This window comes from Malania oleifera, chromosome 4 (genome assembly GCF_029873635.1).
Source record: "Malania oleifera isolate guangnan ecotype guangnan chromosome 4, ASM2987363v1, whole genome shotgun sequence".
Taxonomy (NCBI): domain Eukaryota; kingdom Viridiplantae; phylum Streptophyta; class Magnoliopsida; order Santalales; family Ximeniaceae; genus Malania; species Malania oleifera.
The window spans coordinates 120,224,667-120,296,755 of NC_080420.1; the positions used below are offsets into that span (position 1 = coordinate 120,224,667).

General features: G+C 35.9%; 2 protein-coding genes and 1 non-coding gene across 3 annotated transcripts; all 3 read left to right on the top strand.

Moving 5' to 3' along the window:
• The first annotated feature begins 28,913 nt into the window (after nt 1-28,913).
• Nucleotides 28,914-41,358, top strand: LOC131153097 (eukaryotic translation initiation factor 3 subunit A). Its single transcript, XM_058105146.1, has 14 exons — nt 28,914-29,058; nt 31,173-31,245; nt 31,774-32,255; nt 35,058-35,273; nt 35,443-35,811; nt 35,899-35,928; nt 37,111-37,338; nt 37,455-37,616; nt 37,978-38,199; nt 38,292-38,498; nt 38,573-38,779; nt 39,591-39,671; nt 40,038-40,239; nt 40,697-41,358. Exons 2-14 carry the CDS (start codon nt 31,200-31,202, stop codon nt 41,137-41,139), a joined length of 2,895 nt encoding a protein of 964 aa, XP_057961129.1. The 5' UTR covers nt 28,914-29,058; nt 31,173-31,199; the 3' UTR covers nt 41,140-41,358.
• A 2,110-nt stretch (nt 41,359-43,468) lies between these two features.
• TRNAA-CGC (transfer RNA alanine (anticodon CGC)) lies at nt 43,469-43,541 on the top strand. Its single transcript has one exon. It is a non-coding gene; the product is annotated as a tRNA-Ala (tRNA).
• A 7,092-nt stretch (nt 43,542-50,633) lies between these two features.
• On the top strand, nt 50,634-59,119 carry LOC131154003 (single-stranded DNA-binding protein, mitochondrial). The gene is made up of 6 exons (XM_058106455.1): nt 50,634-50,790; nt 50,976-51,157; nt 53,349-53,557; nt 53,633-53,733; nt 58,522-58,581; nt 58,817-59,119. The coding sequence occupies exons 1-6, from the start codon at nt 50,718-50,720 to the stop codon at nt 58,831-58,833; spliced, it is 642 nt and encodes a 213-aa protein (XP_057962438.1). The 5' UTR covers nt 50,634-50,717; the 3' UTR covers nt 58,834-59,119.
• The last annotated feature ends 12,970 nt before the right edge of the window (nt 59,120-72,089 follow it).

The window sequence follows — 72,089 nt, forward strand, 5'->3', positions numbered from 1 at the left end:
GTTCAAATTTTATGCACTAAAGAAATACCGTTAGTTAAAGTTTTGTGGAGGAACCATGATATAGAGGAAGCCTCTTGGGAGCCCGAGGAGCAGATTAGACAGAGATACCCACAGTTGTTCCATGAGGTATAGTAGTCAGATAAGTTTCTTTTGCAGGTACATGTATTGATTATGGTTAGTAGATGGTATTTTGTTTTGGGAGAGATTTTCTTTTATGGTTGTATTCTCCCAGAACCACTCATGTAACCACGGTATTCCTCCGCCATAAGTGAGGGTAGGTAATAAAATAAGTAGACCCTTTTTTCTTTATAGAATGATGGAGAGTATAGATAGAGATTCAGATAGTAAATTTCGAGGATGAAATTTTATAAGGAGGGGAGAATGTAGTGACCTAAAGAATAATAGCATTTTAATAATAAGAGGGAGAGAAAATAGAACCAGAAACAAAAGGAGGCCGTAGACTTCATCGATGAACGCGGAGCGTTCGTCGACGACATTGCATTTTGGGAGATAATATTAAATAATTATAATTTCAGGGAAATTGCCAGCTTTGTTGATGAACACAGGGTTTCGTCGATGAAGGCCTTAATGATTTCGTCGACGAACATAGGGCCTCGTCGACAAGAAACTACCGAGAGGCGGTTTGGGCTGCTCTGAATTTCGTCGACGAACACAGGGCCTCGTTGACGAATTTTGTGAAGGGCTCGTCGACTAACACAGGGTCTCGTCGACGAACCTGGCCCTACAAATAGTAGAAAGACGGGATTTGTATTCATTTCCCTCGCCGCTCTCTCTCTCCTCTCTCTCTCTCTCTCTCTCTCTCTCTCTCTCTCTCTCTCTCTCCTACCACTCTCTCTCCCTTCTCTCTTCATTTCCGACCCCACCAGTCACCAGATTGACGATATGAAGCTACCACGACGCTCCTGGCAGAGTTCTTTATGCATCTACCAAAGCGGATCGTCAGGAAATCGGAGTTGGAAATCATCCCAAATTCAGGGTAAAGTCTTTTAGTCTCCTTTTGGCCTTGTGGCAGTTAGAGAAAATGTTATAGACGGAAAAATACTAATGTTTAGTTCTGGAAAATATTAGTTTCAGGGTGTTTTGTAGGAGGCCCTGCGGGTATCAGGCTAGAATACAGTAGGGGCTATTCAAAGTTAAGGTAAGGGAAATATGCTATGCTAGTGAAGTTCTGAATATTATGTAGTTTATTTATTTACAAAAATTATGTATTTTAGTATGGTGTGGCTTATGATTATGTATATGGCATGGGAATATGTTTATGAATTTAGTTTCATGATTTTACGAATTTCAGTATTATGATTATACGCATTTCAGTACCATGATTATACGAATTCCAATACCATGATTTTACGATATTTCAGTACCATGATAACACGAATTCCAGTATTACGAATTTACAGTTCTATGTTATAATTATTCAGATTTCAGTACGTTATGCAGCATCATGGTTATTTCAGTACTTCAGAATCATGGTAAATCAATTAGACATATATATAGAAATATATTATATAATATCAGACCCTATTGGACTTGCAGCTACAGAGCACGGTATCGTTGCTACAGATACTATGTTACTTTATGAGTACAACCACCTATTCAGATATATGTGGTACGGTCGACCACCTAGGCCCTTGAAGAGGTTAGGCTCCCCATCCAGATATGGGTTGAGGTGGGCAGGTCGACTGATGGAGTTCAGTGATTTATTCCTGGTTGGCCAGCCAGGGTAAATCCAGCCTACAGGCCGCAGAACCTCGTCATGAGGGGCATGTCATGACATAGATAGCCACAGGGAACAGTTTCAGTTACTACTACTTACATATTGATTTACAGAAACAGGGATCCTACTATATACACTAGAAGTATTTTGAATTATAACCATAATACTGAGATGTTAAGCAATAGGGAAAAAGGGGTGTTGAGCTTTATTATTTATACTGTACTCTTGTACTCAGTTATTCATGTTTATATGAAACAGATTTCATAATATATAGTAGCTCATTTGCCACACACTAGTAATAACATATTTTCTTTTAGTGAGCGTTGGCTTATCCCAGTGTTGATATATTTTTCAGGTGATCCAGGTAGGCGAGCAGACCGGGCTCGCAAGTAAAGTGGCGTCTGTAGTGCCCTGTCAGCAAAGTGAGTAAAGAGTCGGATTTTTGTATTAACCCTAGCTAGTTGAGGGTATTTTTGGGGAAGAGATGTATTTATATTTTGGGAAAACGGTGATGTGTATATAACTCTGGTATTATATTGTATGGATATGTTTATTATGATTTACTTTCCTTGCTGCTTAGGTTAATGACGTAGATGGTATCCGAGTCTGTATATATATATATAAATCATGATAATTAAGCAGGTCGTTGCACTTCACATATTTAATTTAACTCAAACATATTTAAATAAAATACGACAGGATCAAATCTACGTACTTCAATTTTACTCGCATAAATATTTAAATAAAACCAGTATCATCAAATTCATATACTCAAATTTAATCGGATATAATTAAATAAAAATATGACCAAATCCAAGCGGTTTAATTTGACCCAGGCTTATATTCCAATATATTCCCAAAAACCTTATTGGATTAAATTCACGCAGTTTAATTTAATTCCAAAATATGTTCCCAAAAATCCGATTTGATCAAATCCCCGCAGTTTAATTTAATTCAGGCATATGGATATAATTAAAATAAAAATAATTAATTTAAATCAAGCATATTTTAAAATAAAACCTGACATAATCTAACCCACTTAACCTAACCTTGGAGTGGTGTCTACGGTGTGGAAAAGATGAAATTGCTCTGGCCAAATCCTTGAAGAGTGGACCTAGGATCCGGGAATGATGTCCATTTTTCAATTTGACCAAAAAATGTATAAAAAAAAATGAAAGAGAGATATAGAGTGGAGAAAAAGGCGGTGAGAGAGTGAGGGGGGGAGAAGAAGAAGAAGGATACTTCATGATTGCTCAAGAAGTATCCTAAGATTTCTTATATATAAATAAATATATATATATATATATATATATATGTCTTATATTATATTATATTATATTATATTATATTATATTATTATTTAATTAATTATTAATAATTAATTAATTAATTTTATTTTTTTAGGATTACTTCACTAATCCTGTATAAATATTTTTAGGGTCATTACATTCTCCCCTCATTATAAAAATTTTATCCTCAAAATTTGCTAAATATCCAAGAGCGAAGAATTTTCCTAATGAGACTCTGCTATTTAGCAGAGAATTAAGAGTGCTTGTACATTGAGATGGTTTAAAGCAGAACAAAAGATCAGAAGGTCATACACTATAACCCTAAATAAAATATATTGTTAACTCATAACACTAGAATAGGTTTAAAAATATCCTAACCTACTCATTCCTACTCTTATCCTAATTCATACCTATACTTTAGTAAAAATCATTCCTAAAATCATTCCTCAAACATATTTAAATAAAATATGACAGGATCAAATCTACGTACTTTAGTTTTACTCACATAAATATTTAAATAAAACCAGTATCACCAAATTCATATACTCAAATTTAATCGGATATAATTAAAATAAAATATGACCAAATCCCCACGGTTTAATTTGACCCAAGCATATATTCCAATATATTCCCATAAACCTGATTTGATCAAATCCCCTCACTTTAATTTAATTCCAAAATATATCCCCAAAAACCCGATTTGATCAAATCCTCATGGTGTAATTTAATTTAGGCATATAGATATAATTAAAATAAAAATAATCAATTTAAATTAGACATATTTTAAAATAAAACATGATAATAATCTAATCCTTACTTACTGAGAGGTATCTCACCCCAATTTTTATCAAACATTTTAGATATCTTGAGGAGCATAACCGAAATCAGAGTAGCGTAGCGGAAGCGTGAGTGGGATTAGAAAGAGCGGTTTGGATTAAATATTAAATTTGTTATTTTTGGTAATGAATTTAGAATTTCTAAGGATGTGTTAAATTTGATATTGAAGATGTTTTAATAATGAGGTTATTTAGTACTCTGGTATAATGAATTTGAGGTCTTCCACTATATAAAATTTGGGTCACTATAGTTGGTATCAAAGCAAATTTTTGGGTTACCACATCTTAGCCCCCTCCTTTCGCTTCACTCTCAGGCCAAAGTGAACTTAAAAAGGGTCAAATGTATAAAATATTTCTTTAAGATTCACAAAATAGATCAATACTCATGAGTGGATTTAGATAACAATGACTTTTATAAAACTAGGTTAGTCCAAACTGAACTTGGTAAAATAGTGGATAAAATAATAAGTTTAAATCATATTAAAAGTGTTTTATTTAAAAAAATCTCTAAAAGTATGTTTTTCTAAGATTTTTCCAATACTCAAATTTGAAAATGTTTTGAGAGAGAGAATCAATATTGAGATTATGACTACATTCTTCCACAATTGTAGTTAAATATGTTGAGATATTAAAGGAATTATGTAAAACAAATTTATAAAATTAATGACATGTATGCTAATGTATACTCAATTGTAACTTATTAATTAATTGAACGAATACAAATATTGTTGGAGATGTGGCTCATATTTGATTGGAACGCATACATCGGGAAAAATATAGTGATGCAAAGAACAAGGAGGCTAGTTGCAGGATCAAACCGTCGACGAATTGGTCGACAGTATAAGAGATGGTTTGCTTTTGGTATCAAACCGTCAATGGTTTCAGTCTACAGAAGAAATAGTCTTGGCTTCAAATTGTCGATAGTTTCCCTGAAACCGTCAATGGTATTGTTAGGCGCAAGTCACGGATTTTTGAATTGGTGATCACTAGATTGGGAGATTTTTCAGGATTTTCCCTCGGGGGGATTGCTACATAAGTGTTTTAACTATAGTGTAAGTCTTATGTATACATAGGGTTAGTATTTAATCTATATTTGTAACCCTAGTTTGATAAGTTTGATGTAAGCTTCACATGTGATAAGGAAAAACAGCTGCTTGCTCCTGTGGACGTAGGCAAATTGTCGAACCACGTAAATTATTGTGTCGTGTTTGATTTATTGCTTTTATTTATTCATTGTGGTTGATTTTTAATTTTTGTATTGTTCATCGTTGAGTGTTTGCATTACTTGTTTCAATTTGATTCAAGTTTGCGAGGTCTTCCGCTGTGCATTCGCATCAACAATTGGTATTAGAGCGCCAATTTCAACAATTGGTATCAGAGTTTTTGGTTGCAATGGATAATATCTCTTTGGTGAAGTTTGATGTTCATAAGTTCAATGGAAGGGAAAATTTCAAACTTTGGTAGAGGAGGATTAAGGACTTGTTGGTGCAGCAAGGTATGGTAAAGGCAGTATACGGAAAGAAGCCAAAAGGCATGGACAACACGAGTTGGAAGAAAAAGTTGTGTTACTATCAGGCATTGTCTGGTTGATGACATGATGTATCACGTTATGGATGAGGAATCGCCGGCAGCGGTTTGGCCAAAACTGGAGAGCTGACACATGTCCAAGTTATTGACGAACAAGTTGTATCTTAGGCAAAAACTATATTAGCTTAAGATGGCAGAGGGTTTGGACCTAACTCAGCACATCAATGTATTCTATCAGATTATTAGTGATCTGAAACGAGTTTATGTGAAGTTCGAGGAAGAAGATAAAGCGTTGATGCTGCTTAATTCCCTACCTACGTCTCCTACGTACGAGAATCTAATTATGACTCTGACATAGGGGAAAGAAACCCTAGAGTTGGAGGATATCACGAGTGCATTGCTGGGGTTCCATCATAGGAAGAAGACCAGCGATGAGAGTTCATAAGGTGAAGGGCTCATGGCGAAGGGTAATCAGGATCGTGGGAGAGGCAAGTCCTAGAGCGGATTAAGTGGTAATAAAACTCAGACATAGTCCAAGAGGAGGAAGGGTGTTTGCTGTTTTAAATGCAGAAAATGGGGCAAATAAAATCGGAGTGTCTAGAGTCGAGGAAAGGGAATGAAAAAACTCAAGAGGGTTTGTCAAAATCTGCAAATATAGTGAAAAAAGGAGACTCGGGAGCAGTGATTGTGATATACTTCCTATTTCATCAAGTTTAGAATGCCTCACGGATTCTTAGATCCTAGACTCGGGATGTTCTTTTCACATGACGCCGAATAAAGCCTGGTTCATCACTTACAGATTAGTGAGTTCTAGTTCCGTTCTAATAGGAAACAATGTAGTCTGCAAAGTTTTCAAAATGAAGGATATCAGAAGCAAGATGTATGATGGTGTCGTAAGGATGTTAGGTGGTGTAAGACATGTACCTCATCTATAGAAGAATGTGATATCATTGGGCACTTCGGATTGTAACGGGTATAGTTACAAGTCTGAAAGTGGGATGATGAAGGTGTGTAAAGGCGTCTTGATGGTGATAAAGGGACAAATGTTAGTAGGGAATCTATAACGCCCCGAACCCTTAAACCCGGGTCCGGCGCATTATACTTGATAAAATCCCGATAATCCATAATTCATAATATACGCAGCGAAAAACATAAACATAATCTCCCTATAACATAATACCAGAGTTTACTAATTCTAACTATAACTCACAATAAATCATCTATCACCTGCATTTCCATAAATCTACATAACTCCCAAAATATTTCAGTATTTTCACAATCATTCCTTACTCAACAGCCTTAAAACATAAAGACATAAAACATAAATATTTATATTCCCCAAAATTAACATAGAAATATACCATTTTCTTTTCATATTTCCCAATAATGTTATAAAAACCTCGAGCTCTCAAAGCTCGATCTCGAGGAAATCCTGAAAAAGATAAATTCATATTCGAGAGAGACATATCTCAGTAAGGGAAGGAACCATATATTAAATAGTGTGTGACCAACATGAGTCTATATAACAACAGAATATTTAACATTTGAAAATCATTAATATAATTTCTGAAATCATTCTCTGAACCTAATCAATCACATGCAAAAAATTTAACTCACAAGATTACCCAAGGATAGGGGTGATTACCCACCCATACAAGTAGCACCCCTCTGCTTTGATTCATTTGACAACCCAAAGGTCACAATTGAAGCATATCAGGGCACTCACCTTACTCAGTGAGCCCTCAAGTGATAAATTGATCTCATACTCACACAGTTCATACAAAAGTTTACCAAGGAAGGCTCCCAAGAATAGGGAAATCTACCCCCCATATAAGTAGTTTCCCTCTGCCCTAGCACATTATGCAGTCCACTACTACATCTGATACAACCAGGGCACTCGCCTTTCTCAGCAAGCCCTCAAGCAAAGAGTTTGCCTCACCCAAATGTAACATGTTCTACTAGTATAAATACTGCTAATACCATAATACATTATTCTTTTTGTCATTGTTCAACCATTCACCTATGTTCATGTTCATAACTTTAACATTTCACTTCATTTCACTTTAAGTGACTCTTTTCCATTTTACATTGTTCACATTTCACATTTCATTTCCATTTCATTCATTTCCCTTTTCATTTCATTTCATACCCAACATCTTTCAGCTGTTTTACCCAGCATTTTTCAGCTGTCATACATTTACCTAACATCTTTCAGCTGTTTTACCCAACATTTTTCAGCTGTTACACATTTACCCAGCATCTTTCAATTGTTTTACCCAGCATCTTTCAGCTGTTTTACCTGGCATCTTTCAACGGTTTTACCTAACATTTTTCAGCTGTTTACCTAGTATTTTTCAGCTGTTTACATGGTTGCATTAACACACATAAGCAATATAGTCCATATCATGTTTTATTCACAATGCATTACTTACTTAACCTGCATCTCATACATATATCATATTTCCATACAACATTCATATTTACTCACACCACACAATTTAATAATAAAATTCATACATTGCCTGTAAAATAAGCCAACCAACATTTAATGTTTATATACTGAAAATATCTTTCATTCCTTACATAATTACCCTGAAAATATTTTTCCACTTTCATCAGTTCATTTTCGCATATACATATCTAATAAATAGCCTTAAACTCAAAAAAATATAATTTAAATGGTTGGAATTTTAAACTCATACCGAGACATATACATGTATATGTAACACAATTCATTTTCCATCAAATTCGTAAAAATTCTAATTTAATATATATTTTTCCCCTTACCTAATTTCTTGAACTATGCCAACAAGGACTCCAAAAAATACCTGCGGCGCTCACCTGAACCCTGAATCAAAAATTCTAGTTCCATGTAATTAATCCTCAATAAAATATTATTTTAATATTTCCTAAACCCATAAATTCTAAATAAATAAATATATCCTTAAATATAGCCAAATTACCAAATTTCCCAAATCTCACTCTCGCTTTGGAGTGGAGCTTAGAAAACCCCAATTGAAAAATTACCTACGCCAAAATGACGACGATCATGATTAGGATCCTTTGGCGGTGCCTGATCGTCAATTTAACAGCCAATTTAACAAGAAATTGAGAAATTAGGGAAAGTTGTCTTACACCAGGAATGGTGCCTACATCGCTCCCACGACAAATCTATTCCAGAGAAATGTCGGTGGCAGAGCTAGGAATCTAACGACACCTTCCGTTTCCCTATCGGTCAAATATGAATTTATCTTTTTCAGGATTTCCTCGAGATCGAGCTTTGAGAACTCGAGGTTTTTATAGCATTATTGGGAAAGAAAATAAGAAAATGGTATATTTCTATGTTAATTTTAGGGAATGTAAATATTTATGTTTTATGTCTTTATGTTTTAAGGTTGTTGAGTAAGGAATGATTGTTAAAATACTGAAATGTTTTGGGAGTTATGTAGATTTATGGAAATGCAGGTGATGGATAATTTATTATGGATTATAGTTAGAATTAGTAAACTCTAGTATTATGTTATATGGAGATTATATTTATGTTTTCTGCTGTGTATATTATGAATTACGAATTATTGGGATTTTATCAGGTATAACGCGTTAGACCCAAGTTTAAGGGTTCGGGGCGTTACAGAATCTCATGCACTGCTATGTGACACAGTTGTACGTGAAGCTACAGTTGAAAGTTCTAAGTCGGATAATACCATTTTTTGTAACATAACCACACACAAAACAGAAGGTATTCTTAACTACATTGTTTTGGAAGTTTGGGGACCGATGAGAGTAGCATCACAGGTGGGACATGGGTATTTCGTGAGTTTATCATAAAAGATCTGGAGTTACCTCATGCGGCACAAGTTGGAGATGTTTGTCAGGTTTAACTTATGGTTGAGGTGGAAAACCAAACCAAGAGAAAGTTCCTCAGGTCAGACATTGGAGCTGAGTATGCTGGTTTTCAGAGAGTTTTGTGAGCATAGCAAGTTGTATGCAGGGCTTGCAGGGAACTTTTTGGTAAATTCAACGAGTATGTTGTGTTTCCAGATTAATCGATCGCTAAGGGTATCACTAGATGGGAGAGTTGCAGGAGAGGTTTGGACAGGTTCTGCAGTAGACTTCTCTAGCTTGAGAGAGTTTGGAGGTCCAGTCATGCACATTTCTAGTGAGGTGAGATATAAGCTTGGTGTAATATCCAGACAATACATCTTTCTAGGGTATAAGAAAGATGGGTTCAAGTTGTGTGATCCAATGACAAACAGGGTGGTGATTGGTGAAGACATGTTTTTTGATGTTATAGTCATGGTGCAACGTAATCAGGTAGATGAAAAGAAAAAGGTGCCAAAAAGTTGTAGCATCAATAGACATATTGTGCAAGTGGAGTTGGAGACTCTAGGTAGAAGTGCAAGGAGTTCTAGTTCAAGAGACCTGCAGTAACACAATATAAAATGGAGCAGAAAGGAGATTGTGATGTAGGTGGAGTTACAGACTCAGGGCAGAGATGACATCGTTCATATTGCAAAGAGTTTTAACTTGGGAGACTAATAAGATCACAATGGGCCCAGGTGCACTATTAGGCCACCGCTCAGGTATGAGTTTGATGACTTGATGTCTTATGCATTCATCACTACCAGCAAGGTTCCTACTATTTTTCAAGATGCAGTGCACAAAAAAGGAAAACATAGATGGACGAGTGCTATGGTAAAGGAGATGAAGTTACTACATAAGAATCAGGTGTGGGAGTTAGTGGAGCTTCCAGATAGGAAGAGGGTGATAGGATGCAAATGGGTCATTATTTTGTTGTTTTATGTGAATGACATGCCAATTATTGGGAAGATTTTAACTGAGGTTAGTTAGTTGGAGACTCTGTTGAAAAAGGAATTTGACATGAAGGTTTTAGGTGTTGCCAAGAGAATTCTTGGGTTGGAGATTCACAAGTATAAAGCCACAGGGAGATTGGGGTTATCTCAGGGTGGCTTTGTGAACATAATTGTAGGGAGATCGTGGTTATCTCAAGGTGGTACACTGGTGGCGAATCAATGTAAACTGCCTATCGCTTAGTACCCAAGGACAAATGGTGATGTTCAGGTCATGTCAAAGGTTTCCTACGCCAGTGCAGTGGGGTGCTTCGGCGGGTAACCGAGTGATCCATTAGTTGTAAAAATCGCGGATGCATACTACACAAAAGGCTTGGATAACAGAAGCTCTACAAAAGGGTATGTTGTGGGAGGACCTAATTGTTGGAAGTCTAGGGTATAGTCTCAGGTTGCACTTTCAACAATTTGGATAAAGTACATGGCAGTGGCTGAGGCTGCCAAGGTAGCATTATGGTTTAAAGGATCGTTCAAGGAGTTGGGTATTCAGCTAGGTAGAGTTCTTGTTACCACGAAAAATTTCAAGCATCGTTTAGACTTGGTTTACGTCTCTAGCTATTAAATGGGAGGCAGTCCTAATCTACTAGCCCGGGGGGAGCAGCGGTGTAACGCCCCAACCTGGGTCTGCTAGGGGGCACTACATCTCTCCTCCTCCACTTGGACCAAACAACAAAGGAGCGGGCCTTATCGGACTAATGACTGGCCCCACAGGCCAACACGTGTCTTTTTTAGTGTTTTTTTTCCTCACTTACACACTTCCTAAGAAAATTTCCCAGAAGGTCACCCCTTCCAAGATTACTCCAAGTCAAGCACGCTTAACCGTGGAGTTCTTATTGGAAGGCTCCCGAAAAGAAAGGTGCACCTTGTTGATATGGGTAGTAACATCTAATCCTTTTAAGCCTTTCTTCCATGGGGTATCACATTCTCCCCCACTTACAAAACGCATCGTCCTCATTGCGAACCCATATTTCCAAACCCAGGCGATGTGAATCTCATCACACTTCCGGCTGGGTAATTGCTCTAATACCATTTTATAACACTCCAACCTAGGTCTTCCAGGGAGCACTGTGTCTCTCTTCCTCTACCTGGACCAGACAACAGGGGGCGGGCCTTATCGAACTAATGACTGGCCCCACAGACCAACACGTGTCCTTTTTAGTGTGTTTTGTCCTCGCTCACACAGTTCTTGAGAAAACTTCCTAGAAGGTCACCCATCCCAAGATTACTTCAAACCAAGCACGCTTAACCGTGGAGTTCTTATGGGAAGATTCCCGAAAAGAAAGGTGCACCTTGTTGATATGGGTAGTAACATCTAATCCTTTTAAGCATTTCTTCCACGAGATATCACACGCTGCGAGTATAATTTCAGGATCCTTACTGGCGTAGTTTAGGAAAACAGGTAAGGGGAATAGATTAAGCCAGTAATTTTGTAATTCAATAGGTCAAAATGGAAATTATATGTGTGTATATATATATATGATTATTATGTGGGTATTGAAAAGTTAACCATTTGAACTGTAATTTTGAGCCTAGGGCTGTGTTATTAGTTATTATTTGCGAAAATGGAATGATTAAAGCAATGGATTTTCTGAATTAATTGTGGAGATAATTTAAAGTGTATTTTCAATAAAACAGATAATGAACATGGGTTGGCTTATTATTTTAGATGATATAATTATGCGTATCATTCAAATCATGTGGCATGAGTAAAGTGAATATACTATGTTGAATTATGATATATTTATGAGATGTTGGAAATACTGAAATGCGTTGAGAATATATATTGTGTGTGATTGTTTGAAACAGAGCTAAATGTGAATGTTAAATTGCAAGTTATGGTTTAAGAAGCCTGGTGGACCATAGTAAGCGCAGTACTATTGCGCATGATTTCTGAAGAGTTAGTGCACCCACACGTCTTAGAGAAAGTGTGGAGATGGGATGGTCGATTGTGCTGAGAAGGGTAGAGTCCCCTTGGAGTCTAGACTAGTATGGGAACAACCAATCTGACTTACAAACTGAAGAGGTTGTTATTGATTTAACTCTAGTGGGCCGACCAGGGTTAAGTCCAGCCTACGGGCCACACAACTCGTCATGGGGCGATGCATGACCGTGTTTATCCATCTAGAAGTGAGTTCTAAATACATAATTGTGAATTTAACTAACGTATAACATGAGAACAGTGAATGTGAATACAAAGTATGTGATGTGAAATGTGGGAATAGATTATGCGACGTGAGATATTATGCGATGCGACATATTATGTGATGAGAAATATTATGTGATATGAAATACTAAGAAATGTAAAAATTGAGATTATGAAGAGATAAGTATTACAGAGGTAACATGACGCAGAGTAATGTAACAAAGTAATAAGTGTATTACATATTGTAGTATTATATGTACTTGAGGCGAGGTAAACTCTCAGCACGAGGGCTTGCTGAGAAAGGCGAGTGCTCTGATAGGTATCAGATGTAGCCATATCGGGCTGCATAACGTATTAGGGCAGGAGAAAGCTACTTGTATGGGCGAGTAATCTTCCCTATCCTTAGGAACCTTCGCTAATAAATAATTGTATGAATATGTGTGAATACAAGAAAAACTATCCACCTGAGAGCTTACTGAGTAAGGTAAGTGCCCTAATAAGTATTAGTTGTAGCCATACCCGGTTGCATAAGGTATCAGAGCAGAAGGGTGCTACTTGTATGGGCGGGTAATCACCCCAATCCTTAGGAAACTCTCATTAATAAAATACATTGCATGTGTGTGAATAGGGATAGAGAATGATTTCATAATTGTGGATTAATTTGTAAATGATGATTATATTTTGTACACAAACCTCATGATAGCCACACACTGGTATTATTCTATTCCGTATTACTGAGATGTGTCTCACCCGATATGAATTTCATCTCTTTTAAGACCTTCGCGTGATCGAGCTAGGGGCTGGCTTGGCCGTTTAGAGAGAGAGAGAGAGAGAGAGAGTATAACTTTAAATATATATTTTTGGGTTGTATTATATTTATGATTTCTAAGTTGTATATCTGAGTTATATATAGAAGTTCGGTATGTTATAAAGGATGTTAGTTTATTTTTCCGTTGCGTAATTGATGTTAAAGTATCATATACACGTAAATAGAACACGTGGCACCCGAGCCCCACTTGGCGGGTTCGGGGCGTCACAAACAAGCTCATATCCCATAAGCCTCAAGGTGATAGAGGAGAACATATCTACGTTCCTCCTTCTCTTAAGCAAAGCATAATTAGATCTAGTGACTTCCATTTTCAAAAACACTTTGTTCAATATTCCCCCCATAAGGCATGATAATTCTGCGGCAAACAAACCTTAAGAACATCCATTTTATCATCAAACTTTGCTGGTCTAATTTCTTTCTAGTGAAAAGACACCACACGATGAAGCAGTCTAGATAGGACACATGTACCTTGGACCCGACCTTAGGCAAAATATTATATGTAATCAAATAATGAACTATTTTTGCCTCTAAACTGAAGGCCTTATAGTCTAGAGGGTGATTGGGATTTGCATCGGGGACAGTCATTACAAGATTTGAAAAACATTCAACTGAAAACTTCTATTCATTTATCCATGTAGACACTGCATCAGGACATTCAAACTCCCCCCACTCAATATCAAGGGTTTCAGCCAGGTAATCAGCATCAAATATAAGGTCAGTATCCAGAACTCTGGAGTAACACCCATCGTCATCGTGACCCAAATTTGCGTAAAATAGTCTGACGAAGGTAGGGTAATGCCCTATAGGCTGGTAGGACATGAATAAGTCCCATCCTTGATGCCTAAACATATCCAAAATATTTCTGAAATGTTCTTCCATAAAAGTGAGATCAAGGACTTTACCTAGAATAGCTTCCTTGGGACGGAAGTCCCTCACGTACCTCATCCTTGCTCCCGCTAAGATAAACCAGCTGTCATGCGCAATGTCGACTTCCTAAACATCAACATGTTCGTTTGGCCTAGCCATGGTATAAGATGGATTGTGCAAATGGCTTTTGGTAGGTAGGAATGTGAGTTTATGAGAGAAGCTGGAAACAGAGGAAAAACGAAGGAAGGCTCTCAGTTTTGTTGTGAAAAATGAACAGTCCATGCATGGAAATATATATATAGTCGAGTGGTTCGGTCGACCGAAGAAGGGTTTAGTCGACCAAGGCATAATAAATGCTACACAGATTGTGTCTTTACGGTCAACCGTGGTAGAGTTTGGTCGATCAAAACTCAAGGTGTCGTTCTTAGTTCCCACGGTTCGATCGACCGATGAACTTAAGTATAAACACAATGGTTGACCGAAAGTAGGTCAAAGTCAATGGTACGGTCGATCGAAGTCATTAAGGCATGCAGGTTTGGTTGATTGAGCTTAGTCAACAATGCAATTTTGACCTAATTTTGACCCCTTGTTCTACAAAAATAACCGATGGCTTTTCAATTAAGGTGGGATTTATGGAACAAATTTCTTTAAAGCTCGGGCTTGTGTAATGGATAAAAATATGCTTAACTCAACATTTATATTCGATCATAAATTAAGCATTAAGAATAATTTACCTAGCAATGAGGCCTTGTCCATTTGGAGGTGGTTTAACTATCACTTTAAAACACACACCACTTCCCAAGCCTAAAGGCATCACTACTCCCTAGACCTAGGAACTAAAGAAGAATTTAAAACGAATATGTAATTCTTATTTGATCTCACTCTTCCTCGAGTCCAACGTGGTTTGCTTTCATAACTATCCATGCCATCTCCTTATCTAAGCCTCTGAGCCATCTCCTTATCTAAGCCTCTGACACTACTAGATGGACAAGTAAACTGAATGTGCCATTTCATTTTTCGACATAAGCAAATTTTGGATTTTCGTGAAGGGCAATACTTATTTGTCCTATTTTTGCTCGATGATGCTAGACTATGGGTTTGATAGACTAACCATGAACCCTTTTTGAAAATATTGTTCTTTTTAACTCTTAAGGGTTTAATGAAGTTATCTTTTACATTTATGGATTTGAAAATCATTCCTAAATATTTTTTAGTTTTTTTTTGTAAGCAGATGATTTTTAAAATCTTCACAATCTTTTTCTTTTCTAAGGTGACATGATATTCTCTTAGATTTTCTAACAGTATTGCCCACCTTTTATTCTCATTCTTCAAGATTGCTTTCAATTTAGCATCCTAACTAGAAGTTTATGCATTTTAGATAAAGTACATTCTAGTTCTTTGTTCGAGGACATACTTTCATCATTAACATCAACACATGATTCATCATCAAATTTAATACAACACTTTTTCCATGAATCATTGCAAACATTACCAACAGGATTATTACAAAATTTAATCGATGATTCAGCATATGATGCAACACAACATTCAACACACGACTCATCAATTGAGCTAGAGAGAGAATCATATACCTCCTGTTATGTTAATGCACTATCCTTGTGATTTACCACTTCTTGATCATTTGATCTTGACACTTCCAAAGTGGTGGTCTCCTTTTCCTTGGACTTTCCATATTTCTTGTCCAACTCATCCCATATATCTTTTGCACTTTTACATGCCATAATTTCAATAAAAATGTTAGAATCTAAAGCGCAATATAGCATATCCATGACATTTGAATTTGCATGCATTAAATTAATATCATTCTCATTTTCAGGCACACAAACTCCCTTATCAACCACTTGCCAGGCCCTCCAATTCATAGATTTTATAAAAATGCTCATTCTAGTTTTTCAGTGGGTGTAGTTTACACCATGAAACAATGGAGGGCTAGTAGGTGATTGACCCTTGCCGAATGGGTATGCACCAAAGTGAGTCATTGCTATCTTTTACAAAAAACGTCTAAGTCTAGTGCAACGAGGCTCTGATACCAATTGTTGGAATTGGTGTATTCCCAAGAGGGGGGTGAATTGGGTATTTAAATATTATCCTTCCTAGGTTTGGTTCAAATTGCAGTTAGTAGTACACAACCTAGGGTCTTTCTAAAACAGTCTCAATTCCCCAAGCAATTAACTAAGCAAATATTCAAGGCATATATAGTAGGCTTGGAAATTCACAATCATACACAACAATAAAACATAAACATTCAAGTGCAAGAATTTAAATTACGGAAATTAAAATCAGGCACAAGAAATGTTATCGAGATTCGGCCAACAATGTCTATGTCCCCGCCTTAAGCTCACAAGCAAGAGGATTCACTAAATTTGCTCACTTGCGGGTGGAGCAACACCGTTTACAATCTCCCTCTCCTTACTGGGCAAGGGAATACCCTAAGTCAGATTAACAGGGTTGACCCCAACCTTTACAACACCTTAATAGGATGGTGCTCCTAATTCTCTTAACCGGGTCTGAACCAATTCGGTGCTCTCCTAACCGAGTCTGAGCAATTCGGGACTATTCACAGGGTTAGTCTCCCTCTTTCGACCACACATCAGGAATATAAAAGATACTCAAATATTTGTGTACAAAAAAGACGCTTCTTACACTAAGCAGATGTGTACCACAATAAGCACAATGTAATCAATGCACTCATAATTGATGTGATCTTAAGCCCAAGTGAGATTTCGTTAACTAATGTGTTAACTCTCAACAATATATGTGTAGGAACTTGAACCTGGAAAATAAAAGAAAATAAATATAAAAGAGAGAAATAAAGGAAAAGAAATAAAAAAGAAGGAATTTGGTTTGGTAGGGCCCAAACCGTCAACGATTTCATTGAGCTGGAAAAAAAATCGTTGACAGTTTCAGTCAACTGAGGAGGTCAACTACCAAACCGTCGACGGTTTTGTTAAGGCAGGGAAAATCGTTGACGGTTTTCCTACATGTCTGCTTACTTAAGGGCTAAGCAAGACATATTTTTCATTAACTCAAATATTTTCTGTAAAGCCCAAACCCCTCGCGAGCCCGTGGTGCTACTTTAGTGACGTCTATGTACCTGATACCATCTCATCTCATCTAAAATATGTAGCAGAATTAATAAAACATTCTCCACAATTCCATTACCAGAGTCTAAACATCAACATACATCAAAGTCTTTCCATTCACATATTACATCTCAAACTAGTAAGTCAACTAACTCAGTCCACATGACCATAATACAAGCCCTAAGGCGTACAACATAAACATCTCACATTTGAGTTCTTGCCGACACTCATAAAAAGAAACTATACTAGTTTCCATCCCTTGGTTCTGCTAAACTCGATCTCTGAGATTCCTTGAAAAGATATGTTGTATACAGGGTGAGACACCTCTCAGTAAGGAAGATTAAGTTAATGACAGTGTGTGGTCAACATGCGTTTCAGTGTATACAAAATCATACATCTCTCTTTCCTACTGAAAATAGTATGTATACTCACTTCTCATTTCTCATAGTATAAAATGGCACTAAAAACAATTTCATCATTTACATAAATATACAGATATGCATAAAAGACTCTCCTTGGAACTAAACGCCATGTATAAACCTCCGTGGTCAGGGTTGTGCTGCCCAAAGGTTGGACTAAAACCTAAGGGATCAACCCAGACCAAGTCACTCTCTGCTAACTCCGTCTGCAAGCTTCCGCAAGCTCACTTGTGGGTCTGATTGCCTTACCACTTCCTCGTATGTACTTCCAAGGAAGGTAACACCTCTACTTGGGTCAATCGGCTAGGACCACCCTACACCACTCTCGAGTCTAGTGTGGGCGCACATGGTCAAATGGTGAAACTCTCTAGTTATGATACTGTGCTCATAACAACTGGGTCCTTGGGGTTCGTAGAGCATATCATGCAATTTAAGTAATTAAAACTATACTTTAAACTCATTTCACATAAAACATGTCATTTTATAAAGACCGGCCTCGCGCCATTTAATACAACCTTTGGCCTCGACCCTCTGTTACAACTCAACTCTTAGCCTCTGATTAAAACTCTATTATTTTATAACCCTCGACCTCACGCCATTTAATACAACCTTGGGCCTTGACCCTCTCATAAAGTCCCTGCATTTCTCAAACAATTCCAGTATGTTTTGCAAACAGTTCAGTATTACTCAAACAATCTCATTTCCAGTATTACCATAACTCTCAAAATAGTATTCACCTACCACACATTTTCCATATTTAAAACATAGCACGCAGACAACCATGAAAAATACTGTATAAATGGTTTATAGGATCAAATCGAGCTTTCCACAGTTCATTTCTACTCAAAATATCAAATCATATATCCTAGGTTTGAAAACGAGCCTTTTGAACGGTTGGTTTTAGAAACCTCAATAGAAAACATAAAGATACTTACTTCATAAACATTTCTATCGGTTCAAAATCATTAAAACGCTACATTAACATAATCCCCTTACCTATATTCGAAATAGAGTCCGAAATGGACGAAAAAACCGAAAACCCTAGCTTTTTGAACCAGTGAAACTATGAGATCCTATGTGCCAAACGGTGAGAGAGTGATCCGGGAGCACTAGGGGGGTCGTAGGAACCTTTTGATATGAAATCTCGAAACCCTAGAAGAGCTCAAAAGAGGAGTTTTTGAGATTTCCTAAAAAAATGAACTTATTCCTATTTATAGAGAGCAACCCAGGGGAAAATCGACGCCGATTTCCCCTGCTCCCACAAAACTGTAGCTGGTTTTGTGGTTAACTAACCCAGTTGACTCAAAACCGTGGCCGATTTTCTTCCAATCTAGAAAACCATTGCCGGTTTTGGCCCTGACTTCCCCAATTCGTTATTTTTATTTTATTTTCTTTTATTTCTCCCTTTATATTCATTTTCCTTTATTTTTCGGGATTGGGTTCCTACATTCTCTCTCTCTCTCTCTCTTTCTCTCTCTTAGGGTTTTTGGACTCTCTCTTTCTACCTCCCATGGCTGTCTCTCTCCTGTAGGCTCACCTAGATCCCATGATCACTCTCTGATCACTTTCCTCTCATTTCTCGGCTTACCGGTTTGTTTTTTACGGCGGATCAAAAAGCTAGGGTTTTGGATTTTCGAAATGTTAGCTGTCTATTTTTCAAAAACAGGTAAGGGGATTAAGTTAAGTCAGGTTTTTATCAATTTTGAACCGATTAAAATGTGTTATATGTAAGTATATACTTGATTTCAAAGGTTATTTCGAAAATCAACCATTCAAAATGGACTTTACAAATATAGGATATATGATATGGTATTTTGAATAAAATGATGGTGAAAAGCTTGGTTTTATCTTACGAACTAAATATATTGTGTTTTCTTTGTTGTTTATTGGACTATGTTCAGATACTGAAATCGTGTGGTAGGTGAATAATATGTATGGTTTATTGTATAACCGAATTTGGGTATGGTTGTGAAAATACTGGAACTATTTGTGAAACATACTTGAACTGCCTGTGTAAAATATTGGGTTTTATTTGACGGTTGGGGGCAAGGTTTTATTAAACGGCAGGTTTTATACGAAATGAGTTTATACTATAGTTTTTACTACTTAAATTGCATAATATGATTTAAGAACCCTTAGGACCATTTGTATTATAAGCATGGTACTATTGCTAAGGAATTACTATTTGGCCATGTGCGCCCACACTGAACTGAGAGGTGTAGGACGGTTTCAGCCGATTGGCCTGCGTAAGGGTGAAGTACCTTCCTTGGGGTCTAGACCAGGAACTGGTGAGGCAATCGGACCTATAACAGGGTTGTGGATGCCTGTAGACGCACTTGCAAATGGTTACTTTGACTTTACCTAAGTTGATCCCCCAGGGCTAAGTCCAGCCTTCGGGTCGCACAACCCGTATTATGGGGGAAGTAAACGGTGTGTTACTTGATGTGATGTCCAAATTGGATGGGTTCTCTATGCATATATGTGATTTAAGTATAATGGGCTATATTGAGCCATATTATGTTGTGTAGGATAATATGTATTTTCAAATGTATAGGTATGAGTTCAATTTACAAATACTATTTTGGTTAAATGGAGAATGGGATGTTTTCAGTATACACTAAAACTCATGCTGGCTACACACTGATATTAATTTAACTTGCCTTACTAAGAAGTGACTTGCCCCAATATACAAATCATCTTTTCAGAACCATCTCAAGATTGAGCTTAGTGAGCTCCGAGGCGGGGTGATAGCTAGTTTTTGTGAGTGTCTACAAGAAGTCTAATGTGTTTCCATTATGACTTATGTCCCCGGATGTGTATTATGGTTGTATGGATTGAGTTGGTTTTTGTATTGTATTATGGTCTGTAATATGGATATTTGGAAACCTTTGTGTATTAAGGTAGTTTAGAACTCTGGTAATGTATTTTGGAGAATGTACCATTTATTTCTGCTGCATTTATATAATGAATATGGTATGAGAACACAAATGTCACTAAAGTAGCACCCTAGGCCCCATGTGGCGTTATAATATGTATCAATATGTATATGTGAGAGTGAGACCTTTGATTTCAAAATAATATATTTGCAATGTGAATATTCAAAGAATTTCTATAACCCTAAGCAAATATCTCAACAATATTTATCAAATATTAAGCACAATAGATTTTCGAGTTTAAGCTTGCAAGTAATGTAAATATCAAAAGTAATATGCAAGCTTCTGAATCATGCAATAAGGATGCAAGTTCTTAAGCAAATGTAGAGTTTTTCCAAGATATATTTATGAATGAATTACAATGGGAAAACCTTAGGTAACTCTAAAAAACAATATCAAACAATGCAAGTATGGGAGATTTTTAATCTTGTGAGTATTATGAGATTTGCTCACTAAATGCACACTCAACCCAACTTCATAATGCAAACAATATGCAAGTGAAGAAGTTGTGAGGAAATATACTTTTTCTAAAAAATATGATCAAATGTGTATGAGAAAGAGTTTTAAATAATATGCTTGTAAAAATGAGGGAGTATAAAAAGTTTTAACACAACAAAATTTTCAGAAAAAAATTTGTTAATCAAAATGCTAATCTTGTTGCTAATTAAGACAAATGAGGGAGTATACATAGTTTTTACCAACAAAAATAACCTCATTTACCTGCGGTAAAAAATTGACCAACCTGAGAGATTCGGTCGACCAAGGACAAGGTTTGGTCGACCACTTTTATAAGTTTGGTTGACCAAAGCAAATTTGAACTACAGGTTTGTTCGACCATATCAGGGTGTTTCTAAACCTTTCATGGGTTCGGTCGACCAAGGCAAATGTTGGTTGACCATTAATATAGATTCGATTGACCAAGGCCAATTTGAACTACAAGGTTTGGTTGATCAAGTAGTTGGGGTGTCAGTGGTTAATGGTTCGGTCAACCGAGGAAGGTGCATTCAATTTAGTATGGTCGACCGAGTGAAGTCAACATGTTGATTTCTAACCTATTCGGTCAATCGAGGCATTTATACTGTCAAAGGTTCGATCGAGACCACTTAAAAATGTGCATTTAAGTTCATTTTAGCTCTGTGCTTCATCAACCCAGTGTGAATATGCATATGACATTTAAGTCTAAGGGTAATGGTTCCTATGGTCATTCTAAGGCCTCTTGAGCTTATGCAACCATCATGCATGTAATGCATTAAATTACAGACCAAATTATAAACTAAATGCAATACAATAAAATTATATGTCTTCTTCTTGATCTTTTGCTCTTCATTTCATGGAGTACGCCCGGTGTATGTGCATTAAGGTCCGTCTTCACCTCCATTTCCCTTAATTCTTATGTGTGTGCTGAAATATAAACCTGTTCACAAACTAAATACACACATAAGATATAGATGTTTTGTCAGCATCAAAACAGGGATTAGACTCAAAAATCCAGCAGGGCATTTTAACAAACAAGTAATGAGCGCAGAAAAGATCAACCTATACTGAAGGCACAATTTGCAAGTGATAGAGATAGGCTGCAAATCGAGTCTCCAAACACTACAAGACAAAAAAAAAAGGTCTGCTAATTATCTTTAAAATATATGCATGCTATCTTTAGAAAATAGTTATTTTATTTTTTGTTAAAATAAATTTCCAACCAAATAGAGTTTTAACTCAAAAAAACATATCTAACTCAAAAACAAAAGCTTAAATGAACTCAAAATCAAGTAGAACAGAAAAAACCAAATTGGACATTTTAGCAACCACATCATAATCGTAGAAAAAACCAACCTTCAAGGCACAATTTGCAAGAGATAAAGATAGACTGTAGCTGAGTCACCAAACACTGCAGGACCAAAAAATAAGTACGCATGTTATCTTAAAAAAGTTGGCATGTTATCTTAAGAAAATAGTTATTTTACTTTCTGTTAAAATAAATTTCCAACTAAATAGAGTTTTAACTTTAAAGGCATATCTAACTCAAAAACAAAAGCTTAAATGAATTCAGAATCAAGAATATAAAAAATCAAGTTGGGCATTTTAACAAATATATCATAAGTGCAGAAAAGACCAACCTATACCAAGGCACAATTTGCAAGAGATAAAGATAGACTGCAAACCAGGTGCTCGAACATAGCAAGACCAAATATATCTATATATAAAACCTATACCACGTCACAATTTGCAAGAGATAAAGATAGACTAACCAGGTGCCCGAACACAGCAAGACCAAATATATAAAGGTTATTTTAAAAACCAAACAAAACTTTAACTTTAAAAGGCTTGAATCCTTGGTTAGCCTAATGATGTAATTCAAATTTGATTCCAAATATTCATTTTTGAAGCACAAAAATAACATTGAAACATGCAAACGAAAAATATGAAACAGATTTTAGGGAAAAAAAATGCAGAGAATAGGTTAAAAAATTAAATGTAACTTACTATCAAATGTCAACATATAGGGAGAAAGAATGTAATTCAAAAAATGATAGAGGGGAAAATGCAGAGATTAAAAAATAAAAAAAAATGATACCCTTATTTGTTCGATAGACCATGGTGGTTAGGGGTTATATGATGTCGATTTTATAATGTTATTGTTTGTTTTATCAATTTGGTAGGAGGAAGATTTGGTGACAAATCAAGAGAGAGAAAGTATTAAAGAAATATATACTTTCCATCCTAGAAAAATACACTTTCCCATTTTTCAATTCTCTCATGTATATATATACCCCTGTAGTATTCCAGAATCAATAGAGAAAATTATTTTTTCTCCAATTTTAACATGGTATCAGAGTAAGGTTCAAAACCTAATTTTTTCTAACCTTCCTTACCTTGCCGCTACCAGCCATTCTGAACGTATGCAAACTGCACCGTTCTGAACGCACGCAACACTCCGGCAGCTCTCTATTTGAGTTCTTCTTCTCTGGCAGTTCGTTCGTTCTCCCTCTCAGTTCTCGTCGTTTCCAGCGATATCCCTCGGCTTCGGTTTTGGCATTCAGTCTTGCAATCCCAATGTTTAGTCTAGCGTTCTCGGTTCTGTCTTACAGTTCCAGCCATATCTCTCAATTCCTAGTTCCAGCAACTTCTCTTATTTCTCTCGTTTTCTCCAGAGTTGTCCCTGTCAGCTCCATTATTTTCGGTGAGAGCAACAGCGGCAATCCTCTCAGAGTTCTGCACTGTTGTTCTTTCTTTTGTAGGTGAGCGACATCTTAGTTCTCTCTCTGTATCTTCAGCATTCCGTTCGGCCTTTTCTTAATTCGTTCAACCCATCGGCATCTCAGTCTTAGGCAGTTTCTCGATTTCGTGGATCATCTTTGGCGTTCCTCTGCCTGCGGTCATCTTCTCCGGCGAGAGCAGTAGTAGCAGCATCCCATCAATAGCTCTGACTATCTACTCCCAATATCCTGAAATTCACATAATACAATAACTTAACGCCGAAGCCTCGATATCTTTCATAAGCATCGGCAACAAAGCGGATCTCCACCTGAAAAGGCTCCCACGCGACACTCTGATGGCACCTTCAACTTATCTGATTAAACAATTGCTGCATTTGCCTTTCAGTTCTTATGGTGAGGCTATCAACTTGAAGATTTATATTTTTTTGGTCCTTGCAGAGATTGGATCTGACCCGATTCGGAGGTTTGATTCATCTGAACTAATCTGACGTTATGGAAGCATCTAGTTCTTCAATGGCTGCAAATACTATCACCGGTTCTCCAACCTCTTCTGAGATTGCTATCCCTAGTCTCACCAGTGAACAATACCGTCAAGTGGATCTTTTATCGCCCTTGAACACCAACTCTGCCAATTTTGCCGGTAATCTTGCCTCTTGCCATTATGCTTCTTTTTCTAACACTGAATGGATTGTTGATTCAGGTACCTCCGATCACATGACTTCCAATTTGTCTTCTCTTAATAATATTCAGCTTCTCAATCAGCCATGTCCCATTAAGCTTTCAAATGGTGACGTCATTTATGTAACTCATACCGGCATTATGCAGTTTTCTCCTACTTTCTCCCTTTCTAATGTTCTTTATGTGTCTTCATTTAAATTTAATTTATTATCCATCAACAAACTTAATAAGGACCTCAATTGTGTTGCTATATTTTTCCCACCTTTTGTGTCTTTCAAGACCTATCAACGAGGAGGTTGATTGGAACATGTGAAGTATGAGATGGGCTTTACCACTATAAACCTTCCTTCGCCTCAATTTTTCACTCTCAACGTGTTTCTGACACTACTCTTTGGCATCAACGTCTTAGTCACCTTCTATTTCATGTATTTCGAAAACCTTAAATATTTTTTCTTCTCATTTGTCTTGTGATGTTTGCGTTAGAGCAAAGCACACTCGTTTACTTTTTTTTTTTTTTTTAAATACAAATAAGAACACATTTTGTTTTAATTGGATTTATTGTGATATATGGGGTGGTAATCCTACAGCTTCACTTTCTAGTGCACATTATTTTTTAACAATCGTGGATGACTACTCACGTGCTACATGGGTCTATCTTATGGGCATGAAATCTGATACTTTCTCTTACCTTATGAACTTTTGCGCCATGATTAAAAATCATTTCAATTGCACTGTTAAGCACGCGTGCACTAATAATGGTAGATAATTTCTATTCACTCCACTTCAAACCTTTTTTCCATAATCAAGGCATTTTTCATGAGCACACATGCGTGGATACACCTCAATTGAATGGTGTTGTTGAGCATAAACATCACCATCTTCCTAATGTGGCTCGGTGCTTGCGTTTTCAAGCTAATCTTCCCATCTCTTTTTGGGGTGAATGCATTCTCACAATCACTTATTTAATTAATCGCACCCCTTCACCCAACCTCAATCATAAGTCCTCTTATGAACTCCTTTTTCAGAAACCACCATCACATACACACTTGCGAGTGTTTGGGTGCTTGTGCTATGCCCAAACTGCTCACCAACACCGTGATAAATTCTCTCCCCGTGCTCTTCAATATGTTTTCTTAGGTTATCCTGCTCATCATAAGGCTTATTGTGTCTACGATCTTGAAAACAAAAAAAATTCATCTCCCGTGATGTCACTTTTGAAGAGAATGTTTTTCTCTATCATCTTAATCTCCAACTCCAATATCTCCTCCAGTCCTTTCCCTTCCCATTCCTCATATACATCCTTCCTACACTTTACCTACTCCCTCAACCACACCTAACCCTAGCCCCTCATCTTTCCCTCTTTCTGACTTGGCCTCCTCACCGCCACCCTCACCCCCTTCCCCACCACCCCCTCCACCCACCTTTTTACGGGCCAAACGAGCTATCACACATCCCTCTTACTTGGCTAATTACACCTGCCCTACTTTATCACAATCCTCCATCGCTTCACAGGTTTCAAGATGTCCCTCAAGTACGGTTCATTATCTTTCATCTTTTTTATCTTATCATCGTTTCTCTGATCAACATTTGACTTTTCTTTTTGTTGTGTCCCAACATCCCGAACCCACCTCATATTCTCAGGCTGTACTACACTCCCATTGGCATGATGTCATGGCTTTTGAAATCCAAGCCTTAGAAACCAATAATACATCTTCAACATCTTCCACTTGAAAAAAAAAAACCAATTGGCTGTAAATGGGTGTTCAAAACGAAACTTCGGGCCGATAGATCCATAAAGCGACACAAAGCTTGTTTGGTGACCAAGGGCTACATTCAGGTAGAAGGTTTGGATTATCATGACACTTTCACTTCTGTTGCTAAACTCGTTACTGTTATATGTGTTCTTGTAGTGGCTGCAGCTCGGAATTGGCATCTCCTTCAATTGGATGTCAACAACACTTTTCTCCATGGTGACCTTGATGAGGAGGTTTATCCCTCCATTGGGTTATTGCAAACAGAAGGAGACGCGTGTTTGTCGTCTCCAGAAATCCCTTTATGGTCGTAAGCAAGCCTCTCGCAATTGATTCTCTAAATTATCTTTTGTTTTACTTACAGCGGGTTTCATCCAATCTTAGGCCGATCATTCTCTTTTCACCCATTCTCGGGGTCAGTCTTTTACTCTTATACTTGTTTATGTTGATGATATTCTCATGACAGGCAATGATCTCTTCGATATTAGCACTTTCAAAGTCATGCTTGCTCAGAAATTCAAACTAAAGGATCTTGGCAAATTGAAATATTTCCTTGGCCTTGAAGTTGCTCGCTCTCCCACTGACATATTTTTTAATCAACGAAAATATGCTCCTGACATTCTCACTGATAGTGGTCATCTTGGTGCTCGTCCTGCCCACTTTCCAATGGAATAAAATCTCAAGCTCAATAATACTGATGGTGATCTTCTCTCCGATCCAAGCTCATTTTGGCGACTCATTAGACGTTTGATATATTTCATCATCACTCATCATAACATTGTATTTCCAGCCAACATTCTCAGTCAATTTATACACCAGTCTAGACGACCACATTATGATGCTGTTGTACTTGTTCTTCGATACATTAAGACTTCTCCAGGATAGGACTTATTTTTTCCTATTGACAACACTCTTCGAGTCTCAGCTTATTCTATTTCGGATTGGGCTAGTTGTCCCCTTACTCGCCGCTCCACCACTGGGTTTTTCATTCAGTTGGACACTAGTTCGATTTCCTGGTACACTAAGAAACAAACTACAGTGTTTCGCTTCTCCGCCGAAGCTGAGTACCAGAGACTTGCTTCCACTACTTGTGAACTTACATGGTTCAAAACTCTTTTAAATGATCTTGGAGTACCGCATTCCCAACTTATGCTCTTATATTGTGACAACCAAGCGACTCTTCATATTGCCCAAAATCCAGTTTTCCATATAGAAATCGACTGTCATATTGTTCGTGAAAAGTTACGGGTTGACCTCTTCTTCACTACGCATATTCCTTCCCACAGTCAGCTTGCCGATATCATCACCAAAACTTTGGGCCGTGAACATTTTCAAGACTTATCACGCAAGTTGGGCATTACTGATTTTCATGCTCCAACTTGAGGGGGAGTATTAGAGAAATATATACTTTCCATCTTAGAAAAATACACTTTCCCATTTTTCAATTCTCTCATGTATATATATACCTTTGTAATATTCAAGAATTAATAGAGAATATTATTTTTTCTCCAATTTTAACACATACAGAGAGAGAGAGAGAGAGAGAGAGAGAGAGAGAGAGAGAGAGAGCGAGCTCAATCATGGGAGGAAAAGGGTCTTCAAGGTTTTCAATTTTGGGGGATTGAAAGAATCATAAATAAAATCCACGAAACAACAGAAACAATATGAAATTTAGGGTGTGAATGAATGAGCGAGAGGGGGAGCAAGAGAGTAAAAAGTATGAGTCAGATTATCACTTTGTGCCTAAATTGTATTTTATTAAGTAGTATGCAGAAATGTGATATTTTCAACAAGTAACATTTCAAAGTATTTTAGATTAATCAATCAAATAACTAGGAGGAATTTAAAAATAAATAAAATTCTAAAATCTATAAAATTCAGAATTGGTCTTTGGAGGCATGTGCAATGTCTTATAATTTAATAGTATAGATATAAAAAATAATTATTATTTTTAATACAAAAACTTACCATTAATATTACCAAATAAAATCAATGTCCTAAAAACTTTTCAACCATCATAACAACAATCAACACATAATAATCCAACTATTCAAAATAATAAGGGCACTATGGCCCAAATTTTTTTTTTTTTAAATATGTATGTAGCACAATAATTTTGCTTCTGTTTCTATTACTACCTATTATTATTAGATTAATAATTTATATATTAACAACAACATGCAATAATACTATATCATATATAGGGATATTCGCGCCAATTGACTTAAACATTAAGGACAATTTGGACTAAAAAATAAGATTAACATAAAAACAAAATTTTTATTAAAGTTATATGGAAAAGATCAAAATTTTATTCCCATTTTTTTTAAGAATCACACATTCCAATGAATGGAAAATTATTGTCACTTCAAATTTCGATTTTAAATCAAATATGAGATGTGGTGTAATGTCAATTACATTCTCGGAACATAAAACTTGCTCGGTTGTAGAATAATTTTTTCTATTTTTAAAAAAGTAATATTTTATTTTAAAATTAGAAATAAAAATAAAATTATTTTTCGTAAATAACAAAAGGATTATCCTATGAATTACACATAGAAATAATCATTCTATCTTGAATTTCTTATAAAAAAAAAAGAGTACAAAACTAACATAAAGTTTAAAAATTTAAAAAATTATTAGATAAATAAATATTTAATAAAAAACAGTGGACAAGACTCAAAATTTTAAACTTCATGAAAATAAATGTCAGAATTCCAAAAATGCCCATGACCTCAATAAACGATCGGAAGCCTCTTCATTCGGCCTCCCACTCATACGATCTACAAGCCCTAACCCTAGCGACACACAAGCAGAGCAGCTGCCATCGTTTCCGGCGGCCCGCCGCCGATCCTCTTCAGGTGACTCTCTCTCTCTCTCTCTCTCTCTCTCTCTCTCTCTCTCTCTCTCAGTGTGTGTATGTGTCTGTGTACATGATTCTCCGATGAAGCAGATGACTTGAATGAACCCTCTGATTGCCGTCTTCCCAGTGAGCTGAAGCCATCCTCGTTCCTTGCCATTTTCTTCTTAATTTGAGTTTCTTTTTTTCTTCTACTTCATAATCCTTCTTTGCGGGAATCCTTCCTTTTCTCTTTCTCCTTCTATTTGATCTGCAGGACCAGCGCTTCTCAATATCTGATCCGATTGAGCCCAGCTGAAAGTGTGTTTTCGTTTACTATTCTTCTCTCTTCATTCTCCTTTTCCTGTTCTTCTACTTTCTCATCTTCAATTGTGATTTTTTTCCTCATTTCTCCCGACATTTTCTCGCTAAAGGCGCCAATTCCCTTCTGCGTCTGCCAAGTCTATCGTTGTATTCCTATTCTTCTGCAAGTGTTTGCTTTTTTTTTTTTTCTGTGTATAATTTTTTAATGGTAACGGCCCTAATTCCATTGTGTCTGCATTTGATCACATCTGATACACTTAGCCAATAAACAGTCCTTCTGGAAGGCTTTAAATTTCCCTCTTTTGTTGTCTCTATGTTTGTAGTTTATGTTCAAGGAGGTCCTATAACTTAGATATCTAATTTATAGATTCGGTGTTTTAGGCTTAAATGTATGGGCCATGTTATAAAAGAGGCCAATAAAATAGATTCAAGGAGGTCCTATAACTTAGATATCTAATTTATAGATTTCCTATTCTTCTGCAAGTGCTTGTTTTTTTTTTTTTTTTGTGTATAACTTAGATATCTAATAAAGGGATGTTACAAGAGAATCAGTCATGGAAAATGTGGAATTTGAAACATGCAGTAAAAATGTTTAGCAAGATTTTTGTTATTTATCACAAGAAAATCATCACAATTAGTTGACATTTTCACACTCAAATCCATTTTAACAAATCATGGGATTCCACATTACAACAATAACAAACTAAGCCGTAAGTCCTACTAGGGAATTCCACATTACTTATGAAAATATTAATAGATTTTTTTAAAAATTATTGTTATTGCTGTTTTAAGTTTTCTTTGAATAAGTAGGTTCTGATTTGTCAATTGTTATCTGTATGCTGGTTTCAAATGTTTGTGTTCTGATTCCTTTCACAATTTTCAAATTTGTATTGTCTTTTCAGTTCTCCTAGAAGTTGATCTTTTTTTGCCAATCTATGCATGTGCTGGTTCCTACCTCAATTTTCTAATTTTATTCTGAGAGAGGTTGTGCTTGCTGATTCTTTAATTATTTTCCTTTATTAGTTATTCAATTGGTGCTATGCACTCATTTGTTATGCATAGATAGTATTATAATTAGGTGTGTGTAATGAAAGGAATTGTTAATTGTTTAAGCAGTAGTGATGACAGCTTAGATACTGCAAATTGGAATTTGGTGAAAAAGGAGATAGAAAGTTTGTGTTTATATGATTTTTGTCATTATGCATCGTTTATTTTACTTTTGGGATGCCAATTTAAAGGACGGAAGAGATGTGCCAGTTTTTTACTTTGTTTAAATAAATTAAAAAAGTTAACTATTGTTATGTAGGCGTGACATTGAGACTGTATGTCAATAGATGCCTGTTGAGATGTGTGTTTAAAACTTTAATTGTCATTTTGCATTGTGTAATTTATTGCGGGTTACAAAATTTTAATGATTGATGCTGATGATTCTTTTTTAAAAAGCTTTGGGTAAAGCTGTTTGGAATGTATTTCAGTAATGAGGCTTTATGGTTGTCTTGACTGGATATGCGGCCTGGTTGGGTGATCATCATCACCCATTTGCATTGTCATTTTGCATTTTGCAAGTTATGGGTGGGATATCTGATTGAAGGAGAGATACTGCTTATTTTTATTTTATTTTATTTTATATTTTAGCTTTGAATAAAGCTAGTAATTGCAATTTGATTTTTTTTTTAATTTTTCTTTGATTGGTTGTTTGATTCATTTTACTCATAAAAATAGAATTCTGCATCATCTTGAACTTTTCATAATTTTGCAGTTATGTGCTGCAGGCTGTTCTTAATTTGATATCCCATTCTGTCTCTGGAACAGGTGAAAGATTGATTAATTATTGTTGACATGGCAACCTTTGCCAAACCAGAGAATGCTTTGAAGCGAGCCGAAGGTTTGTGTCTTATTAAATCTTTCTCTGGCTCTGTACTTGTAACTGTTGCAGTGTTACTTGGATATGGTTGGACTTATTCAACAAAGTTTTATGATTTGCATTTTTATATTGTGTTCTTTTTCATTATGTTTTTTTTTCATGTTCCAACTGATTGAGCTTTATGTTTTTATATTTTTGGCATCCTTTATTTTATCCTATCTGATAAATTTAGCTGGTTGCTCCTGAAAGTTAATTGCCGAATGTGGCAAAGGAAGCACTGCCCCTTTCCCACCTTAAACTTGTTTTTTTAAAATCACGAGTCGGAGTTTTAGTTTTATTTTTAAATGTTAAAAATAACTGCCGTCTGTTTCTACTCATGAACCAATTGCATTTTGGTTTAGCATTTATGGTTTAATTTTTATGCCTTGTGCAACATCATTCTTGCTTTAATGCTTTTAGTTAACAATTGTTATTGCCATTATCTTATGGGCTTTGGGTTGGTTTTCTGCTTTAGTTTTGAACTTACAATTTTCTAATGAATGGATGCAGAGTTGATTAATGTTGGGCAGAAGCAAGATGCTTTGCAGGCTCTTCGTGATCTTATCACTTCAAAGAGGTACAGGGCATGGCAGAAACCACTTGAAAGGATTATGTTCAAGTATGTGGAGCTCTGTGTTGATCTGCAGAAGGGTAGGTTTGCCAAGGATGGCCTTATACAATACCGCATTGTTTGTCAACAAGTAAATGTTACCTCTTTGGAGGAGGTAATCAAGCACTTCATGCATCTGGCTACTGAGAGAGCTGAGCTGGCTCGTAGTCAGGCACAGGCCTTGGAAGAAGCTCTTGATGTAGATGATCTGGAAGCAGATAGAAGGCCTGAAGATCTTATGCTGAGTTATGTTAGTGGAGAGAAGGGAAAGGATAGGTCTGATCGCGAGCTTGTTACCCCGTGGTTCAAGTTTTTGTGGGAGACTTATAGAACGGTGTTGGAAATATTACGAAACAACTCAAAGTTAGAAGCATTATATGCAGTAAGTGTTGCTTGGAACATAATTTCTCATTAAAATGCAAGTTTAAATTTTTGTACATGTTAATAGTTGTATTTGGTAATCAGAAGTCGCATTAATATGGGATGAGCTTAAGAAATTGAATGAAGTGAAATGCCTTCTAGGTTCATTGAGAAGGGCTTTTGGGTCATGCTCACAAATAGGCTTTTGATTGCTGGTTTCGACTGGCTGATTGGCTAGTAATTTGTGCTGTTTGGAATTACAGGGCCAATGGTGAACTCCAGCTGAACCTAAACAACAACAAAACCAAGCCTTAGTCCCACTAAGTGGGGGAACTCCAGCTGAACCTGTTAAACTAAAATATGGTTTATTATTTTTGGTGTGGGTTAGCTTGAGTGATGGAAATCATAAGTTTGCTTCATTGTTTTATTGCTCTCAATTTGATCAATAGAATTTTTAGATGTGTACCTACCAGACAAAGAAATGTTAGAAGGGTCAAAGGAATTTTTTCCTTTATCTGAATGGCTCTTTCAAAAAAATAGCCTAAATTGGATTTAATCTTTTCTCAAGGGCTTGTCCAATGTGTCAAATATTGTCTGACTATGTGGAGTTATCCGTGACCAGTCATTTGAGTAGATTGTTAAGGATGTAGTCGGTATATTTAGTATACACCTATGTCCCAAAATGGCTCCCCACCTTTTGTTGTTTTTGTTAGCCTGGCAACTTTGTTCAATTTCAAAAACTAAAGCTGAATTTGTCATGTCTTTGGATTACTAGTGTTGTGAAGATGGACTTGACTTAATGAGGTTTGAAGGTGTTGATTGCCTGCTTAAACAAACAGGAAATTTTCCTCATTTTCAAAGAGTATGTTTTTTCTGTGCCAGGTTATTTTGGTCCATGTCTCAATTTGTGGATGTGAAGCAGTCTGGCCAATTTTGTATTTTTTTGACAAGTAAATGAGATGCTCTACAGGACTAGGCAGAGTCACCTAATTACAGAACTAAAAGACTATACAGTCTATTTGCTGACACAGAAGAAGACTCTCTACAAAATCAGCAAAGTTATCAAAGATGTTACAAAAGGATCCATTCTAAAGCAGCTCAGAATGCCACTTGCTTCTCCAAAACTTCTTGGTGATTTTTAATTCCTTCAAAAGCTCGTGCAATTGCCTCTGTCCAAATAATCCAAAAAGATCGCTTATGGGACAGCATTTTACAAATCTTTCCTTCTTTTTCTGCCTCAGTAACCAATACCCTGGTCAGCCAGCGTCCATTGATCCCAGTAGAAACAGAGGCAAGACTCCACAATTCTCTCGGGCAGTTGTAATGCAACCGGGTGTGGCGAACTGCTTCCCATGATTTTTGCACAAAAACAAATATTAATCATACAGAATCCTCTCCTCTCAATTCTTGGACCTGAATACTTCCTAAGTGGCCTCCCACACCCTTGGTTTTTCACTGGTTTTTGAGGGAAGTGTTTTTTCCTCTGGTTTTCCATATTTCCAAGGGAAATTTGCAGTCCCAGCATCACCATCTCAGCACTTACTCCAAGAGTAGAAGGACTTAATGGAGAACCTTCACTCTGAGAACGGACAAAAAACTGCTTGTGCTTTACTCTTCCTCTCACCCCTTTGTCATACAGCATGTGCAGTACACCTAAGCACATTCTTCCATCTTTGAGACTTTAAAAAATAACTTCCACCTGATCATTGGGTCTTGGAAATTGACATTTTAGATCACTGGTAGACCGAATGTCATCCTAGAAATTCATTAAAGAACAGTCTCCAACTGCAAAAGCTGATCCAGAGAGAAATTTACCCACTGTTTCTGTCAGTGCTTCTCCATGCCCCCACTCCATGCGGACTACTACTATGCTTCACAATTCAATCATTGTGATTTTCCCTGTATTTAGCTCCAATAACTCTCCCAGAAAGTTTTCCTTTTTTTGAATATATCTCCACAATTAGCTGCCAAGGAGATCTCTTATCATCACCAAGACCCCCAGGCTTTCAAAGTTCTAGCTGATGAGGTGGAGTCATAATGCCCCACCTCACAAATTGGCATTTAAAAAAATATTCTCCACTGGCCCAATGGAATCTGGTTTGAGTGATCTCAAGAAATTTATTGACAAGGCTGGGTATACGGAAGATTAAGGGTAAATTAGTTGTAATGATCATAATCAGAGTCAACCACCTGCCATTTATTACCTTTTCATCCTGCCAGTCTTCTCGAAATTTTCTACCATCGGATTCCATACTCTTTTATCCTTGTATTTGCTTCTAAAGGAAACCCTAGGTCTTTAATTGATTAGGCTTCCACACTCCTGGAATATGCATGAATCTCTAACCAGAACCCCCTTTTCACAGATACAAGGACCCTCTTGCTTAATTAAAAGGTTTAAAAAATTTTCAGCCAGGGAAACTTTGTAAGGTGGCGAGAATAATGCAGTTGTTTCAGACAATTGGTGACCATTACCATCGAAAAGCAGTTGGGTAATTACTAATTAGACAATCACCATGTCACCTTATCCCGAACATGAACCTTGTCCAATTTTATGCTCTGAGACATCTTTTTTACTTAGTATTACACATGGTATCTTCCATTCTACATTGTATCCATCATTTTAGCAAAAACCATTGGTGGTGGATTACTTGTCAATAGACCTGTGGTTAAATATCTTAGGTGAATCAATGAATGTAGTTGCTACAATAACTAACTTTTTATGGGTTATTTATGCAAAGTAGTCACTTTTCAGAATTGTATAATTTTCACAATCTTTTTCATGACAGCATAAATTGATTTTAATGGACAAGTGTATCATGTGTAGATGACAGCACACCGGGCGTTCCAATTTTGCAAGCAATACAAAAGAACAACAGAGTTTCGCAGGCTCTGTGAAATCATCAGGAATCATCTGGCAAACCTTAACAAATATAGAGACCAAAGGGATCGACCTGATCTGTCAGCACCTGAGAGCTTGCAACTTTATCTGGATACAAGATTTGAGCAGCTAAAAATTGCTACTGAACTCGAACTTTGGCAGGTCTGAAAGTTTCTGATTATATTTATGTGTGCGCATTTATTTTTATGCACTCACAAGTCACAAACACACTCAAAACTGGATGTGTCAAGAAGCTGATGAATTTTTATATTTCTATTTACTAGTATTCAAGTTCTTTGCTTCTCATTTTTTTGCACTCTTATTTCCGTAGGAAGCTTTTCGTTCTGTTGAAGATATTCATGGACTGATGTGCATGGTTAAGAAGACCCCGAAGCCATCCTTGTTGGTTGTTTATTATGCTAAGCTAACAGAAATATTTTGGATTTCTTCCAGTCATCTCTATCATGCTTATGCATGGTTTAAGCTTTTCTCACTTCAAAAAAGCTTTAATAAGAATTTAAGCCAGAAGGATTTGCAATTGATAGCATCATCTGTTGTGTTGGCTGCACTGTCTGTACCTCCCTATGATCACAAATATGGTGCATCTCATTTGGAACTTGAAAATGAAAAAGAGCGCAACTTGAGGATGGCTAATCTTATAGGATTCAATCTTGACCCTAAACTTGATAGCAGAGAAATGGTAATGTGAACTATTCTATTGGATTTCCTTCCATGCTAAGTATTATGCTATATTTTTCTAAATCTAACTATGGCTCTTTTTTTCCAGCTTTCACGGTCATCCCTCCTTGCTGAATTGGTAAGTTTTTATGTTTATCATTTCCTGTATTCTGGCATTTCTAGCATGTTCTAACCATATTTGTCAAATCAAGATTCGAATTGTTAATCGAAATTTCAATTTTGGGAATTGAGAATCGAGAATCAAATCTTATCGTAAGATTCAGTACAAATCTCCAAAATCAGTTCTAAATGACATGCATATATTGATATATAAACAAGTAGTAAGATGGTACACTACATTTAAATTTTGACAATAAAAAAAAATCACATTTCATGTGTGCAATTTCCCTAAACAAACGACAAGTAAGGGAATGAGTCATGAAATATTAATAAAAATAATTAATATTTTTATCAATTTTTTTTTTAAAAGTATTGCATGCACATTCTTTCTTGAATTGAGGGGAAAAAAATAACTAACTTAAAAAGATGATAATAATTGAACAAGCTACTGAAAGAAACTAACTTTTGAATCTTAACAACCCAATGGAACATGAGTACCACCTTGGCTGATGAATGTTCTACCCCTTCTTCTCAATGGCAAAACACTACTTCAAGAGTGAAGAATGGTTTTGTGAGAGCAACATAAGACCTAAAGTTCTATATTCTCTATTTTAGCCCAAAACTAAGGTAGACGAGGAATGAAAGGTAAAAGGGCGCCCCAGGCCACAAGGTATATAAATAAAAGCAATTAAAAAAGGAAACGAGGTTTTAAACTAGTTGGGTTTATCAGGATATAAATTATACAACAGGTCTTGAATCATATGGATTGATTGACTGATATCGATTTGTTAGATTCACAACGTGAATTGATATGTTTGGCAATGATTCAGTTGTTTTTAGATTTACTAGTAAGTTTCAAATTGATTTGGTGTGGAATTGATATGAATCATATGAATCAAATCATGAATCATAAGATTCTAACAACTATGGATCAAACATGTATTTTTACATTACTTTCAGTTGCTTAAATTATAGTATGTGTTTGTTCCATGCAATCAAGAATAGAATAGAGGTATCCTGATGGTGTGAAGGTGACTGTCATGATTGCTAAAACTTTTTGAATTTTTGTGATATTTCTGTAGCTGAAATTTTGTTTAATACAATTTTTTTTTATCCACAGCTAAAAAATGTCAGAGTACCAGTGTCTTTTAAGCATTTTACATTACTGACCAACATCATTTGTTCTGAGCACATCTTACAGGTGTCCAAGGGTGTAATGACATGTGTGACTCAAGAAGTAAAAGATCTTTACAACCTTTTGGAGCATGAGTTTCTCCCTTTAGATCTTGCTTCAAAAATTCAACCATTGTTAACCAAAATATCAAAAATTGGAGGGAAGCTATCTTCTGCGTCTTCTGTGCCAGAAGTCCAATTGTCTCAATATGTCCGATCTCTGGAGAAGCTTGTCACTCTCAGATTGCTTCATCAGGTGCATTATCATGACCATTTTCTTAATTATTGCTGTCTTGTGTATATTATAGTCTTTTATCTGATTCTATCTGCCTTCCTCTGTATTTGGTTAATGTTTTGCTTTCTGCTTGTCAGGTGTCTCAAGTATATGAGACAATGAAGATTGAGAGTTTATCTAGGATGATCCCGTTTTTTGGTTTCCCTGTTGTCGAGAAGATTTCTGTGGATGCTGTTAAACACAACTTTGTTGCTATGAAAGTTGACCATATGAAGGGTGCTGTTCTATTTAGTAATTTGGTAAGTTTGTTTTTGCATTCTCCATGCAGGCATTATTTTGGGCTTCTCTGTGATAATTGGATCGGACAATAGATAATACTTCTATGTGGTTGAATCCCTATGTTATGTCAAATGCTATAATCTTCGCAAACCCGACCAGAATATTTCCATGAGATCGTTATTCTATTCCAGGGCATAAGATACTCAGGAAAGTTGAGTCCAGGAGGGCATTTAGGATAATCCGAGCCAAATGCCTCCTAATTGTGTCTCTCTGAAAGTGCTAATTGTCTTGATTGTATCTGTTTGGGTGACAATTTGATTATATTTTTTTGGATATTCTTTGCTTTGAGTTTTTAGATTTGTGGGTTAATTTTGCTATCAGGGTCTTGAATCTGATGGGCTGCGGGATCATTTGACAACTCTTGCTGAATCTTTAAATAAAGCAAGGGCCATGTTATATCCTCCTACGAAGAAGGCATCAAAGTTAGGTGATATGCTGCCAAATTTAGCAGAGACTGTGGAGAAGGAACATAAGAGACTTCTTGCAAGGAAATCAATTATTGAGAAACGCAAGGAAGAACATGAGCGGCAACTTTTGGAAATGGTATCCATGTAAACTGCTTGCAATTTGATGGTTATTATAGTCTCAAAATGAAAAATTTACTTAAAAGAAAAGTCCTTCAAAACTTTTTTAAGGAACGCGAGGAGGAGTCAAAAAGGCTAAAACTACAGAAGATAACAGAAGAGGCAGAACAGAAAAGGCTTGCAACTGAGTATGAGCAAAGGAAGAATCAAAGGATCCTTAAGGAAATCGAGGAACGGGAACTTGAAGAAGCTCAAGCTCTGCTTCAGGAAGCTGAAAAGCGTAATAAGAAGAAAGGGAAAAAGCCAATCATAGAAGGAGTAAGTGAAATTTGGGTTTACATTAATTTTAATAGTGTGGGAAAGCTCAATCTGACCATTGTATATGGATGCAGGAAAAAGTTACAAAGCAAACTTTGATGGAGTTGGCTCTTACTGAGCAACTCAGGGAGAGGCAGGAAATGGAGAAAAAATTACAAAAACTAGCTAAAACAATGGATTATCTGGAAAGAGCTAAAAGAGAAGAGGCAGCTCCTTTAATAGAAGCTGCATTCCAACAGCGGTTGGTGGAAGAGAAGGTACTTCATGAACGCGAGCAACAGGTATGGCTTGAATTTTCCTGGTTTTTATTTGCATGCATGTTTTGAATTTAGGGACTTCTTTATGTTCACACGAAAATAAAGAAAATTCTAACTCCTTCCAAATTATATTTTTGCAGTTAATTATGGATGTTTTATTGTTTTTCTTTATTCCATGAAATCATTTTTAACAGTGTTTTAAAAGACTCAATTTAGGCTCGAAACACGGCATGCCTAAAACACCTTAAGGCTCAATCTAAGATACCAAATTCCAAAAAGGCTAGCGAGTTACATACTGAGGCTTGTGCATTTTTCCAAAAGGCTCGCATTTTGTGCCTTTTTAGTTGAGGTTTATGCATTTTGGTTTTGTGATTTTGAAGTAAGAAGTGGTTAAAAATTTTTAACTACATGTTTATATAAAAGAAATGTCATAATTTTGAGTTTATTTTTAAAACTTTTGAACCTCAACCTTTCCAAAATAACTGAGAGTTGTGTCTTAGTTCATGAAAATAGTTGTATATCTACCTCTTGTCATGATTTATGTCATGTATTCAAGTGAGCAATTTTTGAATGGCCAACAATTAGTTCGCAAAGTATGTATAATTTTTATTTTTTACATTATATTTGTGATTTTCTTAAATTTTCTTTATTTTTAAAATATAAATAATTTATTTTCATATTTTTATCTTAAAAACAAATTCTCAAAAGGCTTACGCTCCAACGCGTTCAGGGTTATGCCTCGCTTCTTAAGGGTTAAAATGCCTCACTTTGCACCTTCGCCTTTTAAAACATTAATTTTCAATGATTTCTTCTGATTCTTCATGCTATTGTGCAGCAAGAAATTGAGCTGAGTAGACAACGCCATGATGGAGATCTCAGGGAGAAGAATAGATTAGCACGAATGTTGGAAAACAAGGCAAGTACTCTGTCTATTGCTTGGGATCAAGAACAAATGTTTCTGATTGTCTTGTTGCCGTAAATTTCTACCTCGAAAATTTCTGAGAGTTGCCATCTGTTCCCAGATGTGCTTTGAGATCTGTCTTTATGTATCTCCTAAAGAATTAATTTAAGGCAAATTTTTGGAAATGGCCTCTGAAGCTTTGGGTCATGCTTTTGTAACCGTTAATATTTGAAAACATTTCATTGAATGTGATGGTGTCAACATCTTTTGGTAAGGGCTGATGTTCAAAGCATGCTCTGGTTCTTCCCTGTTTATCTAATGCTTTTCATTTTCTGTGGTGCTTCAACTTACTTGACACTTGAGCATTTTTGGTTTATGAAGACGATTTTCCAAGAAAAAGTCATGAGCCGCAGGCAAGCGGAACACAGTAGATTGAGAATGGAGAGAGAGGAGCGAATCAGCCAGATCATTCAGAAACGGAAACAGGAGAGGGAGGCTAAGAGAAAGATGTTGTTCTATTTGAGGTCAGAGGAAGAAAGACTAGAGAAGGAGCGTGAAGAGGAGGAAGCTCGCAAGCGCGAAGGTACGTCTTCCTTTGAGTTACATGCTCATGCTCATTGGGTACTATGTAAGAACATTCAAAGCATATATCTTTTTGGTTAAATTTCCTAATTTGTCTTAAATTGTTACATTCTTTGCAAGTCATTTTCAAATATTTGAATTTTATGAATAATTCTCAACTATTTAGAAATTCCTTCTAGTAGTACAACCAAATTCAATTCTTTCCATTTGTCCTCCACAAATTGCTAGTTGCTGGCTCCTGTTCAAACTAATTCTTTTCCAAATTGCTTGCAAAATTGTTGTTGAAACTGTTTTAAGACTTTTTTTTCATGTACCTTTTTTTGGTGATGGATTTTTGAGGGAAAACTATTCCTTGTTTCTGAGCAGTTTCTTATGTACTTTGTGTGGTTAATACCATATAGGATGCCTTCCATGTATTATTTTGGTTTGTATCTCTCATTGGCATTTGGGATATGCAGAGGCTGAGAGACGGCGAAAAGAGGAAGCTGAGCGCAAGGCTAAGTTGGATGAAATAGCTGAGAAGCAGAGGCAGAAGGAGCGGGAAGCAGAAGAGAAGGAAAGGTTGAGGAGGGAAGCTCTTCTGGGGAGATCAACTGATGGGCCTCTGAAGCCCTCTGAGCATCCTACTGGGGGGCATCCACTGGATGCTGGGGCTGCTGCACCTGCAGCAGCTGCTGCCGCTGCCCCTGCCGCTGCCGCCGCACCTTCCCTTGGAAAATATGTGCCTAAGTTCAGACGAGAGAGCTCAGGGCAGGCTCCACCTCCAGAACCTGATAGGTGGGGCGGCAGCAGACAGGATGATCGTGATCGGTGGCGCACTGATGATCGTAAATCTGCTTTTGGTGGGGGTGGGGGCTCTAGGTCTTCCACTTGGTCATCCTCCAGGTATTCCCGTAGTTGATTCTGGTGGGTCGTAAGGGTTGATCACCTGATCTTGGTTTGCCTTAAAAACTCTAGTAGTATGAAACTGCGAGCAGTGTTTGTTCATTTGTTGTTTTTTTGAGGGGGTCACACAAGTGTGAACATGTCATGGTGAATGCGAGGAATGTCTATTTTATTAATTTTAGAAGATGTAAGACTTTATTTTGTTGAGTTATAAGACCTGGCAATAACTTTTTTCTGGGGGGAGATCGCACTCCTGTTTTTTTTTTTTTGCACCCTATTTTCCTTTTCCAGGATCAAAAAATAAAAGAACAAAGAGTGAAAGGACAACAAAATGAAACACCACCATTGTGGAAGTAGTTGTAGATTCCTTCCTGTGGAAGGGAAGGCCAGTGGTAGCCTAAATCTGGGAAGAATCTCATTTACAAGTTCCAGACAAGCTTAAAAAGCGGGGGGAAAAAAAGAGAAAGAACCGACCTAAAAAGAGAATGGATTCATATTGAAGCCTGTACCAGGAAATTAGGGTTTTATAAGAGGAAGTCTTTCGCAACCTTTTTTGGTTGCACTATCTCGTTACCCAGCAGGCTGTCCTGCATTTTAGCGGTCACAATTGTTTATAATGTGAGCTTGTAGGCACTTTTTTATTGGAATGAATCTACTTGCTTGTGATTGTATTTCATATGGTATTATTCTTAGTCTACTTTCACTGATTAGTTGAGCTTCTGTGACACAACTAATTTTGCACAGCGGTTCAGGTGTTCGGCCCATGACAACATGATAAAAATCGACAAAAATGATGCTTGACGTGTAACACGAGAATGTAGGTAGTCCTAGAGATTGATTAGGAGATTCCATCTTTCCAAAATTTGTTAAGGGGCCTGAAAATTCTTGACTCTGCTTGTACCGAATTACATAGGTTGTCGCAGTGGGTCTCCAGAAGCCTTTGGGTCAGAAAATCAGAGTGATACCTTGCGTCGAGTTTGTTCAGAAAGCAAAGTGAGGGCGGATTTGTTTCATAATCTCAGATCAAGTCTTGTTTCTTTATTTGGCAAGGTTTTTCAAATGGGAAATGCTTTCTAGGAATGATATGCAAACATAAAAAATTTTGAAACCAAAAGATTACAAGATATAGTAGTTTATTTTTCATTTCATATATCCTTGTCTTTTTAAAATTCAAATGAGACATTCCACATGAAAATTTTATTTAAACTATTGGGACATCCTCTAAAAGATGAATCACTTTAACACTTCTTAAGTCATAAACAATCTTTCCTTTTTCTTTATTATTATTATTATTATTATTATATCTAAAACTAGTGATCGAAATTCAATCAATTTACTGATTTTTTGAATGCCCAAAAAATTCTTATAATTATTTTGTAATTGCTGTTCTAATTCTTACCACACTTATTTTTTGAAATTAAAAAACTATTAAAAAAGGAGCTGCCTCAACTTGGTTTTGAATGCTCTAGATGCACCTCTAGTGTTTTTTTTTTTTTTTTTTTTTTTGATTAACGCTAGGTGTCCTTCGCCGGCATCTACCAAAGCAAGCCCTGGGATGCACCACAGCGGAGACTAATTCCACGCCCCATAATTCTCATCCTAAGGCCTTGCAGGAAGGTAAATCAGGATTTGCTCAGCTAGGTAGGAATTGAACTCGGGACACTTACCTGGGTCACGAGCACGTCCGGATCCGCCCTTGCCACTTGAGCCAGCGCCCGGGGGTAGACGCAGCTATAGTTGCTCATATAATCAAACAAAAATACCCTCAGTCTAGCATATTTTCTCTCCAATAGTTTTTTTTTTCTTAAATCAAAAATAAAATTTAGAGAGTCGTGTTACATTGTTATCACTATACCATAGTTATCACTTTTAAATTTTGGGGTTATGTCCTATATCCCTTGCCCTCAAGAGCATCATGCACTGTATTTGATACATGAATTTTAAATTTTAGATCTAAATTTTTATAAAAAATCAAAATATAATTTTATGAGCAAAAGACACTGACATTTCCTGAACTTTGGTAAAAAGATAAGGATCTTTTCTGAAATTTTAAAAATTTCAAAAATCTCTCTTAAAATTTCAAAAAATTTAAGAACTTCCCTTCAGGTTTGTTAAAAAGATACAAACCATTTCTTATATTTTATTAAAAGACAAGTTTTTTGAAGAGAGATTTGTGTCTTTTTATCAAATTTTAAGTGAAGTTTATGACATTTTCAAAATCTCATGTAGGTTTGGTTTTTTTTTTTCCAAATACCAGGAGAGGGGAGGTAAATGCGTTTGCTCTAATTTTATTACTTGTTTTTAAGATTGAGTGATAACACTTTTAAGAAATCTTAAACCAACAAGGGGGTGTAGCTCATATGGTAGAGCGCTCGCTTCGCATGCGAGAGGCACGGGGTTCGATTCCCCGCACCTCCAGTTTTGTTTTTTTTATAAATCTATATGTTTTCCAGAATCAAAATTTTGCGTTAAGATTCTAATTTGTTTGGTTTTGAATTTGCTGAATGTTTGGTTTTTTCTACAAACACGAGTTCGCATTTGTAATTTGTGACGCTTTTAAGTTGTGATATTGTTTTATGAGTTCAGTACTGTGCAATCAGAAAGGCCCTGGTTTAAGATCTGGAATAATAAAAATAGGAATGGCTGTATCGAAGTAAACATAGATCTAATGCATGCTAAAGTAGAACGAATCTTCACATGATTCCTCAGGTTGATTCATTTACATCAGAAGAATATAATAAAACAACTGCATTTCAAGTTAAAAGCCCAATAATATAAAGGTTAAAAGGTTAAGACACTGAAATCTAGAGAAGGGAGGGATGTGCCATAATACTATATTGCTTCTGAACTCATTAAAATTCTAAGGTAGTGCTTAGAGTTTATGGAATTGGGTTTTGGCCTTTGGAATTGGAACTGGAGACCTCAATTCCAGTTGCATTCCTTGGTTCAGCAAAATAGCCATGGACTTGAAAATTCATTCTAAATTAAATTAAGTTGTGTTTGGGAGGATGAATTTCGAACCTTGGATTTGGATGAAATTTAGTACAATTTTGTATTGCATTTTATTCAAATCCGCATAATTTCAAATCTGAGATCTGAATTCCGAGCTTCCAGACATGGGGTTAGTTTGTGTTTGGGAGAATGAATTTGGATTCATGTGTATTTGAATTAATACAATTTTGTATTCTATTTTTTCCAACTTCACATATATATAAATCCAAGGTCTAAACACCAAGCTCCCAAATGTAGGGGTGAGGATTAGGAGTGGTATTCTTTCCTAAAATTAATCTCGCATTGATGTTGAATGTCAGCGATATCCTTATCCAGGTGAATTCTTAAAGCTACATTAATTCTAGACAAAGGAATTAAATTACAATTCCATTAACATCCATACATGGCTGAAATTTCTTTTTTTAGTCTCTGGTATAGATAAACCTCAAGTTAAATTTTGAGAAGGATTCAAGTTTGCAAGTTTTGAACTAAATCTGCCCATAGATATTGTCTTCTAATCTTTTTTTATAAGCTGGCTAGTCTTATACATTGTCTTTTTTGTCTTTCTATTATCAGGAACATCCAAAGCTTCAATGTTTATCTGATTGCTGGTTTCTACTTGCGGCAAACAGATCAAGGATTTTCAGCTAAATTAAAGGAAAATTGAGAAAAGGAGAGACCCATAACTTCATTGGGGATTCAACAGATTAGGCGGTTGTTAAAAAGACCCAATTATAACAGGTTCTCACACCCTGCCAGACGTGGAGGGATTACTGCAGACAGGTTGTTGTCATTAAATGAAAATAATTTAATCAGCTTAAGTTTCAACGGGATGAGGATTTTTTTTCCTCATAATCTGTTCCCCTTCAAACGCAGTCCTTTCAATCTGAAGCTTTCCAATATCAACAGGAAAATGACAGAGATACTTTCTGACCAAACCCAAAACCTATAGATTGACATGGTTTCCAAGTCCTGATAAGATGCTTCCATGCATTCTGTTCCCTGTTAAGGCTAGAGCGACAATTTGGGTTGAGTGACTGGCACTATAGTTCAACAACACTCCTCTGAGAAAATTGTTTCACAAATGCCACTCATTCCAAACCTGGACAGTTTGTTAATGAACCAATAAAACTCGAGCCATCACCATCGCCTGCCAGCCCCAACTTATTAGTGGCCATGTTTGATTAGGCAAGAGCTCACAGCCTTCCCAGATCCCTTGGAACTTGCCCTGTGAAGTCATTAAAAACTCAAGTAAATGATTTCTGGTTTTGAAGCCTTGGACAATGAAATTGGAATGCAGCCATCGAATCTTTTGTTTTTTGTAAACGAAAGTATGAGTCGAGGAAGTGTTTTCCATGCCAGAGGATCTTCGTACTAGCTGGTTCTTTGAAACTAGCAAATGAAATATCGAGGTGAGTTTGTAAGGACAAGCACAAACTGTACCAGAAAATCTCTCACAACCAGTTAGTAGAATCTTAAAGTTTTGAATTCGGAAAATGCTCTCAGGAATGTTTCCTCCCAAACTGTTCTCAACTACAAAAAGTTTGACGAGAAATGGAAAGTTACCAAGCAAAGCTCAGATATTCCCAGTGAGGTAATTAGTACCAAGGCCAAGATATGCCAGAGTTGAAGTAGTTGATAGTAAAGAATGGGAGCTCCAATGTTGTCTTGCTCATACAAAAGTTGTTGAAAATTGACTTCGACTCCATCAACAATCATCCTTCCCTTTTGTTATGCCGATTCCTCATGAATGGCTTTTTTATTCTGCAGGAACAGGAAAACCTGCAATGGGAAGACAACATGGCGGCACCATTGATTGTGTTTTTTTTACGATATATGAACGTCAATTTGAAGAGGTGGAACATGTCTAAGAATATTGGTAGCATGAACTCGTTTGGTTGCTACCACCTGGACCAAGGGCGTTAGAGAGGGCCACAAGGCTCAGCTTTGGGCTTTCTGACGTGGTTTGGAGTTGTGCTTTGCACTCATCAAGCCTTTGAAGGTGCCTTCCAAGAATGGCGAACAGAGGTTGGCAAGCTCTGAATTTTTTTTTCATTTTTTTTTCTACTACAAAATTTGTGGAGAAAGAAATGGATTATATTTTTAAAATTTTTATACTTAGTGCAAAATTGGTAGGGTGGAAAATGGATCATTAATTTCATCTTAGGGCAAAAGACACTGAACTCCCTAAGGTTTTTAAAATCCCATAGACCTCTCCTAACATTTAATTTTTGGGGAAGTTTGTGTCTTTGTGGTAAACCTCAAGGGAGGTTTGAGGAATTGTTTAAAGCTCAAGGGAGGTCCTTGAGATTTTTGAAACCTCAGGGGAAGTCTTTTTACTAAACCTCAAGAGTGGTAAGTGACTTTTACCCTTAATTTTAATAGAACTACTATTGTTTGAATGCGTTTTTTCTTATGTTAGTATTACTAGTAGAAGTATTGGAGAAATCTTAATCCACTCGTTTGGGCTAAACAAAAATGGTAGTTTAATTCTTACCCAGATAGAGTAGTTTACATGCTTAGTCCAATGGAATGGGTTAGGATTTTCCCAATAATAATAATAAGAAAAGAGAGAGACAATTAAACAATGGTCACTTATTAAAATCTAGTTGGGATTTTTTTTTTCCTTCTAGAAATTCCATACCAATAAAATAAAATTCAATTGATTGATAATCCATTTCATTCCCCACAAATCCTACACTAAAAAATGATAGTAATAAATTAGAGCACCTTAATTTTATTTTATTTTATTTCTTATGGAAGCTTGACAATGCAAACCACAACTCCTCACTATGTCAGGCAGCCTAGAGCTGTCCTAGGCGTCTTCTAGGTCATTGGCCCTCACGGAATTGTTCCATGTGGCAAAGATCATGTATGGCAAGCTTGTGCTCCTTTGTCCTTGACTACGTTTCACCTCTTAAAGTTGATGGTCATGCTCCGCCATATGGATGGTTGGATCAGTGATGCTGCCATGTCGTCATCCCAATGCAGCTCCTCCTTCTCCTCTAGCATGAGGAAGTCGTTGGTGAGGGTTTGGTGTGGCGGAAGGGATATATTGATTTTGGGGTTGATGTTGGTTTTGAATAGCTTCTTTGGGATGACCATACAACTTAGAGGCTCCTTTTCTCCGCTATAAACTTTTGGCTTCTCTGGAATATCATGATGAACAGGTTAGAAGCAATATCCCAGATTTAAGGGAGATACGTTATTGATCAAAAGGTAAAGACTGCTATATAAGATAAAAAGTTTAATTCTATAGTCTGCCTTCGTTTATAATTACCCATTTTAGTGGTTCCTCTTTGAATCAAGCATACTGAAGGATTATTTAAATGTTGTGAGTGTGTCTAAATGTTGAGATTTAGCTAATCTTGGATTCCCCATTCAAGAACAGATCCCGCATATATCCATCATGCTATTTTGTGATTCTTGTTGTATCCAGACATGCTGCGTGCTTGTGCTGCATTATTTTCTTTACCTGTTCTTAGGACATTTCTACATTCAGTAGCGTGCATCCCTGCCTCTATGATGTTGGCATCTGAACCTTGATCTGTTCCTTAACTCTTTGCAGTTTTCAATATTAGAATTTGGTAAGTTTGTTAGGATCGGAGGAGCTCATGGGTGGGCTTGATACACACGAGTGAAAAACTCTTTTGCACATGCCAAATATAATCAATTCATATTACATCATTTCTGCGTCCAAGTCTGTCAGGTACAATTACATGTTCAATCCTAATGAATGCGACGCATTCAAAGTTTCCGGTTTATGTAAACCTTGCAAGGCCCCAAACTGCCAAAAATAGCATTTGGCCAATTCCGCAAGGAGCACTAACAACCCATCATCGCCTTTCTCCAGTGAGATCTCACAGTACTTGCAAAGTTTCTTTTTCATTTTCTCAGATGCATGCATATTCACGTTTCTTTCTATGAGCTTTAACCTTATCATAAGCAGTAGATTCAAGTTTGGAAAAAATACTTTCAATGAACGGCTTGTGCACACATGACTTGTAAACCATTAATTACAAAATATTATATTAATATTTAGACTCATTGAAGTGGTGCTAACTCACTTTATTAGGATGTATACCAATGCATACTTCACACTTTGTGTGAGTTAAGAGTAGTATTGTGACATTTCATAACTGGTGGGTTTCAGATCTTACATGGAAGAACCGTTCTTTATAATCTTTCTCATTCAGAGTCAAAACATATGTAAATTGGTTATTGCACTTATTTGTGTATATATATTTTCAAATATGAAATATAATGGCAATCCTTTTTCTCCTATGGATTGGATTTTGTCATGAAATCTGTATGCAAATTTGCAATTTGTGCATGTATAGTGATTACATGGGTGCTCTGAGTGTTTAATAAACTGTGTTTTTTAATGAAACAGGGAGATAAGGTGTAAAAACTGAATACTCTTTTTGATTTTGTTGAATGTATCAAGAAGAGAACTAGAAATTACAATCAAGAAGAAAACCAAGAAGTGAACCAGAAAAACTACAATCGTATTTTCTGAAATTCATACCAGCATATTATATACACTAGCTGGTAAAAATAAAACAGAAAACAAAACAGATTCCCATTCCTTTTGGAGGGAAAAATAGTTACAAGATTAATTTACAGCTACCCATGGTTACAAGGATTATATCACAGCCTCATCTCCTCAAGCCACGTATTAGCAAAAAATTCATCACTGATATTCTGTTCTTGTATCACATTTTTGCCTTTCTCTGCACTGATATTTCCAGCATCTTTCATTGTACTGATATCTCCAGCATCAGTTTTCATCTTGTCAAATTTAACATGAGGATACCTGAAACACCGTCATCACAGAAGAGTTATAAGAAATCATTTTTTTCCATATCCGATTTAGATTCCACTAATTATAAAATGTAAGATTAGTACTTAAATCCGCACAAATAAAAGATATATCATTTTAAAATAACATCTTGCAATTGCTGAAAAAAATTGTGTAACAATTCCCAATTTCTCTTCATGTATGAATGTTTTGATCTTACGAATTAGTTGCTCTGATTCTCTCTCTCTCTCTCTCTCTCTCTCTCTCAAATGCACAAGCCCTCACATATATTTTGGTGATAGATCCGCTAGGTGCTGCTGAAATGAGCCGCTAGTCAATCCCAAATCTATAATTTGGGTGTTCAGTTCACACTCCTGAGATGGATTCTGATAAGGAGTGTTTTTTTAATTAATTTTTTCAAGAATAAAAAAATAAAAATTAAAAAACTAGAAGCAAAAGCAGTTTACCACAACTGTTCATGACTACTCCTATTTAGTTTTGGTAAATAATTTTTCCTTTTTATTTATAGTTGTGTAGAGGATTATTAAAATAACACTATTTTTTTTCCTATTTTTTCCACGTTTATATAAAAAATTAGAAAAATATTAAAAAATGTTAAAATTAAAGAATAAATAAAAATTTTTATAATTTTTTTGAAATAAAAAAAAAATTTATATATTTTTAAGAACTGAACTGACTTGAAAATATCCCAATATCTTATTCTGAAATTCAAGACTGCAAACGAGTTAAGTTTTTTGTTTATTAAATTTTTAATTGAACAAGAGTTTAAGTCAAATTCAAATCAATCATGATCACACTTGCTCAAGCTTGTTTGTTTAGTAGTAGTTAGGGTTGACCTCAGTTTCGAATAGTTATTTTAAAGGCTTGTTCATTCGTCATCGGCCATCACAGGAGTGATGCAAAGAGAGAAGAAAGAACCGGAGAGAGGAGTGAAAACGATAAACAAGAACTAGGGAGGGGCAATGATAGTATGTATGGATGCTCTTGAATGAGGTTCTACTCATTCTAGGGAGAGAAATCAAAATGCCCAATTTTAATTCTTAGTATTTAGTTTGCAAGAATCTTTTGAAATTTAAAAAAGCATAATAAGAAATTGGTTTATATTTTGATATAAACTACTTAATAATAAAATTACTTATTATAAAACATAAGATAAAATGTAATAAATATTGAAATATAGTCATAGAAAAATAGAACGAGAACAAGAAATATAATATGCAAAGTATAACGAAAAGTAGATGATAACAATGATATTAATATTAAGAAAAATTAATAATAATATAAATCATATGTTAATTATTGATTTATGATATTGTCATTTCTTATTAAACTATATAAGTTTTTGTATTGCATAGTGCATTAATTGACAAACTAAATTAACTCATTCTTGTGTTTATATATATATACCAATCATTCAATTCTATTTCGATTTCATTTTTATAAAATAAAAAAAAGAATTTGATATTCTATTTCTAATATAATATATTTTAATTTTAATTTCAATTCCAATTGTAATATGGATTTGAATGAAACGATTCGGGTTGTGAACCATTTGGGCCCATTGCGCGTAACCAGTGCATGTGATTCTATGGCCCATCTCTTTTTGGACCGAAAATTTTTGCAGTGAGCCGGTGGCCCATATTGCCCGAACCGGGTCCAAGCCTGAGACACAACGGCCGACCCGGTCTGCATCCCATGTGTTCATTCTAAGTTTCTAACTTCTAATTTCTAAAACCCTTCTTCTACCCTCCTCCACTCCCCTAATTTTGTTTCTTCCCGCAATGAGTTCAGTCGCTGCTAGAATTGTGAAGTTTCTGAGAGTCTCCTCTCCCGCGAAAGACGGCTCTTCATTAGGTCACTCTGCCTCTCTCTCTCTCTCTCTCTCTCTCTCTCTCTCTCTCTCTCTCTCTCTGTTGTTAGTTTGGATGTTCTAAGGGGACTTTAGTCGAACAATTGGTAGACACAACGTAATTTGTATCGGATATTCTTAACTTAACAAATTTTTTAAGTGGGTGTGTTGGTTTGTGATTAATTTCTAGCGGTGGGCGTGCAAAGGAGCTCAAGGTCATGGTGCTCTACTGTGTCATTCGATGGCGAGAATGATGCTGCCAAGAACAACGAAGGAGAAGTTGATTTTGATGATTTTCTCGGTGACAAGCAAGAATTACAACCCCAAGGGGTGGATCCCAGAAGGGGCTGGGGTTTCCGTGGCGTGCACAAGGTATTTGATATTTGGATTGACTGAAGAATTAAGTGAGGTTTTGACTGATGTTATTGTTATATTTTTGTATCCATTGGTTGTGTTTGGTTTGTATTTGAAGGAACATATCCAAATCCAGTACTAATATTGAGCCATTAGAAAAGAGTTGAGAATGACTAGAAATGGTAGATAGGATCACCTTTGAATTTTCATTTAGCGATTCTGCTTTAATGAATATTGAGCCATTAAAAATGATAGTTTGTTTGAAGTGCTTTTTTTTTTTTTTTGCAATTCTTCTGTCATTGCCCGTGGATTTGTATAAAATGTGCTATGTGAATATATAATAGATACTAGCACCATTCAATTTCTATCAAACATCCTAACTCATCCATGGCCTCCTTTTTCTCATCAAGAAAATGTAGGACAAGAAACAAAATAAAATTTGAGTGTTAAGATTTTTCCTAGTTAGGAAAGATTGTGCTACATAAATATATAATACACAACATAACTATTCAATTTCCGTGGAATATCTTTACCTTCCTTGTGTTCCAAAATGATATATATATATATAGAAATTGAAGTTTGACAATTAAAATTTCTAGGTAATGAAAAGAAAATTTTAAAAATTGTGCTTTAACCAATATTCAATTGTTAAAGCTTGATATACATTGTTGGCTCACAATCTAACTGCTTAAGCTTTTAGGTGAAGTGGTTATCTAACCTAGTATCAGAGTTGGGTTCTAGTCTTGTTGACGTCGTTTATTTTGTGGTGTTTAAAAAATTGTTATATTCCCTATAATGGGTGTTGTTTATCGTGTGTTTATATCGTCATGTGTCATCGGGCTACTCGTGTGGGGGAGTGTTAAAGTTTGATATGCATTGTTGTCCTACAATCTAACAACTTAAAATTTTAGGTGAAGTGGTAATCTAACATCAATAATCCAAAAAAGGCTACCTCATGGGGTAGGATATTTGACACGGTCACATGAGGCTTTCCCCTGAGTATTTTAGCAGGCCCAAAAGTGCTACTGTACGTGAGCATGGACGCATGTGCACACCAGATAAAACGTGTCAATTGTATTGGCTTATACTCATGATAAAAAGGCTAAAAAATTCAAATCAAATGTCCCATGTTTTGGTTTTGTCCAAGAAAACAGAAATCTTAATATCCCCCTTGGTAAAGAAACATAATACATGAAATTTGCATCCCTTTGGATAAGAAGCTATGCTGTTCTAAACATCTTATCTTGTTCCCTTTCCTGAAGCTATTTGGAAAAGAATTGGCAGGCTTCTAGAAAGGTCATGCTATATGGATATTATATGTGTACTTGTTGGTAATTTTTTTGTTTTCCTCTTTTGAATATCTATATCTTCATTGTTGCTGCTGACTTTTTGGAATTTTGAAAAGGCTTTTGATAGCTAACAAGTATCTAGGGTTACAGTCACGTCTAAATGTGATAATCAATGATGGGAACTATGTATGTGTATAAATAGATGAAATTAAATTAGGTTTAATAAAAATTTTAGACTTGAAACTTTACCAGAATCTCAGAGCATGTTTAGTAAAAGTTTTGGATGCAAGACACAGAGGGCACACAAAATTCGTGTTTTGGGTTAAGTGTTTTAAAAAATTATCTTCGGGAACTTATCCAAAAACACCTTAAAAAATATAGGTTTTTAGGAAATGATTTTAAGTTTTTTTTTTCGTATAAGCTTTCCTAGATACAATGAAAAGATGGGGTATTGGCTATAAGTGACGTATAACTCACTTTTTAATAATAAAAATTATTATTATCATTATTATTATTATCATCATCATCATCATCAACAACAAATACCACTTGGATCAACCTTAACCAAATGTACTTTCACTGTTTTCATTTTCGGGAACAATTTGAAAAATAGCCAACCAAACACATCTTTGAATATAAAAAATACATGATACTATCCCTTGTTTTTTATTTTTGAGAACAACAATACAAAAACTTCTTTTTGGATCTGTAACCAAACAGGCCCTTACATTCCATGTATCAAATTCCACGTTTAGAATGTCAATTAAAGCTTTTGAATTAGATTCAATTAAGTTAGAGCCACCAATATAAGCATTTAGTTTGATACCATGTAGCTTAGCTCTGCACTCTCCAACTGGATTAGGGTGTCCCGTGTTCTATCAAATGAAAGTTTTGTCTCATGTTGCAGTGTTTTTATACAGGCAATTATTTGTGGCAAGGTTGGGCTAGCCCCTCTTCAGAAGATCTTGAGAAATGGCAAAACTGTGACCATATTTACAGTTGGAACAGGAGGCATGTTTGACCAAAGGGTTGTGGGAGCAAAAGACTTGCCAAAACCAGCTCAGTGGCATCGAATTGCAGTGCATAATGGACCACTAGGGGCTTATGCTGTTCAACAACTTGTGAAGAAGTATATCCCAACTCATTTAATACAATTGTTTTTTATTTCTACAGTTTTTGTCTCATGAATGGAGGATTTATGCAGCTCTTCAGTTTATGTTGAAGGTGACATTGAAACTAGAGTCTACAATGACAGCATCAATGGTGAAGTAAAAAATGTTCCAGAGATATGTGTGCGTCATGATGGTATGCTAAACAGATGATCTCTTTCACAATGATATTTCATTTATCCTTCCTTATAGAAGACCAGTAGCATTGGTTCTCAGTAGCGTTGTGATGGTATGTTAAACAGATTATCTCTTTTACAATGATATTTCATTTATCCTTCCATATAGAAGACCAGTAGCATTGGTTCTTAGTGGTCTCTTTTACTATCTAGTTTGCCCCTTAGTGGAAAAGTAGCAACTAATTTCTATGATCTGTTGCAAATGGTTAAGCTGTTTTATCAGGTTTAAGCTGAGCTTTGAGGTGCTGCATTTCTGTTCTTTCTTTTGGAAAGCTGGAGAGAATGTCGACATGTGCTCAATCATTTGCATTAGCTCCTCATGCAATCTTTGGATATGATTTTGTTGGATATTTTTGAAACCAAAGACTAAAGATAATGAGAGAAACTGATTTAGAGACTGTAGAAGGCTAATTTTTATTGAGCAACAAACTATATATTTAACAGCATAATGAAAACTGAATTGCAGAAAAATCTGCTAAAACTGAACTGCAGAATAATATGCTACATGTTGAGCATAATAGCTAAGTGCCTAAAAATCAGCATGAAGAAATGATTATAATCCTTAAGAATAGCAACTAATAAAACTGATCCAGCTCCTAAAGAATAGCAACTAATAAAACTGATCCAGCTCCTAAAGAATAGCTACAAATAAAATTGATTCAGCTTCATGAGTTACTCCAGTCAACACTCCTCCTTGACATCCACTTGGTGTATAACCCAGCCTTTTTATGCAGCAAGAGCCAGCAACGTCCTTATGGTATCCAACCTGGAAACTGGGGCAAAAGTTTCAGAAAAATCTACCCTAAACATCTGGGCATATCCCTTGACAACAAGTCTTGCCTTGTACTTGTTTACAGAACCATCAGGATTGAGCTTGGTCCTATAAACCCACTTGACTTCTATAGCTTTCTTGTGTTTTGGTCTGTCCACCAACTCCCATGTCTGGTTCTTTTTAAGCATCTTTAGCTCCTCCTTCATTGCAGCTATCAACTTCTGATCAGTTGCAGCTTTTTCATACCCTATAGGCTCCATTACAGCAACATTACACCTCTGATAAATGTTAGAGAGTGATCTGGTTCCTCTAACAGGTTCATCATCCATATCATCGTTCTCCTCCTAAACCTCAAGCTTCTTGTCATTCTCCCAACTCCAGTTATCTAACTCAAGGAATTCTACATCCTTGCTGACAATTATTTTGTTGTTTTGTGGTATGTAGATCCTGTAAGCCTTTGAAAATGAGCTATAGCATACAAAAATCCGATATTCTACTTTTGTGTCCAATTTGTCTCTCTTTACTTGAGGGATGTAAGAGAAACATAGGCAACCAAATGTCTTCAGATTAAGTAACTTTGGTTTATAGCCATACCATGCTTCAAATAGAGTTTTTTTCAGCAAAGCTTTTGTTGGCGATTTGTTTAGCAGAAAAACTGCTGTATTTACAGCCTCGGCCCAAAATTTCTCCAGCAGCCCTTTATCATGAAGCAAGCTCCTTGTCATCTCCATAATTGTTCGATTTTTCCTCTCTACAACACCATTCCGTTGAGGAGTGTAAAGTGCTGTTAATTGATGTTCGATGCCTGCATCTTCACAAAACTTTGCTAAATTTTTTAGCGGTATATTCAGTTGCATTATTAGACCTGATCACCTGCATTTTGCATCTGCTTTGAGTTTCAACCGAAGCTTTAAACTTCCTGAAGATGTCAGCAACCTCAGATTTAAGCTTCATAAAATAAATCTAGTACATTCTAGAGTAATCATCAATGAAAGCTATGTAATACTTACTGTCATTCAATGATGGTGTTTTCATTGGTCCTCCCACATCTGTGTGTATTAATTGCAGCCTCTGTGTAGCCCTCCAAGCCTTGTTTTGTTGATTAGGAAGTCTGGTTTGCTTCCCATACTGACAGGCAGCACATTTAGGACGCTCCTCCTCTAATTCAGTCAAGCATTTCACCAGATTGTTCTTCTTCATGAAAAGTAAAGCGGCATGATGGAAATGCCCCAATCTCTTGGGCCAAAGCACTGTATTGCTATCTTCTTTGTGTACAGCAACCTGCTTCTCTTTCATCAAATCCAAGGCAAAGCTTTTGCCTTTCATTTGAACTTTGAATACCTCCATGCCTTTTGTATTTGTAATCACACAGTTTTTGTCTTCAAACAGCACCTTGTAGCCTTTCTCCAACAATCGAGTAACACTCAAAAGGTTTTGATTGATTTCAGGAACATATAAAACATTAGAAATAAATTTCAGACCAGTGTGGCCTTCAATCGCTTCTGTTCCTTTGCCTTTTACTGCAATGTGTGCTCCATTTTCAATTTTGACTTTAGAAATAGCAATCTTGTCAAGCTCTCTGAAGAGCTCTCGATCACAAGTCATGTGGTTTGTACACCCACTATCTATAAGCCAGCTTTCTGTGGAGCTGTTGGTGGCAAAGCATGATACCACAAAAAATTGCTCCTCTTGAGGTTGATCCTTAGTAGCCTTGGCTTCTCCTTGTTGTTGTTGAGTCTTGCATATCTTTTTCATATGCCCTAAATGACCACACTTGTGACATCCTGCATCTGGCTTCCACCAACACTTATTTTGTGGATGATTGTTTTTTTTTTTTTTTTGCAGTAAGAGCAAGGTGGAAAGACTTGAGTGTTGCTGCTTTGGCTATTTTTTTTGTTGCTTGCATAACCTCCATGCTTGTTTTTGTTTTGTTTTGTTTGGTTTTGCCACTATTGTTGTTTTGTGATTTGGCTTGAAAAGCACCCTCCACAGATCCTTCTTGTCTCATAAGCCTCCTTTGTTCTTGTGCCTATAGTGTATTCAACAATTCTGCCAAGATAATGCTTGACAGATCTTTTGAGTTTTCCAAAGATGAAATTGTAGCCTCAAACTTTTAAGGAATTGTGACTAGGACCTTTTGATTTTTGAACAATTCTAGAATCAGAAAAATCAGTACCAAGGAATGTTACCTTGTTGACAATGCCAAGAAGTCTGTCCGAATATTTCGTGACTGTTTCTGATTCTTTCATCTTTTGCATCTCAAATTCTCGGATCAAATTCAGCACTTGCATCCCTTTAACCCTTTCATTTCCCTTATATTCTTGCCTCAAAAAATCCCAAATTTCCTTGGCTGATTTCAGTGTCATTATTCTAGTAAAAATGGTGGATGAGATTGCTGCAAACAAGGTTGCTCTTGCTTTTGATTTTCTTTGCTTCATCTCCTTTTGATTTTTGATTTGTGCAAGAGTTGGATTGTTTGGCAGGGGTGGAACTTCATATACCTGTTCAGCAGCTTCCCATAGATCATTAGCATCAAGATAGGCTTCCATTCTTACCCACATCTGATAATTTGTTCCATCAAACACTGGAGGTGCTATTGCAGTGAATGAATTTCTGAATTCATTCTGAATAGGTTGTTGTGTTTGAGCTCTCTCAATCTCACAGGTTCCTCAAGACTATAGCTCTGATATCAATCTGTTGGATATTTTTGAAAACAAAGACTAAGGATAATGAGAGAAGCTGATTTAGAGACTGCAGAAGGCTAATTTTTATTGAGCAACAAACTATCTATTTATACAACATAATGAAAAATGAATTGCAGAAAAATCTGTACATGTTGAGCATAACAGCTAAGTGTCTAAAAATCAGCATGAAGAAATGGTTATAATCGTAAAGAATAGCAACAAATAAAACTTACTCAGCTCCTAAAGAATAGCAACTAATAAAACTGATCCAGCTCCTAAAGAATAGCAACAAATAAAACTGATTCAGCTTCATGAGTCACACAAGTTAACAGGTTCTCAGATTTGTTGATGAGGATGGATGTGATATCGAAGTTGTTCTCGAAATTGTTGGCCAACTCTCTCTGGCTATCCATAATTTGCTAGAGCATTCTATTCTAGGCTATGACATTTTCTGACTGTCAATTGAGAGTTGCCTCATATATGATGACCATTGGCCTATCCCAAATTTGTAACATTATTACATTTTTAACAACATTGTGATTCTTCATTGAAGATTAATTTAGACCCTGAACCCCGCATAATATTCTTGGATAAATGCATGATATTATTGGCAATAAAGTATTTGTCATGTGCTGCAAATGCTGTTGGTAGTTTGCTAAATCAGCATTTGCTACCTATATACTATGATTCAGCCGACCTTGTTAAGGAGGGTGGATATTCCAGTTTCAATGTGTTTATTTATTTGTAACATTTTCCATCCACATTAGAATCATAATGATGCCCTCCTTAAGTTCAATTTTCCATTAATTAAAATGAAGAGCAGATCAGCAGAATAAGATTTGCCCTTAATTGGTGATTCTTGGGGTACATATGCCAACTTGAATCTTGTGCGACATTGAGTTCCTTAGGTAATGTTATAAATCTGCATGTTTGTTTTTATAGTATTTTCGTTTCTCAATCTTGTACAGAATAAATTGGGAAGATAATAGAGATTATTTGTTTTTCTAGAACCTGCCCCACATATTAACGTGGGTAGCTATTTAACTATAACCAAAAATGCACACAGCAACACAGACATTGGTTTCTATATGTCTTAAAGTGTCCATATTACGAATCTCAAATAAATAAATAATAAAGCTGTGGAACTGTAAATACAGCCTTGGTTATGGTTTGCAAGTGGCTCTTGAGGGTAAATTTTGAATTTCCTGGTTATGTAGATGGGATAGTCATTAAATTATGTGGACGTTTGAATGAAACCCTTACCATGCTTGCTTTGTTTATTACCATTGCAGGGAAGATTCGCCTCATAAAGACGGGCGAAAGTGTCAGCAATATTTCCTTCGAGGAACTGCGTAAGTTTTCTGTTTGTATAAATATTTGCAAATTATAAGTGACAGAAGCTGGGTGGGGATTGCAAGAGCAGAGCTCTACCAACTGAGCTATATCCCCCTGAGCCAAGTGGGGAAAATACTAATTTTCTGAAAGATTGCCATCATTTTCCAATGGAAGTTTGGTCATTCAATGTATATATACCCTCTCATTTATTTGTCTTGTGGTTGATGTGCTCTCATTTTATTTTCCTGCCAGGGGAGGGATTGTTTTAGCAGGTGACTTTGGCATGTTGTGGAAATCTTATTCTCAAAAATGGGAGAGCAGCCTGAGGCTTCCAACTTTTGTGTGAAGAAAATTTATATTGTCATAGGTAGTCTGAGTTGTGTAACATGGCAAAGACAAATGCCCTGTTGTTTGTTTGTAACCCTAGGCTTCATGGATGATTGAGCAAACTTCGTTGTTCTTTCACCTTATGTTTTACCTTAATGCCATTGATTCTTTGTCCCATTGGCTCCATGCATGAAAGAGCTTGCTTGTTGATTGCTTTGAAAGCAAAAATTGCATTCATTGATTTCATAGTTACTGTCTCATTAAGTACATATTATTTTGTGAATTGGAAAAGGAAGGAATCTATATTGATATATTACAATGATGTCTTCTCATTCTTCCAAAATCTAATTATAATTTTTAGGTAATTTAGTTCTTTTTTTAACAAAGGAAGATGTTACATGGGATTAAATTATTGGTTTTTAACTTATTTGAGATAATTCAAATAAGTAAGTCTTAATTCAAGAAAGATATTAGGGCAAGCCAGGGAGAGATGGCATGGCAGCCAACCAAAGTTTACAAAAGGGGTGCACAAAAGCCCAAGGTCTTATTTGGCATTGGCAAGATGAATTGGGACAAGTTTGAGAGGTCATTGAGTACGCTATAAGGCTAATTAATCTTTGCTTAAGCTGTTCTAGGGTTTAGAAAATTACTTTTATGTTTTAATTGTGGGCGCGATTTGATAATATGAACTTGGGCTAGAAGAGGGGGTTAAGAAGCAGAGGCATACATTAAGAGGATTGACTTACATTCATGAATAGGCTCAAGGGAGGGTTGAAAAGATTTGGAATTTGTAGAAAATTTTTACTAGGGTGTATGGCAAAACATTTAACAAAAATTAAAACTTGATTTAGACAGCATAGAAGTGTTTATGAATGATTTTTGAGTTTATTTAGAGATTTGAATAATTTTAAAGTACTAAAAAAATAGGACTTGTTTTAGTTATTAAAAATATTTCTCATTTTTCATTTCAGTTTTCATATATTTATTACAAAAGTATGACCTTATTTTTAAAAATTTTTTAACATTTATATGAAAATTAAAAAAAAAATTATAATATTTTCTAAGAATTTCTCAAGTTTTAAATATGTTGAAGTCCTCAAAGTCATGATGTGAGGGCACTTACTTAGTTGGTAATTACTCTGTAAATCGCATTAATAGTAATAATGAAGTTTGAATGGTACAAAAAATAAACACACTTGCACATTAATGGCCCGAACAAAATATTTAATTAAGACCCTCACACATTTATGGGTCCTTTTGGGTTAATAACTAAACCCTTTAATAATTCAATTAGAATAGAAACCACTTTAGGAAATGGGAAGCCCTCCATAAGCAAACCATTGCCTTTAGAAATACTAAACTAGGAAATTGGGGGATTATTGTGCTCTTAATTTAATTATCCCCAACTTAATGAAACATTTGAAGGAGAAGAATCTAATGGTGCACATTTAAGGGCGAGATCTAATTAATGGTGGACAATTATTATTAATTAACCAACTTGCTATGCTTTTATTCTATGTTGAATACAATAATAACGTTCTTCGGGGTAATAACTCACTTATCTACTTTTGTACGTAACTACTTAAATTTTTTTTTTTTTTTGCATTAACTCTGTCGTAAAAAATTGGTGTTGTTTTACTAAAATTTTGTTAAGAGATTGTTTTTTTTTTTTTACCATGGCATGGTGATCTGTGTGAATTATTCAAATTTTGATTCAAAAAAAGAATATATATTAACTGTTGAGAATTTTACTTGTGAGTTTGTCTCACATTGAAAAAAGTGAGTAAATGATGGGTGCTTATATATATGATTGAGCCCAAGATCCAATAGGCTTTAAACTTTTGGGTTAAGTTGGTGCTCACCCATGTGTATCAAGCATACCTTTGGACTCCTCTAGTTTTAGCAAGTGGTAACAGAGCTGACGATTCAAAACTCTGGGTGTGGGAATGTGTGATCGAGGCTAAAACGGATCATTTAAGCTGCCAAAATGGATCCAAATTGGGTCAAGACGTGGGAGGTAGAATTGGTTTGGAGGCGCCATTTGGAATACAATTCGAGACATGTAAGACGGCCCACTTAAGCAAACATTGGAGAATTTGTCCCGTAAAGGAGAAGATGGCTTCCGTTCAATGGAGCCGGAGTAGTTGGAACTCACAAGTAAGAATGAGATTGTTGAGAATTCCACTTGTGAGTTTGTCCCACATTAGAAAAAGTGAGTAAATGATGGGTGCTTATATATATATGGTTGAGCCAAGATCCAATAGGCTTAAACTTTTGGGTCAAGTTGGTGCTTACTCATGTGTATTAAACAAAACTTTGGACTCCTTCAGTTTTAGCAAGCAACATATCTGTGGGATTTTCAGCTGTAGCAATCTTCTGAAGAAGTATCTTGCCTCCATCAATAATATCCCGCATAAAATGAAACCAAACGTCGATGTGCTTCGTTCGTGCACGGTAGACTTGGTTCTTTGCTAAATGAATAACACTCTGACTATCACAGAACACAACAGTGTGCTTCTGAACAACTCCCAAATTTTCAAATAAATCTTGCAACCAAATATCTTCCTTAGCAGCTTCTGAAGCTGCCATGTACTTTGTTTTGTTGTAGACAAGGCAATGGTAAATTGTAAGGTAGACCTCCAACTCACTGGACCATTAGCAAATGTAAAAACATATCCAGTAGTTGATCGACGTTTATCCAAATCTCCTGCAAAATCAAAATCCACATATCCAACAACCCGTTGATCAATAGTATTGTTTTTCTCAAATACTATACCAACATCAATCGTATTCATAATATATCTCAAAATTCATTTCACAGCTTGCCAATGTCCTTTACCCAGATTATGTATATACCTGCTCACCATACTAACAGCTTGTGTAATATCAGGTTTAATCAAACCATTGCATACATTAGACTACCAACAACACTTGCATAAGGAACTTGTGACATATACTTACGTTCCTCGTCTGATTTAGGAGACAAAGTTGCACTAAGTTTGAAATGAGGAGCAAGAGGAGTGTTTACTGGTTTTGACTGCTCAGACATTCCAAAACTCTATACTACCTTCTTCAAATACTGTTTCTGAGACAAATTAACTCTTCCTCTTATTCTGTCTCTGCGAATATTCATGCCAAGTATCTTCCTTGCTTCCCTAAGATCTTTCATCTCAAACTTTTGATTTAACTGACTTTTTAACTTGTTGATTTCTTTTCTGTTCTTTGAAGCTATCAACATATCATCAATATACAAGAGGAAATATATAAAAGATCTATTTTGTAGTCTGTGAAAATAAACACAATGATCATATTTATTTCTGCTGTACTTTTGACTCATTATAAATTGATGAAATTGTTTGTACCATTGTCTTGGAGACTATTTTAAACCATACAACGATTCCCAAGTTTACATACCCAATTTTCTTTTCCAATAACCTGAAATCCATCTAGTTGAGTCATATAGATTTTCTTTTCCAAATCACCATGTAAAAATGTAGTTTTTACATCGAGCTAAACTAGTTCAAGATCAAATTGTGCTACCCAAGCCAACAAAATTCGAATGGAAGAATGTTTAACAACTGGAGAAAATACCTCATTATAGTCAATGCCTTCCTTCTGTGCGTAGCCCTTAGTTACCATCTAGCTTTGAAGCGAACATTATTTGCATATGGAAATCCTTCTTTCTTTACATTAACCCATTTGCAACCAATTGCTTTCTTATCCTTAAGCAGTTGGGCTATATTTCTTCATCCATCGCTCTTTTCCACTTGTATGATTCAGAGTTCCTCATTGCTTCTTTGAAAGTGCAAGGAACATTATCATCAACAACTGGAAGTGCATAGGCCACCATATCAGTATACCGAGCAGGTTTTCGAATTTCTCATTTTGGCCTTTGAGAAACAATTGATTCTTGTTGCTGTGAAGATTCTCGAGTTGAAATCTCCTCGTCTTGTACACTATTCCCAACTGTAACTGGAGAGTTACCTTGCGTAGTCTCATTTCTCACCGAGTTTCCCAAAATTGTCTCAACCTTCACCTGTTGTTGAGTACCACTGGTCTTCTCTTCAACTCGTGACTCCTTGTGTATTATTTTTTTCATCATCGTAACCAACAAAGCAAAAGACCTAGGATGAATAGTATGTACCAACTGTGTCTACTCTGTTTTATCCTATGAAATTCCACTTTGACCAGGTCGACCTCCAGGGAGTGACTAAGTCGCAATAGTCTCTAAGCACTCGCTTATACAAGGTCTTTCTTAGACATCAAATGTGGAATCAAGGATCCTAACGGAGGAACACTTTCGTATCGACACTATTTAACCTAGCTCTGATACCACTTGCCAAAACCGGAGGAGTCCAAAGGTGTGCTTGATAAACATGAGTGAGCACCAACTTGACCCAAAAGTTTAAGCTTATTGGGTCTTGGGTTACACCATGTATATAAGCACCCATCAAATACTCACTTTTTCCAATGTGGGACAAACTCCACAAGTTTTTCGCCTCTAGACACCAAAAACGGTATCCTTTGACTCCTGCACTTATCCCCAAGAATGTTGCTTTCTTGGCTATTGGATCCAACTTAGATTCTTTAACATGATAATAAGTCATAGTACTAAAAACATTTAAAGAATTATAATCACTAGCAGGCTTTTCAGACCATACCTCATAGGGTGTTTTCCCCCCTATTGCAGATGATGGTAGACAGTTGATTGATCGTCGGCACTTGAGGACGTAGGTAATTTTGTACCGAACCTCGTTAAATTCTTGTCTTATTTTTTTACTATCTTTTATTATTAGTTTCTGCATTGTTTTAGTTTTTAAATATATTTAATAACTTTAGTTGTAACAGTATTGGTGTTTGGCACAAGCGGGGTGCTCGGCACAATAATTACATCGTCAATTATCATTACAATTGGAAGCAATAGAGCATGCAAATTGTGTGTGCCTATGACTATTTCTATTTTACATAAATATTTGACATATTTGTACATAAACAAAAATATAAAATCATTGACGGGTTAGTGGTTGAATCAAATTGATTGACCTATTTGATTAATGTATTGAGCGATCACCAATGGAGTTGATTTTAAAAGTATTAATTGAAACTCTCTAACCTCAAGAATTAAATCCAAATTGCATTTTACCTAGCCACTGTCATGGTTAGATTTGGGGTATTATTATCTTTTGACTATGACATCTACTTCGTTTGAAGGATGAACTGAATGATGTATTTATTGTTTATTTACATATTTAGTTAGAATTTTTCAGTGATTATTATTGTATTCAAAGCATTACTTCACTCAAATTTGTACTACTTAATAAAAAAAATCTATAAAAATATTTAGACAAATTTAGTAAGGCAAACCCACATTTCAAATTGGTAATGGGTTAAAGAATTTATTAAAGATCTTACATTTGAATCATGAGAGAGATACAAGAGGAATATAGAATAGATTGTGTTTAACATCATTACTTTTGAAAAAAGACAAACACAATTGAGCATATTGAAAAAAATGACCTCCTGTATTTGAGCCTATATATCTTAAATAGGTATCTTGAGTTGGCCAGGCATGGATACACGCAAAGCGCATGTTATGACTTTTTCATAGCTATGAGATTTTTTATGATTATGTATAGCTTTCCAGTGATCATTAACGTTTTTCTTCATACAGCTAGTCTTTGTTTCAAAATTTCTTTTTTATCCATTTGAGGCTCACTAGGCTTGAACTACACCATGAAAAGTGTTCTACCTCCCATCCTTCCCATCTCTCCCCATCATAAGATTAGGACCTAAGACATGCAACATAAAAGTTTCAAACACCAATCATTAGAACTATATAAATGAAAAATATGTATTCATATAGACAAACTATGAATTTATAAAATAACTTCTTTGTATAATATAGAAAACTATGCAAATTGAAAACTCCTATTATGTTTGTCAATAGTAAAGGTATCATTTTCTTTTAATTTACCATCAAATAGGAAATTTTTTTTTTTAAAATGATTAGTTGCCCCCTTTTTTGTTCTTAATAGGTACGAAATGACATAAAAATGCTAGAAATTCATCCCCAATGAAAAAATTTCGCACTTTTTTTTAGAGGGTTTCACATTTTTGCAACCATAAGTACAACGAACAATTTTATTCTTTTTTTTTAAATATATATATTTTATTTTTTTGATATTGAGGATGAGTTTTCAATCATTGTCATGCATTTTTATTTACCAAGTACAAAAAGATCAAAATAGCCACTATCAAATATCCAACGGGATATATATATATATATATATATATATATATATATATATATATATATATCTGTGTGTGTGTGTGTGTGTGTGTGATATTTTATAATTTTGAGAATGATTCTTGCGCTTTTTTTTTTATATATCTAATTTCATAAAAGTTTTATTGTCTTTTATTCTTAAATTTGGATTCTCAAAGAACCATAACTCATCCAATAAAATTGTGTCATGTAAGTAATGTGCACGTAAGCTTATGTGAAGTCACATTTGTAATGATCCAAAAAATATACATACGATTAAAACATAATAATAATAATAATAATAATAATAATAATAATAATAATAATAATAATAATAAAAATGGTCACTAAATTAATATTAATACAAATGTGCTTTTGTGTAGGATCCTTGATTCTATATTTGATGCTTAAGAAAGACATTGTCTTAGTAAGTGCTCAGAGATCATTGCGGCTCAATCGCTTCCTGGAAGTCGGCCTAGTCAAAATGAAATTTCATAAGATAAATAGGGTAGACACTATTTGTATACGTAAATAAGTACAAATACATAAAATAATGTTTTAATTGACATAATTTGTAGAAATATATTATAAAATAATAATAATAAAAATAGGTACCCTATGCGGGGCCCACATGATTGGGCGAGGCTCACATGAGTATCGAACTTGAACTTGCTTCAGCATATCAACTGCGATCTTCATGCACCGAAAGTCTTCACGTAATCCATATGTACCTACAAAGAGTTACAAACTGAAGTGTGTTCTCAGTGCATTTGCTTGTCTAAGGGTTGAACCATAGGACATAGGTAGACCAATTCCTTTCTACATCAGTGTCCTTGTATACACTTCATAAATCTCGCAATATAGGTGATCATTCCCACATCCAGCGTGTAACAACCCAAAATTCATAGCATAATTTTTTTTTTCAAGCTATATAACATAACTCTGATACCCTGTATACATTTAAATCTGCCATCATCACAGCCCGAAGTGGGTGTCGTGGTAACCTGTTCATAACCTGTATTTTACCTATGCAGTAGAAAAATGTAACATCCAAAACATAACCCAAAACATACAATACCAGAATGCTACAAACCCACCTATATATACATACATACATGTACATCATTTCCAAAAATTCCAAAATACTGTGGGCTTTACTATCCAGCCCAAGACTCACCCCAAAACTACGCCGACTTAGCTGCCTCCTCTATCTCTGAGCCGACCCTGCACACCTCTCTGGGTTACCTGAAATGTTCATAATGTTGGGGTGAGACACCTTTCAGTAAGGAGAAACATGTTATTGCCAGTGTGTGACATATGAGTTTAAGCACATAATAATACCTTTAATAAAACTATACATGGAATATCATTAAAAAGTGACTGTATATAAAACTTACATTTATGTCCTTTCAAAATACATGATTCTGAGTTCTCAATTCAATAGTAGTTCTAAATGTATGTCATGATTTAACCTCTCATAACTGGGTTGTATGGCCCATAGGCTGGGCTAGACACCTGGATGGCTGTATGTCATGATTTAACCCCTCGTGATTGGGTTATGCGGCTTGTAGGCTGGGCTAGACACTGGTTGGCCCTCCAAAGTCAACCTAATTATATGCATCTGTATATGCCTATGGCACGAAAGGCCCCACTCCACCTAGTCTGGATGCCAGGGAGTCCTTTACCCTGCCTGTGGCACAATCGGCTGTACTATACTCCATCTTAGACATATGATTGCACTGTTTATACTATATAGCTACGATACTGTGCTCTGTAAACTGCTCTGTTCCATCAGGGTCTGATACTATATAGTACTATTTGTATATAACATCTATTTGTTTTACCATGATTCTGTATCAACTATATTAACCATGATTATGTGATTCTCTGTATTAACCATGACGTTGTATTAACTGTAAATTTGTATAATTTGTATTTCTTTATGTCATGGTTCTATGCTTTGTATATCATGGTTCTGTAAAACTCTGTATAATCATGGTTCTGTAAAATTGTAACGACTCGAAAAATTATAATGATTAAATAATTAGGAAAAATAATAAATGGGATAGATAAATAAAGAATAAGGGAAGAAGGAAGATTTAAAAGGGGAAGAACAGCAGACCTCGTCAACGAATATCCTGTCTTCGTCAACTAGTGTTTTACTAGATATCGTCGACGAAGTTCAGTCCCTCGTCGATGAAGAGATCCCGAATGAGCAAATATCAGATTTTAAGTTTCGTTGACGAACGTACCCTCTCGTCGACGAGGTCCTTTATGTCACTCGTCGACGAATCCTGTCTTCTCGTCGACGAATCCTGTCTTCTCGTTGACGAAGCCACGTGGCAACATCGAGTATAAAAGATCCAAGGAAGCTTCTTGGCAAAGAAAGTTTATTTTTCTTCCGTTTCTCTCTCTCTCTAAAACGCCTCTCTGCCTTCTCTCTTCAAATCCGGCTTGGATTTAGCCCAAATCGGCAAACGAAGACCATTACTATGTTCTAGGGAAGATTCTCTACTCATCTAGCGGAGCAGATTTCTAAATTGAGCTTTTCGGGAAATGCTCCAAAGTTGAGGTAAGGGTTAAGATTCTTAGTTTTGGGGTTTGAAATGGTTATTTGAGATTTATAAGTTGAGAAAATGTAGAAATAATAGGTTATTTGGGGTTTATTTGATTAAACTAGGATTTTGATTCAGGATTCCGGTGAGCTCCATAGGCATCATTTGGGGTTCCTGTTGGCGTAGTTCAAGAAAGCAGGTAAGGGGGAATATATATTAAACCAGGTTTTTATGAATTAAATGGATAAATGGATTATGTTATGTATATATGTATATGTTTTCGTATGAGTTTAAAATGCCAACTGTTTATATTATAATTTCTGAGCCTAGGGTTGTTTTATTAGATATGTATTTGTGAAAATGGACTGATGAAAGTAAAAGATTTTTCAAGATAATTGTGTATGAAATTAAAGGTATATTTTCAATATATGAATGATAAATGAGGGTTGACTTATTTTACAAAAAATATTTGAAATATATATTGCTAAATTGTGTAGCATGAGTAAAATGAAAATTTTGTGTTGAATTATGTTATATGTATGAAATACATGTTATATAGGAAATGTAATGAGAATGAAAATGTTATATGAATTATGCTGCATGTGATTGTTAATTCAACCATGGATAAATGATGAACAGTTAAAAAGAGTTGTAGATTAACTAATGAACAACTAAAATGAGATGTAGTAGCAGAATAATGCATATCTATGTGGACTAACTGATGTACGACTAAAAGGAGTTGTAGTACGAATGCAGGAAATGAAATGGAAATGAGAATGAAATGAAATATGAATGAAATGGAAATGAAATATGAAATGTGAACAATGTAAAATGGGAAAGATTCACGTAAAGTGAAATGCTACGAAATGTCAAAACTGAGAACATGGAAAGATGAGAAATATAGAATAAATGACAGAGAGAGTAATTTATTATTGTAGTATCATTATCCATACTAGTATGATATGTATTTATCTAGGCAGGGCAAACTCTTCGCCCGAGGGTTTGCTGAGAAAGGCGAGTGCTCTAGTAGGTATCAGATGTAGCAGTAGGTTGCATAACGTATTAGGGCAGAGGGAAATTACTTGTATGGGCGGGTAAATTTCCTTATTCTCGGGAGCTTTTGCTGGTAAATCATTGTATGAACTGTGTGAGTATGAGATTACTTTTTTACCTGAGGGTTTACTGAGTAAGGTAAGTGCTCTGATATGCTTCAGTTGTGACCATTGGTTGTCTAAAGTATCAGAGGAGAGGGGTTCTACTTGTATGGGTGGGTAATCACCCTAATTCTTAGGTATTCTCGTGGGTAAAATACTTTGCATGTGTTTGATCAGGCTTAGGAAAGGATTTTAGAAATTATGATAATGATATGCAAATGATGAATGTATATACATATGTTATTTACAAACCTCATGTTGGTCACACGCTGATTTAATATATTGTATCTGAATAAAAATTTATCTTTTTCAGGACTTAGACGTGATCAAGCTTAGAGAGCTCGGTGTTGTTATAGCATTTTTGGATATAGAAAGAAAAGGGTATAAACGTTGATGATACTTTTGGGATGTATAAATTTTATGTTTTAAGTTTTCTGAGTTTTGAATACTGGAAGTTGTAGTTTATGTTTTTGGAGATATGTATATATGTGGATATAGGTGGATGAATGGTTTATTTTGGAATGTAGATAGATGTAGAAAACTCTGGTATTATACTAATTGTAGTTTTGTTTTCCGCTGCGTAATTGTTATTAGAATAACAGGTACAGGAAAATGGATTACGTGGCACCCAGTTCCACCATGCGGGTTCGAGGCCCCACGAAGCATGATTTATTCAGGTATAACACACTGAATCGGGTTTTCGGGTTCGGGGCATTACAATTTGGTATCAGAGCAATAGGTTTTGGATTATGCAAACTTATGGATGATTTATACTAGAGTATAGGAATCTATTAGGATGAGGACACTAGATGGATAGGTTAGGTGTTGAGAAGTAAGGATTTTGTTTTGTAGTTAGAGGCAAAAATACGTCGATGATTTCCTATGATTTTTCTAAAGCAGTTGACGACCTTAGAAAAGCCACGGTAAACCTTAGATTTCATTTATGAGCTGTAAGACTGGTCCTAAATTGAATAGTTTGATGTATATTGGATTTAAATTTAATGATTGTGTTGTTAAAGTTATGATATGGGATTCTTAACTTTTTCCTGTCCTATTTTCAGGATGGATCTTAGGGATGAGGATGTAGAGGCTGAAAGAAGGGATGATTTAGCGACTTCTAGTGAAGAGGATATTGATACCTCCAAGATGCGGAGGGATGTAGGCCGATAGGTCAGGAGAGAAATGAGGAAGGATCCGAGAGAGCATAAGTGTTCACCGACAGGTCAGGACTGCAACATCAAGGAGTTCATAAGAATGAACTCTCCGGCCTTCGTAGGAGGACCTAATCTAGTGGCTGCAGAGAATTGGGTACAATAGATAGAAGAGATCATTGTTGCACTCGACTGCACGAATGAGCAGAAGGTCTGTTATGCCACATTTAAGATGACTAGAGATGCAAAACGCTGGTGATTTTGTGTGAAGCTACTAGAGGAGCAGAGATTGGTAAAGATAACACTAACCTAGGAGTGATTTAAAGAGTTGTTCTTTGATAGGTATTTCCCCTTATCTATTAGAGAGGAAAAGATTGAAGAGTTTACTAACCTAATCTTGGGGAATATGACCGTTGGGGAGTATGCAATGAAATTTGTGGAGCTATCTTGCTTCAAACCATTTCTGATCTCGAACGAGGTAAGGAAGGCCATAAAATTTGAAAAAGGCCTGAGACGCAGAATTTATGAATTGGTGGTGGGATTCCAGGTTCAAAATTTCTCAGACTTGGTTGATAAGGCTTCAGTGTTGGAAAAAAGCATCCAAGGTAGTACAGAGCTTACAGAGCAGAAGAAGAGACTTGCACCATCCAGTTTTTAGGCCGAGGTCAATCAGAGATCAGGGAAGAATGGGAAAGATGCTATGGGCTCAAGACAGGAGACAGAAAATAGGAGATCGGGATTATCTTGGTTATAAGGGTAATAAGTTTTACTTCGTATGCCAAAAATGTAATAAGAGGCATAAGGGTGAATGCTGGTTTAAGACTCCTAATTGTTTCAGGTTCAGTAAACCGGGGCATATCAAGAAGAATTATCAAGAGTCGTTGCCTGTTATACCTGTACCGAACTAGGATCGGGGGAAACAACAGATACCACTTGGCAGAGGTGGTCCAGCACGAGTTTACTCGTTGATTCAGCTTGAGCTAGATAATGCCAAGAACGCATGTATGAATTTATATTTAAGATAATGATTATTTTACCTAGTTATGGATTATGCAAAAGTTTATTTGTTGATATTACTGAACTGTATAAGATATAATGAGTTAGTAAATTGTAGAAATGTAAACGGATGAATGATTAGTAAAATTTTGGGGACGAAATTTCTTAAAGGAAGGGAGCATGTAACGACCTGAAAAATTATAATGATTAAATAATTATAGAAAATAATAAATGGGATAGATAAATAAAGAATAAGGGAAGAAGGAAGATTGAAAAGGGGAAGAACAATATACCTCGTTGATGAATATCTTGTCTTCGTCGACGAGTGTTCTACTAGATATCGTCGACGAAGTTCAGTTCCTCGTCGACGAAGAGATCCCGAGTGAAAAAATTTCAGATTTTAAGTTTCGTCGACGAACGTTCCCTCTCGTCAACAAAGTCCTTTATGTGACTTGTCGATGAATCCTGTCTTCTCGTCGATGAAGTCACGTGGCAACATCGAGTATAAAAGATCCAAGGAAGCTTCTTGGCAAAGAAAGTTTATTTTTCTTTTGTTTTTCTCTCTCTAAAATGCCTCTCTACCTTCTCTCTTCAAATTTGACCCGGATTCAACCCAAATTGATAAACGGAGACCGCTACGGTGTTCTAGGGAAGATTCTTTACACATCTAGGGGAGCAGATTTCTAAACTGGGCTTTTCGGGAAACGCTCTAAAGTTGTGATAAGGGTTAAGATTCTTAGTTTTGGGGTTTTAAATGGTTATTTGAGGTTTATAGGTTGAGGAAATGTAGAAATAGTAGGTTATTTGGGGTTTATTTGATCAATCTAGGGTTTTTGATTCAAGGTTCAGGTGAGCGCCACAAGCATCATTTGGGGTTCCTGTTGGCGTAGTTCAAGAAAGCAAGTAAGGGGGAATATATATTAAAACAGGTTTTTATGAATTAAACAGATAAATGGATTATGTTATGTACATATGTATATGTTTTTGTATGAGTTTAAAATGTCAACCGTTTATATTATAATTTTTGAGCCTAGGGTTGTTTTATTAGATATGTATTTGTGAAAATGGACTGATGAA

Bases quoted from the DNA above. Each gene is read 5' to 3' on its own strand.
- LOC131153097 (XM_058105146.1), top strand. From the start codon at position 31,200: ATGGCAACCTTTGCCAAACCAGAGAATGCTTTGAAGCGAGCCGAAG. The intron at 35,812-35,898 runs GTAATGTGAACT...CTTTTTTTCCAG, and splicing joins AACTTGATAGCAGAGAAATG to CTTTCACGGTCATCCCTCCT. The intron at 38,780-39,590 runs GTATGGCTTGAA...GCTATTGTGCAG, and splicing joins TTCATGAACGCGAGCAACAG to CAAGAAATTGAGCTGAGTAG.
- LOC131154003 (XM_058106455.1), top strand. From the start codon at position 50,718: ATGAGTTCAGTCGCTGCTAGAATTGTGAAGTTTCTGAGAGTCTCCTCT. The intron at 50,791-50,975 runs GTCACTCTGCCT...ATTAATTTCTAG, and splicing joins GAAAGACGGCTCTTCATTAG to CGGTGGGCGTGCAAAGGAGC. The intron at 53,734-58,521 runs GTATGCTAAACA...TTACCATTGCAG, and splicing joins GATATGTGTGCGTCATGATG to GGAAGATTCGCCTCATAAAG.